Below are 72,089 nucleotides of genomic sequence, written 5' to 3' on the forward strand. Positions count from 1 at the left end.
TAGCCCAAAGATGGCCACCAGAGACAAAAAAAAAACAAATGTAGCCCAAATATCAGCCAGATGTAGCCCAACTATAGCCCAATGACAGAATGTCCCAGAGTGTTCTAAAGAACAACTAGAGCGCTAACAGTCTTACTTATGACAAAAGTATGGCACACCTGAAGTCATCTTGATTGGAATAAAGTGTTAACACTTAAAACATTTAATTTGCAAAGGAACAAAATGAGGGGGTTCATTTTGCCATAGAAATTATGATTAGTGCTGAAGAAAGAAAAATTAGGGCACATTTTGAGTGGCTTCTCAAATCCTCTTATATTTCATTAAAAAAATTATGATATGCAGTCTCCCAAGATGGCCAACAGAGACAAAAGAGCCCAAATGTAGTCCAAATATCAGCCAGATGTAGCCCAACTATAGCCCAATGACAGAATGTCCCAGAGTGTTCTAAAGAACAACTAGAACGCTAACAGTCTTACTTATGACACAAGTATGGCACCCCTGAAGTCATCTTGATTGAAATAAAGTGGTAACACTTAATACATTTAATTTGAAAAGGAACAAAATGAGGGGTTTCATTTTGCCATAGAAATTTTATATATATATATATATATTCACTGAAAAAACCATACGTTACACACCAGTTATAGTTAGGAATTAGCATTTAAAAAAACCTTTGAAATTCACTGAAAAAACCATAGGTTTCACACCAGTTATAGTTAGCTGGAAATTTTATAACCACAAAAGAACACAAGGTGAATTTGCCACTACGATCAGCACATCAATATTGCATGTTTCCCTTGGTATTAGTTTGTACAGTAATACGTAAATCCCCACTTTTAGGAGTGCCCAACTGGTAATGTGCTTATTCACCCGTAAGCAATTTTAGCCACGATGTTCTACCCACTGAAAGTGTAGTAGAATTTCATGAACCATATGTAGAAGAGATTATACCAGTGCACATCCCTACTTGTTACTTTTATCCAATTGACTTTTAAGTCAGATCATTCGATAATTTCAATGTTCTTCAGGTTCACACAAATGTTCAAATAGCACAAAGTCCATTAATTGTTAGTATTCTTATTTATTGATTGCTCTCTTGCCACATCGTCACAGCCGACGCGCGTTTCGCCCTCCGCGGGCTTTTTCAAGGCTGTAATTTAGTATACAAATGATAACAATAAGTAAGAATCGTACATTAAAGGCCACCTTTAACATTTGATAAGCAAACAAGTTTATCCATCATTCTCCTGTGTTCTAATTTGGAGCATTTTACATGTACCATCATTATTGTTTATCAAGTCTAATGCTCTAAATTTAAAGTGGCTATGCAGTTGCTTAGTACTGTACCCAGCACAGTGTACATTCATTTAAAAAAAAATTTGATCACACACATTATTTGGTGGTCACCCTGCTTCGCATAATAATGCTATATTGCCTGAATCGCAATCCGCAAATCAATTGGCATTTTCCCAATTTGATTCCAATTCATAAATGAGAGACATATTCATTCAAGATGACCACCACTTGCCCCCTAGTGTCAGTGCTATTGACAATCTTTTTCTTGTCAGACATATGAACTAATGTGCCCATTGTCACCACAATTCCATCATTTTTTTAAATTTGATTGTTAAATTAGTTACATACTGTAGACTAAAAACATTATATATATCTGCCTGAAATTATACATTCACACTTACCAAAGAAAAATAGTATGGTGAGTGGCGTATATTCATATGAATCAATAAAAAGTCGAGTCTTTTGATCACTAGTCCTGTAAAGCCAAGAACGCCGGTATTAAGAATAATTTTTCCCAACATTGTTGTTATTCGTCATATTAGTCGGTTTCACCGAGATAGTTTCCATAATGGCTGGCTTACCTTAAAGCCTTAGAATTGTAGAGGCGAAGATTACTCCATAAAATTAATGTGCAACACATCCATTCGTCACTCAATAGTGTATATTTTAGTACAAGCCTGTGGGAGCCATGATAAGTTCCATCTGAAATGAAAAGTTTGTCCACATTTCAGTTTTTAATACCTATTACGTCTCTGGTTATGTTCCTATAGTGTTGCACAGAGTAAGATTTTAAAACGTAGCTCTGGAACGTCTAACGCGATATTGTCTCTACATTTAGTATCCCTAGTAAAAAAACAGAAAGAGAATTCTTTATTCTCATTTATCTTCATAATACAAGACTAACCAATATTACTACCTCATTATTGTAAATCACTATCTTTAAAAATACCGATCCGGTTAAACTAAAAGACTGACCAGTGTTACTCCCACATTGTCGCAAAACATTGTATTTCCAAATACCGGTCCATTCTGAGCTGCATCGGTTCTTTAAACCCCAATGCATATCGCATTCACCAAAATATACTGCCGAACGCAAAGCACGGACTCCCTTTAAGACGACCCCACATTTCTCATTGGGGAGAATGTAAGTGTGGCAGTCTATAGTATTCTAGTTAATATAAACGCATGCCATAATATTAGCGTGCGGGCGCTTTGTAGGCTATCTTTTTGAGCATTCTTCGAGCCCGTTTTCAAACTTACCGCCATAGTAAAGAGAGGTCGCGTGTACGCAGGGCGTTTTCTCTTCCGCGTTCGTCTTTCAGGAAGCCACTGCGTCTTCCTGACCACTCATTTATAAAAGTAATAGAAAAAGGACTTTACCGGTGAGGTTCATTACTCACTAGGTGGAAAATGGTGGCCATCTTGGAACATTTGGGAAATTTTTATACTGCACATGTAGGAAAGCAAATATTCATATCCAATTGTTCCAATACAGTTTGAAAAACAATTCTATATACATGACATATAACATCATTCTAGTCTCATGTATTGTTTTTGTATTTAAATTCTGACCGATATTCAGGTGAATTCTCATCATACATAAAAGTTGGTTTCCATAGGCACATTAACACGTCTGAATTTCATTTTGCTGTCACCAATCCTGATGAACCACATATTTATGTACATATTTACAGAAACTCACACATCTCTTTATCCATATTTGCTCCTTTCTCCACCGCTCTTAAAGAAATAATCCATTTACTTTCTATTTTCGTAATTGCTGTTCACGATTTCCTCCCCTATTGCCTGCCATTACAACACCTATTCCATGAAACCTAACCTTATGTAGCTCATTTGGTTGATGTGATATATTGAAATGTGCCGCCAAGGGATATTGGGCATTGTTGTTGCGTATGGCACGGATATGCTCCTGTATTCTTTCTTTTAATGGCCTTATCGTGCTGCCTATATATATCCAATCACAAATACATTTTATGCAGTACACTGTATAAGTCGTATTGCAATTGATGAAATTTTGTATTGTGTGCAATTTTGGGCTATTATACCTAAAATTGATAGTTTTGTTTAGTGCAAAACAGCATATGCAGCAATTTCCACATCTATAGAACCCTTTGGGAGATATAGGCATCCAGTTTTCTCCTCTTAATGGCGGAATGTAACTTGGACAGAGTTCTTGTCTTAGAGTTCTTCCTCTACTAAAGGTAATAGAGGGTTTCAATCCTACTTTGTTGTGCAGGCTGGTATCCTCCAATAGCAGATGCCAATGTCTGTTTAATATCTTATATACATCTGTGCTGACAGTGCTATACGGAGTGATAAACCTTATATTTCTTTATGTCTTATCAGATTTGCGTGATTTTTTCACGAGCAGTAAATTTCTGTTGATTTTATCAATTCTATTTCTGGCTTTAGTGACTATTTCATTACTGTAACCCCTTGATAGAAATCTCCTTTCCACTAGTCTGAGTTCTGTGTCTAGCCTTTCCTGATCACTACAATTTCTTTTAGTTCTTAGCATTTCCCCATAGGGGATTGCATTAATTTGTGAGCTAGGGTGTGCACTCTGGGCATGTAGCAAAGAATTGCAAGCGGTGTCCTTTCTGTAGGGGACCGCATGCAATCTATCGTTCTTCACCACAATAGTAATGTCCAGAAAATTGATCTTGGACACACTTTGCTCTTTAGTGAATTTTAGATTGAAAGGATTGTTATTTAGATATTCAAAAAACATGTCCAATTCCTCCTTGCTGCCGGCCCAAAACATCAGCAGGTCATCTATGTAGCGGCCTAGATATAGAATGTTTTCTGTCAACTCGTTTGGACATTTTCTCCATATATGGATCAATTCAAAGTAGCCCATATATAGGTTTGCTAATGAGGGGGAAAATTTCGCCCCCATAGCTACCCCCCTAATCTGGCGAAACTATTCTCCATTGTGCAAAAACACATAGTTAGCTGGAAATTTTACTCGCATAAAACCATTGAAATTCCCACGTTATAGTTAGTTGGACTCACTATAACTTGCACGTCTGCAATGCACTGCTGATGACGTCACATATTACATCACTCATGCATATATTTAAATATTTAAACATTACTCGCTAATATATGTATTCACTAAGATACACTTAATAAGCCAGTTAACCAATCATTTTTTTTTTTTTAAACTCTGAAAAAACCATAGGTTTCAGGCCTTATATACTTAGGAATTAGCATTTAAAAAACCTTTGAAATTCACTGAAAAAACAATAGGTTTCAGGCCTTATATAGTTAGGAATTAGCATTTAAAAAACCTTTGAAATTCACTGAAAAAACCATGGGTTTCAGGCCTTATATAGTTAGGAATTAGCATTTAAAAAAACCTTTGAAATTCACTGAAAAAACCATAGGTTTCAGGAGTTATATAGTTAGGAATTAGTTTTTAAAAAACCTTTGAAATTCACTCAAAAAACTATAAGTTTTAGTGGTGTTATATTTACCTGGACATTTTACTCATACAAAACCAATGAAATTGCTCCTATATAGTTAGTTGTACTAACTATATTTCGCGCACCCTCAATCCACTGCTGATGATGTCACATATTAGATCATTCATGACATGGTCAGTGACATCACTAATGACATCACTTCAAGTTGCAAAGCGTGTTTATTTTAGGAAGGCTTAGCTCGACGCGTTTCGCAGTTAAAAACCGCTTTCTCACGAGAACAGTGGAAGAAAGTAGAGTGCAAGAAAGTAGAGTAAAAAAATAATTTAGAGTGCTTAGAGGTAGGGTAGCTCTAAACAGAGCTGTTGTGATATGTGGGTGTTTTTTGTACCTACAAGTAGGTACCAATGCAGAGTCTCAATTTCAAGAGGAAGACTCTATTCCCCTCATCTGTAAAATGTACACCATCTCTCCTATAGATGCCTTGCATGTTGTAACGCAAGTTGTTGTGGTATATGGAACCCATACCATAGTCTCTGAGGAAAGCAGAAACAGAATTATTCACATGTGTCCTTGCTTTCTCAATCTGTGGACAACATTGGTTGGACCAGTTCCATTTTGCCATTGGCATATATTAGAAAATACCAAGGCAGTTTTTGGAAAAAGTGACATCAATTGCCCAAAGATTAAAAGCTTTTCCAGACCTACCCCAGTCAAAGTGCCTAGGTCATTTCCACCACAGTGCACAATTATAAGGTCAGGGTGTGGAAGATGCATAAGGGATTTTATCAATGGTATCAATTGGTGACTTCTTAATCCTCTCTGTCCAATCCACACAATGTCCACATTTGGTAAATCAAGGTTGTAAATACCTCTGTTGCTTGTAAATTTTTCACTCCAGAAGACATATCTATGACCCACAAACCAGACATTTGGCATCTTGAGGGTAGACGTGCTTGTATTCAGATGAGTTGTGGAAATGAAATGGCAGTTTCATTATGAAAAAAAGTGGTTGAGATTCAGTGCACTTGAAAAACCAGGTATGATTGGTGCTTTCTTAAAATTCACCATTGAAAATTAGGGTGCATGCTTTTTTTTTAAGAAGTCATTTCAATGGTTGAGAAAAAGTCATTTAAAGAAACATTGCACTTGATTAGCTAGTACATTGAGAGGTCAAACACCCTTGCTGGATTCTTTTGCAACATAGTATGATGAACTTCTGAACTGTGTGCTGGGTTAGGAGGGAGTTACCATGGTAACAGGGTGAATGAGCACTGGGGGGGGGGTGAATGTTATCTGAGATTCAAAGTGTTCAAATGTACAACCAATTAAAATGTGCAGTTTGGTTTTGAATTTGTGTGGGAAGAATTTTGATTGGTTATGTACAAGAATATGGGTCTGAAATGAGAAAGAATCTGTGCCATTATTCAGAGGCTGCAGTGAAAGAAGAATTATTCAGAGAATCTGCTTAAGAAAATCTGTTGTGTGTGACTGACACTGTTCTACATCTTTCAAAGCATTTTTAAAGGTGAGTAATGATTCTTTTAATAAAGATAGAGTGCTGTATGCACTATGGGGAAGATTAAGAAGCATATTGTGCTTCTTTATTCTTGCATTTTGTGTCGTGTTTTGTTGTAATGTTGTTTAAAAATAGAATGGTGCATATTGGAAATGTATTTTAAAAATGAGTTAGGTTTCTGCTTTGTTTCTGTAGTAGTCATTTAAATGAGCTGTGCTTTGTGTCAAAAACGATTTAGTATGCAAAATATTTTCTGGAAAAAAGTCTGCTTTTTAAATTTTGGAGAAGCATTACACTGACTTTCTGTTTGAAATAAGAGAAAACATTTTCACATTTTTCAATAATGTCACCTGTGCCTTGTAACAGTTTGCCTCAATTAGCTTATAGAATATTCTTTGCTTGTGTCTCACTTTACTCTGTGCCTGTGTGTAATCTGATATATGATTCATTTAATGAAGATACACTGCTGTATGCAGTATAGAGAAGATTAAGAAGCATATTGATAATCTACCTAGGATGGAATGATTACATTGGAATAATATGCTTAGTTGATGTCTTTAAAAATATGGAAGTATATGTTTTTTGAAGACATGGTAGACTACATGTAACATTCTGGTCATGTGCCTAAGATCACACTGATGGATGAATCAAGCTTCAGTCACAGTGTGATCTTAGGCACATGACCAGGACGTTACATGTAATGAGAAATTAATGTTATGTCTTGCTTAAATATAGGTGGCCTGTTTTTGGTCTGTAGAGACAGTGAAATTATATGAGCAGAAACACACATACTGCTTGCAGAGACAGACATGGTAGATTATATGTAACATCCTGGTCAAGTGCCTAAGATCACACTGTGAGTCAAGCTTCATTTAAAATGGATGTGGGTGAATAATATGCTTACTTGATGTCTTTAAAAATATGGAAGTGCACGTTTTTTAGAGACATGGTTGATTACATGTATCATCCAGATCATGTGCCTAAGATCACACTGTGAGTGAAGCTTGATTTTAAATGGATGTGGGTGAATGATATGCTTAGTTGATGTCTTTAAAAATATGGAAGTACATGTTTTTTAAAGAAATGGTAGATTACATGTAACATCCTGGTCGTTGTGCCTAAGATCACACTGATGGGTGAATCAAGCTTCACTCACAGTGTGATCTTAGGCACATGACCAATATGTTACATGTAAGGAGAAATTACTTTTTTCTTTTGCTTATATATAGGTGGCCTGTTTTTGGCCTGTAGAGACAGTGAAATAATATGAGCAGAAATACACATAGTGCTTGCAGAAACAGACATGGTAGATTACATGTAACATCCTGGTCATGTGCCTAAGATCACACTGTGAGTCAAGCTTGATTTTTAATGGATCTGGGTGAATAACATGCTCAGTTGATGTCTTTATGAAAGTACATGTTTTTTAAAGACATGGTATATTACATGTAACATCCTGGTCATATGCCTAAGATCACACTGATGGGTGAATCAAGCTTCACTCACAGTGTGATCTTAGGCACATGACCAGGATGTTACATGTAAGGAGAAATTAATGTTATGTCTCGCTTATATATAGGTGGCCTGTTTTTGGTCTGTAGAGACAGTGAAATTATATGAGCAGAAACACACATACTGCTTGCAGAGACAGACATGGTAGATTATATGTAACATCCTGGTCAAGTGCCTAAGATTACACTGTGAGTCAAGATTGATTTTAAATGGATGTGGGTGAATAATATGCTTACTTGATGTCTTTAAAAATATGGAAGTACATGTTTTTTTGAGACATGGTTCATTACATGTAACATCAAGATCATGTGCCTAAGATCACACTGTGAGTGAAGCTTGATTTTAAATGGATGTGGGTGAATAATATGCTTAGCTGATGTATTTAAAAATATGGAAGTACATGTTTTTTGAAGACATGGTAGATTACATGTAACACCCTGGTCGTGGTGCCTAAGATCACACTGATGGGTGAATCAAGCTTCACTCACAGTGTGATCTTAGGCACATGACCAGGATGTTACATGTAATGAGAAATTAATGTTATGTCTTGCTTATATATAGGTGGCCTGTTTTTGGCCTGTAGAGACAGTGAAATAATATGAGCAGAGACACACATATTGCTTGTAGAGACAGACATGGTAGATAATATGTAACATGCTGGTCATGTGCCTAAGATCACACTGTGAGTCACGTTTGATTTTAAATGGATCTGGGTGAATAATGTGATTAGTTGATGTATTTAAAAATATGGAAGTACTTGTTTTTTGAAGACATGGTAGATTACATGTAACATCCTGGTCATGTGCCTAAGATCACACTGATGGGTGAATCAAGCTTCACTCGTAGTGTGATCTTAGGCACATGACCAGGATGTTACATGTAATGAGAAATTAATGTTTTGTCTTGCTTATATATAGGTGGCCTGTTTTTGGCCTGTAGAGACAGTGAAATAATATGAGCAGAAATACACATAGTGCTTGCAGAAACAGACATGGTAGATTACATGTAACATCCTGGTCAATCGTTTTTGACACAAAGCAAAGCACATGTAATGTAAATCAGCTTTTTCGTGTATGCTAGTGTTTATATCGTTTACTTATTGTAATTGCTATGTAATATGTTTGTAGTGGTCTATAATATGTTATTTTTTCTTTACCACAGATTATAATCATCTATACAAAGAAAAAACAAATATGCCATCCAAAAAAGACGTGAAAAGCACTATAAAAAAGAATTGAGGTCTAAGGAAAAAAAATACAAGAGTCAACCAAAACAAAATCTTCAGAGAAAACAATAATGCTCCTGGTAAGCAAACTAAAAATTTTCTCAGGAACTTATTGAAATGTCAAAAAATAAAACGTGTGATTTCAAAGAACAATAAGACACCTGTAATTAAAAAGAAGAAAGTGTGTCCCTCCAAAAATGTTAGACCTGTAGAAGGAGATGATATTGTCTATAGCAATAGAAGTAGAAATCAATTGATTGAAATTTGTAGACGAATGTTTTATAAAAGAATTATATTCAATTTATTAAAAAATTTAAAGAGGTATCAAAAAAGACCGCTTTCTACAAGAAAAAAAAACATATTTAAGATTGTGGATGAAGCATTTAAAGTGAAAAATAAATTGTTTATTTTAGTAATGAAGAGAATTCGTACACTCGATAAGGTAATCAATGTGTTCAAATCAAAATGTAAGTGGAGGAGAGTAATCAATCGGACTAATTGTTGTGATGTTTTTTCTGGAGAATGGAAGCATAGATCAAGTTGTGAGCCATTTTTTAATGAAGAAAGTTACTTTCAGGATAATGATTTGGTGCATGCAGTTGACACCAGTGGTCGAGCATATGAGGTGAAGGACGGTTGTCCGGTTGAAAAAGAAGAGATTATGCCTAGAAATACAGAAGAGGTGTTAGCTGATGAAGTTTTAGGGAGATGTCCTAAGGCTCCAGTGTATACTTGAAATTGTAGTAGTATTTGTAGTGTGTGACAGGATTCAATTGATTTGTTTCGCAGTTTCTTATGGACATATAGTAAGGAAAGGATGAAACAAAAAATGAAAAATTTTCAAGAGTTAGATCCTTGTAGAGTGAGAGAAAAAACAGGTTTGCAAGGGCATTCACTGGCTTGTCTTTCAAGAAAAGTATATCAGAGTGTTTTTCACCATTTTAGGATGTTAGCTGTGCATCATAATAAAGTGAGGAAATTAGTGAGAAGGTTGTATTATGCAAAAAGTCCAGCACTTAAACTAAAACAGTTAAACAGTGCTCTTTTGCATGGAACTGAATTAGATGTGAAAAACATTTGTGAAGAAATTGAGTTTTGTTACTTTGGTGAAAAAGAGGACCGTGCAGAAATTGATACAGTAGAAGGTAATGTAGAAGAGAATGTAGAGATTTCAAGTACAGAAAAATTTGAACATGAAATTACAAAGTTTAAGGTCAATTCAAGTGAAAGGCCTAATTTTACTTGTGTGTGTTGTCGACAAACTCATTATAAGCATCAGACTAGATTAGTTGATTTATATGTAAAAAGCGAAAAGATAAATAATAATGAGTGGAAGGATTTTGCAACTTATTTGTTGGTAGAAAATTGTTTTGATTTGGGTTCTGATCAACGTATTTGTAAATATTGTTATAATAAATTAAATGAAAAAAGAATGCCTGCTAGAGCTGTTCATAATAATCTGGAGTTGGTAGACCTTCCTTCTGAATTGATGGATTTAAATACATATGAGTCTATTCTGATTCAATGTGTGCATCCTTTTCAGGCTATTGTTCGCATGGAGCCTCAGACAGGGAAATTGCCTCCTTCAGATTTACAGAGAGGATTAAAGGGAAGAGTTGTTTATTTGCCTCTAGATTTTAAGAAAAATATTGATACAATTGGTGTCGAAAAAAAGTAGAAGAGGAACCTCTGGTTATTCTAGTTAATGGTGTTCCGACAAAGAGTAAGAAAATCTGGCAAGAATTAGTGGATGTTGGGAAAGTCAAAAAGGCAACGTTGTATCTGGTAAAAAATTATCAGTACTATAAAAATATGTATGTGGGAGAAGAGGAAACAACTGTACAAGACAACACTGATTTCTCAGCTGGGCAAATTGAAAAAGTTGATGTCTCTAGAAGTGAATACATTTATGAACATTATAGTGTTCATCCAATGCATTCCAAAGAAGTAATGGGGAATGCTATTGACTTTAGTGTTTGGGAAGAAAGTTTGGAAGCTCGTTGTTTTCCACAGTTATTTCCAACAGGTGAAGGTGGACGATATGACGACCGACCTGTTCAAATTCCGGCATCTGAATACCGGACTTCAAGATTATATGCAGAAGATCCAAGGTTTCGTCAATGCATTCCATATTTGTTCCATCTACTGTTTGAGAGTGACTTGTCTGGACTTTCTTATGCTGTAAACCATATACTGAAAAGTGGAACACATCTACAAAATGTTTCGGCAAGGGATTTTATGGATAAAGTGAAACTGCAAGACAGTGTTTTGGAATCTCAGCTAATTAACCTCATGGCATGTCAGCGTGGTACTAACGAGTATTGGTACCGTCGTCATGGGGAATTGAAATGTATGCTAAGAAACTTAGGAACTCCTACATGGTTCCTCACTCTTAGCTGTGCTGAGTATGCTTGGGAAGACTTACTTGAATTTCTACGAGAGGCAAATAAAAACATTGAAAATATTAAATACAAGACACCTGGAGAACTGTGCTTTTTGGATCCAGTTAATGTATGCAAATATTTCAATCATAGGTTTGAAGCTATGATGTCTTTTATTACAAACTAAAAAAATCCTCCGCTTGGAGAGGTGTTGGATTTCTTTTTGAGAAAGGAGTACCAAGCAAGAGGAGCTCCTCACATACATATGCTGCTATGGATTAAAGATGCACCAAAATTTGGAACAGATTCAGATGAGAAAGTGATGAGTTTCATTGAGCAGTATTCTACATGTGCTGTTCCGAAAAGTACAGAAGAAAACAATTTAAGACATCAATTTTTACGCTTTCAAACCCATCGTTGTGGGAAATACTGTCATCGAAAATACAAATCCAAGGACAAGTTCTACACGAAATATGTTTTGCATTTCCACGTCCAGTAACATTGAAAGGAAGAGTCAACAATTTTATGTCTTCTCTGCGATATACTTTGACAAGAAAATCACCCAAACATACATACAACCTAAGAAGAAATGAGGAGTCCAAATTCATAAATGACTACAACCCAGTCATTTTGTCCATGTGGAATGCTAACATGGATATTCAATATGTGGCTGAGAACTCTATTGCTGTAGCTCGATATGTGACGCCTTACATCCCAAAATCTGAAAAGACGGAACTGAAGGAAATGTGGGAGGAAATTTCACATGAAAAGAGTCTAAGCAAGAAATTATACAGTTACAGTCTGAAGATGTTGTCGCATCGAGAAATTGGAGCATATGAATGTTCTGATCGGTTATCATCAGCAAGTCTATATGCCAAATCTAGAACCATCATTTGGGTGAGTCTAGGTCTTGCTGCAACACGAAACCGAGTTTTGAAATCTTTACAAGAAATAGAGTATTTGGCGGAGAAAGAACCAGACAGTACAGATATTTTGAAGACAAACATGTTGGATACATACTATCCAAATAGAAGTACTCATCTTGAGAACGTTTGTCTCTATGAAGTTCTGCAAACCTTTACTTTTAAAAAGAACGTCACAGAAGACATCAATAAAGGTGCATATGCTGTAATTGGTTGTGAAGGCTGTCTAGTGAAACAAAGAAAAGGCCATTTGATTAATCATCGAAAATTGAGTTGTGAATCTCCAGACAAAAGGGAATTTTATTACTTAGCTCTTTTGCAACTCTTTAAGCCTTGGCGTACAGAAGGGGAACTACTTGGAGATTTTCTTACTTATGAAGATTCGTTCAATGCAACCAAGGATACCATAGAATGTCCTGTTTTTTCAAATTATCTGCAAATGTTGAACGAGGAAATACAGCAAGAAGCTACAATTGCAGCAGATATTGCTAGAGACAGTTCTCAAGATAGTCAGAGTTCTGCTTCATTGAGTCAGGATCCACTAGGAGGACCAATTATACAAAATAAAGCTTCCACTGCCATGGATGAAGTTGAGAGAGCCATGGAACAAGCTCAGGAGGATGGAGTTAACTTAGAAGATTTGGAAAAAGAACTAAACGTTGAGCAGAGACAAATATATGACAAAGTCACAGAACACATTGAGCATGGTTTATCTCATGAGAAAAAAGAGTGCTCGTGTACATCATTTATACCTGTCCGACTGTACGTGAGTGGAGAAGCAGGAACTGGAAAAAGTTTCCTGATTAAAGCGATTGCAACATATCTGCAGAAAAGAACGGAGTCATCGCTCTCTTGTGTTGTTACTGCTCCAACTGGGTTGGCAGCACACAACATTAAAGGGATTACTTTACATCGCTTATTGATGCTGCCAGTAGAGCATGATAACAAATTACAATACAACAAGCTATCTGGAGAAGCTTGTTGTGAAGTTTCAAGAGTCCTAAAGAAAATGAAATTTCTTATCATTGATGAAGTAAGCATGGTATCAAATGTAATGCTTGCTTTTGTGCATTTAAGAATACAAGAAATTCTTAAAACAGACTATGATGTGTTATTTGGAGGCAAACACATCATTGTTTTTGGAGCTCTACTGCAACTAACTCCAGTAAAAGTACAGCCAGTGTTTAAAATGCTTACGCATGAAGATACCAGGAGGTGCTTAGGAAGCATTGGAAATGTTAACATATGGTTAAATTTCAAATATGCAGAACTGCTTCAAAATATGCGACAGGCAAAGGAAGAAGATTATAAAAATATTCTACAAGATGTAAGAATTGGAAAACTAACTGAGCATGGCAAAGAAGCTTTACATGGACGATTAATTTCAAATTTGTTTCCAAATGTATATATTCTGCCAGAGAATATTTTTATGAAAATTCCTGAAAACAAATCTGTTATATGCTTGAAGCCAACTCTGAAAGAATGTTCAATCTTCAACAACAAAATGTTAAAGTTGGAAAATCAAGAGATTCTGAAAATGGAAGCTATTGATAAAATAGAACATGAAGGAGCAACTATTATTTTGTCTGAAAAGTTGAAATCAAAATTGGATTCTTTAGAGAAGGCAATATCTAAAACTGCTGGTTTGGAAAAGACTCTGTATGCATCTTTAAATTGTCATTTTACGATGTAATTTACATGTGGGAAGAGGTTTAGTAAATGGAGCAATGGGTCATGTTGTGGATTTTGTGAATTACCGAAATAGAGATGGAATTGAATTTATAAAAATTAAATTTAATGGTATTGAAGAAGTACAACAAATCAGTTGTGGTTCTGCACGATTTTTGCTTGTGAAAGATTTATATGTCCGCCGAAAACAGTTTCCTGTTTCTTTTGGCATATGCAGTGACTATTCATAAATATCAAGGTTTAAGTGTAGATAGTGCTTTGGTGAATATTGGAAGTTCTGTGTTCAAGGAGGGTATGGCATATGTTGCTTTATCTCGAGTCAGAACTTTATCAGGATTGTACCTGATTGATTATGATGAGACAAAGATTAATGCAGATCTGTGTAAAAGAATATAATAGGTTAAGAAGAGAGTATGCTCCAAATTTACCTCAATATCCTCTATTTGAAAAGCGTGTGGGAGGCCGAAAGAGAAGAAATGAGAAAAATTGTAGTGAAGTTGTAGCAAAAAGAAAAAAGGTAGATGAACCAGTAATTGTAAGCAGAAACGAAATGGATTCAGTTAAAGATGTTGTTGGATTTCAGTTTGAAAATAGTTCTGGTGTCAACTGCTATGCTAATGTAGTTGTTAATGTTGGGTTTTTTTCTCCAAACTGTACAAGAACAGATTGCTGAAAATCGTGATCAAACATTTTGTTGTTTATTAAATTCTGTGTTAGAGAAATGTAGCAGTGATAGAACAAAAATACAAAGTGTTTCTGAAATTCGAAATGTTTTAGACATATGTTCTGGTCTAAATCAATTTTCACAGAATATTCAGCAAGATTGTCAGGAATTTCTAATGTATATGCTTGTTGTTTTGCAAGATGAAGGTGTAGATGTAGAAAATCTTTTTGGCCTTTCTTACAAATGGCAACATGACTGCGACAATTGCTCCTTTTCAAGTAGTACTACAATAGACACTGAAAGATTTATATATTTGACTTTACCAGACTGCAAATCAGTGTCATTTAATAATCTAGTAAGACAAGCAAATCAAAGCATGGTTTGTACTCAATGTAAATCAGCAATGCTATCAACATTATTTATACAAAGATATGGACAGTATGTAATTTTAATGTTCCAGCAATGTAGATCTGACGGAACTAAATTGACAACATTAATAAAAAAATGTGTGGCTTCTCAATTATCAATTTCAGGAAGAACCTTTACAACTACAGCAATTATTTACCATGATGGTCCTTAAACAACATCAGGACATTACACAGCTTATTTAAAATGTCATAAAGGATGGAAACACTGTAATGATACTCAATTGACTTTCAAACAACGTTTGCCTTCTGACTTTCAAAATTCTTACCTAGTGTTCTTACTACCGAAATTTTAGGGAAGGTAATTGGCCTATGAAGATTGCAGCACTTAATATAGCTTAGTTTGCTGTTCAAAATTACTTTCCGAGTGAGAGCAATGAAGATAATTAAAAACATGTAGTTCTCATAGAGATAGTATATGTATATCACATAGTGTGTGCTGTGAGTATTATAGAAAATATTTATAAAAAGTAAGCTAGAGGTGGAAATAAAACTATTGTTTCATAATGTAAAAGATGTTGGAGCTTTTCTTTCAGAAACTCGGGTAAATGAGAGATTAACACTACTCTAGACTAATTTCCAAAGAAAAGGACTTTCCATATACTATTTGGCCTCGTGGAAAAGTAGATGGATCAAAAGTGAGTTTAGATATGTTTTTTCTAAATTTTACATTATTTAATAAAACATTGTATGGGTTTTTTAAACACAATCATTTTGATTGTGTTTTTTTTGCCCGCTGTTATATGATGAGTAGTATTGAAGTCACTGTTTTAAGTGAAATTCAATATATTCTCAGAACAGAAAAAATAAACCATATAACATGTGTACAAATTAATTTGTATTTTCTATTCTTAAATATATATTATTCGCCCCTTCTCTTATGCTCACTCACCTATTTCCACCGTCTATCACTCCTCTTAACTCACCCTCACTGGCCTTTTTTCACTCACCCTCACCTCCCTCACCTCCCTTCCCTTATTCCACTTTCGTCACTTATCCTCATTCTCCACTCCTTCATGGCCCTTTCCCTCTCTCCCATCTACCACTTTCCTGCTGTCAGTCACTCTACTTCACTCCCCTTCCCCTTGTTTCCTTTCTTTGTTCCCTCAAAAATTCCCCTTCTCTCACTCACCTTATTACACTTCACTCACTCCTCTCACTTCCTCTGTCCTCTTACATTCTCACTCCCCTTCCCTCACTCCCTCTCTCTTAGCCTCACTCTCTCTATCCTCTCACTCTCTCACTCCTCTTCCGTCACGCTTACTCCCTAAAACTCACCCACACTCCCTTACTTACCTTTCTTTGCTCTCTCACTCAGTCCCTTTCTGCCACTCTTTCCTTCACTACCTCTATGTTCTCACTCCTTCCCTTCCCTTCTCTCAAGCTCACTTGCTTTTATCCTCTCTTTATTTTCCCTTTTTCATCAACCTCACTGCCCTTCACTCACCCTCCCTCACCCTTGTTCCCTTACTCCAGTTCCTTCAGTTATCCTCATTCATCATCTTGAACTACCCTTCCTCTTTCTCTCCTCACGCACTCACCTTTTCCTAGTACCTTTTTTTCACTTTTCTTCCCTTTCTTCCCTTCCTTTGCTCCCTCAGTCATTCTCCTTCCTTTACTCACCTTACTGCCCTTTACTCACTCTTTCTCTCACTCCCTCTGTTCTCTCATATTCTCACTTGTCTTCCTTCACTCCCTCTCTCTTACCTTCACTCCCATTGTCTCCTCACTATCTTACAACCCTACATTCACCCTCACTCATCTTCCATGCCTCATTGTCATTACTCCACCATTATTCACTCCTACTTCTCTGTCACTCACTTCCCTTTCTTTACTCCCCTTCCTTCCTTTAGTTTTCCTAATGCACATTCCTTTAGTATCTTACTCACCTTCAGTTCATTTTTCTCTCCTGCTCTTGTTCACTGTCAGTGAATGTATTCTTGTCATTATCCTTTTAGTAATTTGCTCTCTCTCTATTTCTTTTTAACTCTCTCTGACCTTCACTATTCCTTTGTTTTTCTTTCTGAGTCCTTCACTTCTACTTTATCTCATACTAACCTTTTATGACTTTTAATCTCCTACTTTGTCTCTTGTATTGTAAAATATATATTATAAATATTCTAACTTATTTTTTTTCTCTTTCACAGATATTAATTTTAATGAAAATATGTAATTAAGTTTACATTACTTATAAGGTAAGTTTGATGTACAAAATTTACTTTCCCTATACTCTTTTCCTTAACCTCACTACTCTTCTCTGATGCTCCCACACCTGTTCCTTTATTGCGCTTGCCTCACTTATTCTGTATTCCACAGTTTACTCCCCTTTTCCTCACTCCTCTCTCACACTCACCTTCGTTCAGACCTTCTCCTTTACTTTCCTTCCTCTCTCTTCTCTTTCTTCTCTTTCTTCACTCCTTTACTCTTTTCCCTTCCCTTACTCTCCTTACTCCACTTCACTAACTCCTTCTCTTACTCCCTCTGTCCTCTTACTTCTACACTCCCCTTCCCTCATTCTCTCTCTGTTAGCCTCATTCTCTCCGTCCTCTTAGTCTCCCACTCCTCTTCTGTCACGCTCACTCCCTATAACTCATCCATACTCCCACACTCACCTTCTTTCAGACCTTCTCCTTTACTTTCCTTCCTCTCTCTTCCCTTATTGCATCCCTTTACTCTTTTCCCTTCCCTTACTCTCCTTACTCCACTTCACTAACTCCTTCTCTTACTCCCTCTGTCCTCTTACTTCTACATTCCTCTTCCCTCATTCTCTCTCTGTTAGCCTTTTTCTCTCCGTCCCCTTAGTCTCTCACTCCTGTTCTGTCACGCTCACTTCCTATAACTCAGCTATACTCCCACACTCACCTTCTTTCAAACCTTCTCCTTTACTTTACTTCCTGTCTCTTCCCTTCTTTCGCTCCTTCACACTTTTCCCTTCCCTTACTCTCCTTACTCCACTTCACTAACTCATTCTCTTACTCCCTCTATCCTGTTAGTTCTACACTTTCCTTCCCTCATTCTCTCTCTGTTAGCCTCATTCTCTCTGTCCCTTTAGTCTCTCACTCCTCTTCTGTCACACTCACTCCCTTTAACTCAGCCATACTCCCACACTCACCTTCTTTCAGACCTTCTCCTTTACTTTCCTTTCTGTCTCTTCCCTTCTTTCGCTCCTTCACTTTTTCCTTCCCCTACTCTCCTTACTCCACTTCACTAACTCCTTCTCTTACTCCCTCTGTCCTCTTAGTTCCACACTCCCCTTCCCTCATTCTCTCTCTGTTAGCCTTATTCTCTCAGTCCCCTTAGTCTCTCACTCCTCTTTTGTCACGCTCACACTCTATAACTCAGCCATACTCCCACACTCACCTTCTTTCAGACCATCTCCTTTACTTTCCTTCCTCTCTCTTCCCTTACTTCATTCCTTTACTCTTTTCCCTTCCCTTACTCTCCTTACTCCACTTCACTAACTCCTTCTCTTACTCCCTCTGTCCTCTTACTTCTACACTCCCCTTCCCTTATTCTCTCTCTACAAGCCTCATTCTCTCGTCCCCTTAGTCTCTCACTCCTCTTCTGTCACGCTCACACCCTATAACTCAGCCTTACTCCCACACACACCTTTTTCAGACCTTCTCCTTTACTTTCCTTCCTGTGTCTTCCCTTCTTTCGCTCCTTCACTCTTTTCCCTTCCCTTACTCTCCTTACTCCACTTCAGTAACTCCTTCTCTTACTCCCTCTGTTCTCTTACTTCTACACTCCACTTCCCTCATTCTCCCTATGTTAGCTTCATTCTCTCCATCTCCTTAGTCTCTCACTTCCCTTCTGTCACGCTCACACCCTATAACTCAGCCATACTCCCACACTCACCTTCTTTCAGACCTTCTCCTTTACTTTCCTTCCTGTGTCTTCCCTTCTTTCGCTCCTTCACTCTTTTTCCTTCCCTTACTCTCCTTACTCCACTTCACTATCTCCTTCTCTTACTCCCTCTGTCCTCTTACTTCTACACTCCTCTTCCCTCATTCTCTGTTAGCCTCATTCTCTCCATTCCCTTAATCTCTCACTCCTCTTCTATCACACTCACTCCCTATAACTCAGCCATACTCCCACACTCACCTTCTTTCAAACCTTCTCCTTTACTTTCCTTCCTCTCTCTTCCCTTCTTTCGCTCCTTCACTCTTTTCCCTTCCCCTACTCTCCTAACTCCACTTCACTAACTCCTTCTCTTACTCCCTCTGTCCTCTTAGTTCTACACTCTCCTTCCCTCATTCTCTCTCTGTTAGCCTTATTCTCTCCGTCCCCTTTGTCTCTCACTCCTCTTTTGTCACGCTCACACTCTATAACTCAGCCATACTCCCACACTCACCTTCTTTCAGACATTCTCCTTTACTCCTTTACTTTCCTTCTTCTCTCTTCCCTTACTTCATTCCTTTACTCTTTTCCCTTCCCTTACTCTCCTTTCTCCACTTCACTAACTCCTTCTCGTATTCCCTCTGTCCTCTTACTTCTACACTCCCCTTCCCTTATTCTCTCTCTGTTAGCCTCATTCTCTCCTCCCCTTAGTCTCTCACACCTCTTCTGTCATGCTCACTCCGTATAACTCAGCCATGCTCCCACACTCACCTTTTTTCAAACCTTCTCCTTTACTTTCCTTCCTGTCTCATCTCTTCTTTCGCTCCTTCACTCTTTTCCCTTCCCCTACTCGGAATTGAAACTTTATTTTGATTCATAAAAGCAGAATCATAAAAGTATGACATAGCATATAATATAATACAATACATATAATATAATATAATTTAACCATGCAGTAGTCTTTCAAACATTATAAATTTCAATACATGGTTTACAAAAAATTCATATATGTTAAAAGCAACACTCTATCGATACAGATACAATAATTAAATATTAATACCCAACTCCAGACTAATCGCATTTATAGTGGTCAACAGTCCATGAAATTAATTAGTATCAGTGTCTGATGCTAAATGCTACTCTGATAAAACTAAGAACAGCATTGCATATTGCTGGAGTGGATAGTGAGAGTAGATGTTCGTATCCCTCTTTGTAGTATTGGGATCCAACAGATAACAAAATTGGTCTGAAAAATCTACTTCTTAGCTCTTTGTACAAGGAACAAAAGATTATTAAATGGAGGGTGTTTTGAGAAACTCTATCGTTACAAGCACACAAGGGTAAACTCTCACACCAGCCCACCTGTTGTGGGAATGCAAATAAAAAATGCAATGTTTCCAAACGAAACCTAGTTAAATAAAAACGCCATTGTGTCTGCCCTATGTATGCAAGATAAGGTTGATGATACAACCTCCCCCTATGGTAAACCGCACTCTCACTCCTACGCAGCATGCCTAAATCTGAGCGATATGCCTCTTTAGTTAGTTGCTTTGTTTCGACGACAATAGTATCGGTATTTGAAAAGATCTGGCCCAAACCTATCCTATGGAAGGTGTTCTTAACATATGATAACCATGGGATCTTCTCGTAGTGCTCAAGCTTAAGACAGTCTAGTAGTATTTCCTTAGTTTCAATTCATCGGAGCGCCAAACCTTAATCCAAAGCAATAAAGGGGAGACATGGATGATGTCACTCACAAATTCTAAGCCTACCTCAGTGTGACAAAAGATGTTAACAGTACTTGTTAGAACACATAAGAGGCGTTTTATGAACTTGTTTTCAATTACTTTGATATTGTTGCAGGATTGCGTACCCCATACACCCGCACCGTATGTTACAACCAGGATACATTTGGCTTTGTATAGAGATTTCAATTCTGCAACCGGTCTCTGCCCCAGTTTGCTGGAAAAGCGAAAGATTGCCTCAACAATTTGAGTAGCTTTTTGTGCACGCATTGATGTCAATGGATCCCAGCTTAAGGTTTTGTTGAAAAGGTTCCCCAGGTAGTTGAAGCTATCAACTTTCGCAATAATCGAGTCCTTTACTACAAGCCTGCGGGTTTTTATCCCTTTCGGGCCACAGACTATAGCAAAGGACTTGGCAAAATTTAGCCTTAGATCTAACCCCTGCATAAAGATTTCAAAAGTATTCAGGCAGATTTGCATGCTATTTGCAGTAAGGGTCATTAAAACCGTGTCATCCGCATAAGATAACATTGGTATACGTTTGCCATTCACCTGGGGAAAATCTGCACAAGTTTCCAACAAAAAGGCTTCCAACCCGTTGGTATAAACCAGGAACAAAAAAGGAGCCAGGATACACCCCTGGCGGACGCCCTCAGTCGAGGGTATGGGCTTTGTCATCTCCCCAGTGGGACCGAATCTGATCTTTACTGTGGTAGCAGCGTGGAGTCTGCGAAGTAAGGTGACCAAAGGCTCCTCGAACCCCATAGACTCCATCATCTGCCATAGTTTTCCCCTACAAACAGTATCAAAGGCACTGGATAAGTCCATGAAAGCCAGGTGAATACAACCACGCTTGGCTCTCATGTACTTACCCATGATCAGCGCCAAATTTAGGCATTGCTCATTAGTGCCCTTCCCCTCCTAAACCCGTATTGGGACTCAACAATGATACCGTTAGATTCGGCCCAGGATTCTAGACGGGCCAGAATCACTCTACCCATTAATTTGCAAGACGCATCTATTAGGGATATTGGTCTGTAGCAACTAGGATCAGATTTGTTGCCTTTTTTAAATATTGGGACCAACACGGCCTCTTGCCATGAACTCGGGATGCGACCAACCACGACTGCTTTAAACAGGAGTAATAAGAGCGGGGCCCACACATCAGTGTTGTATTTGAAAAAGTCCAATGGCACTGCATCCGCCCCAGGAGCTTTTAAAGCTATGCCCTTTCTAAATGCGGCCTCTACCTCGGAAAGGGTCAGTGAGAGGCTAAGTGTGACTGCTGATTGCCTCCTTATATCGGGGAGCCCTTCAGGACAAGTTACAAGAGGAACCCCTTTTGGGTTAAAAATTCCCCCATAATGAGCCTCCCAAGTAGCCCCTGGAATGTGGGTCTGGAGAGTGTCCTTTTCATCACTTTTTTAAAAAGTACGATTTATGACCTCCCAAAATAAACGACTATCCTTTAAATCTGAAGCTCTACCCAGGTCATCCCATGCCTGTCTTTTCAGCTCACTTTTACGTTTGGTGATGGCATTTTTATAAGTATTCCTAGCTATTCAGATCAAACCCCTATCCCGAGGCACTAGTTTTAAAGCTTTCGTTAAGCTAGATTGTGCTTTGGAGCATTCGGAGTCAAACCATTTATGTGTGTTTCCCTTCCCCCCCCCCCCCCCCCCCCCCCATAGGTTTCAGAAGATGGGAGGCCACATTTGTTAGAAGAGCTTCGAAGCTATCAATTCTTACATCAGGCTCATTTAGGGGCGTTAAGCATGCTTCGATTTTTTCTTTGTTCATCTTGAAGATCTCCTTCTCCAAGAGTTTTGCATCCACCCTGTCCCACCTTAGGGTAGCCCCCTTGTTCTTACTATACTTAATTGGATGTTCTACAATCACTGGTCTCTTGAACGCGGGGGACAAACTCAGGACAAGTGGGTTATGATCACTTGCTGGATTAACCTGGATCTGAAAGTCATTAATAAGATGAAAATAATTTCTAGAAACTAATACAAAATCTATAAAACTCATCCGGCCTCCCACTCCATGGAAGGTAGGAATACTCGAGGGACCTGAGAAATTGGGCATGTCTAAAACACAAAGATCATTGATAATTATAATATTATTTAGGGCCTCCCCTTGCTTTGAGTGCTTAAAATGTCCAAGCGGTTGCCCGTTTAAATCTTCCAGGCCACAGACTCTGGAACCGCTAAACTTACATAAACAACAATTAAAATCACCTACCAACATAATGAAAAGAGGAGATATAGTATTTGTTATTTTGGCAATCCCGTCTTGTAGTTTTTGTATGACCACTGTGGTTTGAGGGTCAAATATGTTGTAATACCAATTGATTAAAAGCAAGGGGATTAAGAATAAGTCCTTTATAATTAATAGTTGGAAACAGGGGCAGGACACCCTTGTATCAGTTTTTAAGCTAGCATGTTTTATAGAGATGGCTGTCATAAGGCCACCCTTAGCTCGTCCGGATTGTGAGGGTTCTGCTGCAACATTAAAAGTTTGGTAGCCATCCAAACCGGGGGACCTCCTACTCCATGTCTCCTGAAAACAAGTTATATCGAAAGATTCCACAAGTTTTAAGCAGGCCGAGTCCTCTAATCTCCATGATAGACCAGCTATATTCCACGAGATCAAACGGAATCGGTGGTCATCTGTCATATTACCCGGATCCTCCCTATTTGTAACAATTTGTGGCTCAATTACCTCGTCTGCTCTTAGTGTTGCTGCCAGTGAGTTACTATCTAAAACCAATGGGATAGATTCTACCTGGCGGGGGCTATTTCTATCGCCCTGTGGTAAGATATCCATACTCTGCATCCAGTCATCTGTCTGACGGCCGCTTGGTGTTGGTGGTCAATCCACCATCTCCAAGCAGCTATATCTGTTCGAGGTGGGGATTCCTCTCCACTGGTCCCTAAAAGAAGGTTCCTGTGTGGGATATCTATTGGGGTTTCCTCCCCAGTCTGCCCTAAAAGTAGGTCTGATGGTATTTCTACCCCAGTCCTCCCACTCTCTATCAGAAGCTCCATGACTTGCTCTTTGCCAATTTTGTCCATGGCCTAAGTCATAATGGGTCCCGGGGGCGTAGAAAAAGGAGAGGCATTTTGTATCTATCCCTTCAATGGTATACCGGGGACCCCATGAGCAAATATGATTCACTGTACCGGGGTCCTTGAAATTGACCAGTATACAATCTCCCTCAATCAATTTTTTCCCATGGCCCACCCAAGGGACTCTACGGACTGTTAAAATCTGACTAGACCAGTAAGATGGTAGTGTAGTGTAGTTCCTATTATCCCAATAGGCTCTGCGCATTGGAATAATACCTTCAATAGTATAGGCCTAGACCATACGTTAACTAGGTCTACTACTGTCGATATTAGACTTAAAGTTTTGGGTTTGCCAGCTAGCTCAGAGTTCACTAGAAACTTTCTCGAATAGGCAAGGAGGAGTTGAACCTCCCTGGATAGACAAGAAGGGATTTAGTTTCTGACAACCATAGAACATGACAACTTTGCTCTCCCCTAATCAAGAGTGTATCTCTAGAGTCGTGTGAAAACAAAAGACGACTTATTTTACTCAGTCAGTACGTGCATTCTTAGTCTCACCAGATTGTAGAGAAAAGGAAGAGACGGGCGTGTTCAATAAAAGATGTTATTTATTGATCAGTCTCTTTTCTCATACAAGAGAAATGGATCGATATTATTGCAATACTTATGGTTAAGTAAAGTGCATACAATAAAAGCAGAAGTATAAAATAATACTGTAAAAACATTGATATGGTTTCTAAGCCATATGATGGTTTAAAATGAATAAAATAGATACATACACATATACATTTGACTAATCGTACTCAACTGGTGTTTCTAACTACGCCTACCCCGTGTACCTGACCTAAGCCTAATACGTGGGCGGGAATAGAAAGTTACAGTTTAAGTTAAGTTTGTTTTTGCCAAGTGACTGACTCAAGAATTCTCTGTGAGGGGTTATTCAGTTCTGTACCTGGAGTCTAGGATGAATGAGGGATGGTATCTCTCGTCTCTGGTCTCGATATTCCAGGCTGCCTGCGAGGACTACCCGGAAGCGCCGGAGCTGGATTTCTCGGCAGGAGAAAGCAGCGTCTCGTTCTCAGCGCGTCAGGAAGGCGGGGCTGCGCCAGCGGGGTCTGCTCTGCTCTGGGCTTCGGCAAGTCTGGCTGCTCCGATCTCGTCACCACCGCGTGTGTTTGCATAGGGCAATATCGGTAATATTTATACCTTTAAGGTGCCGAGATTGACGTAAGGATGGACATAGATACGTCAATAAGGATGTCATACGACTTGGTCGTTAGCACATTCTTTTGCTGAAGTTCTCGGTGAAATCAAAACAATGGCCGCAGGGTTTTTCCCAGGTCTGTCATAGGTTTGATTTGTTTTGAGAACTCCGTATGCCTTATCAGGGGCTGGAGGAATATCGCTTGTCTAATTAGATGGCAAGCGTTATGACCTAATCAGATAACACGTTCCTGTGCCGTAGTGTGGCTTAATCAGATAACGGTTTCTGCATCATGGGGGTTTTCTGCCTCATGGGATGGCTGCTAGTTAACTTGTTAACCAGAATAGGGTCAGGAATAGGGGGATCGATACAGAACCTATAGGAATACATCACACCCACTCCACGCTAACTATGGACATATTTACGAATCTATGCATAGTAAAACATACTGTAGAGTATCGTGTATACCTTACCACCCCAAAATACATAAATGCATTTTGAAATTATCAAATATACGGAAAAACAGTCACATGTAATATATGCACTCAAGCTGTAGAATAATGCTAAAGTAATCACGCATATCTATACATTATCACTAATTTGTATATGAGAATTTACACATGAAATGGCTATTAATACAGAAAAAAGTTTCGAGACCATTCCATCACAGAATAAAATAATTATGAACATACCAGCGGGCAGCTAATGTCTATAAAGTATCTAAAAATAGAAATTTTAGTTCTCTAAGAATAGTTCTTACTTTAAGCAGAAAATAAGTGTCCCGAAAAACTCGTAAAAATATTTTGGGGCTGCTGAAAAAAAAATTGCTGTCCGTGAACTGGAGGGAAAATTGTTCATGGTATTTTGCTATTCTAGTTGAAGGCCAAATTCAGGGAACGCCGTGTGCGAGCTTGCTCAAAAGTCTCTATTTCTGCTCTGGTGAGAACATCATATCATTCAGACTGTCGAAAAAGCTGTCAACAGCTTCCTGGGAGAGTTCCACTAACTCGGAAAAGGATGTAACCATGCATTCGTAAGCATGATTGTCTCCATTGACGTTTTCATTAGAATTGTTGACAGAAGGTCGTACCTGATCAATGCTGCTTTCATCTTGAACTTCACTACCCCTTAATCGTAGTGGTGAAGCTTCCACGAATGCCGTCATCAGGATTGGTCGCCGTTGAGGGCAGCACAAAGCATGAGCCTTTATTGGACTCAACAATGTTTCTGCATCCATTGGCGCATCTGATTGTAGAGTCAGACAGGTGTCTAACACACATTCTTCTCCGCATAGCAAGCACCTTAATACAGGTAAAACACATCGATGCCACATTGGTCGAAATGAAAGAAACCAAGTCATGTTCAGGTCTCTAAGCCGGGATAGTCCCAGGATTTTTGATATCCGGTCCCGGTATCCAATGGCTAGGATTGTTTCTTCCCTTGTCGCAGGTGTTTTGTCTGTGACATGGTTTGCCATAACGAAATATGAGGACTAGGAATAGGATTCCTGCAAATAGTCCCAAAATGAGGGGAAGTCCGCCAAAAATCGAATGGACGAAATCTGGAAAAATACCCAGTATGGCTTTGAATGGTGTTAATGCCATCGAAAATACTGTCTTAAATACTTTTGAGACTCCACTGGTATCAGAAATATTTAAGATTTCATTCAGGATTTCTGCGAAATGTATGGGGGAATTAGTTGATAACAATGAGTGAATCTCTGCAGTCGTCCTTGCGACTAGGAGATCATACGTTTCTTTTGATGACGTGAGCCTGGTCGGCGTCTGAAGAAGCACTGTTTTCATTCTGCTTAAAGTATCTATTCGAATAGAAGTAATTTTCAAGTTAGGCCATGCCCTTGCCTCCCTGTCTGGAAGGGAGCTGGGGAACAATAAGCGTCCACAGCACTTGACCTTCGCAGTCGTAGTTACGAGATAAGGAGTCCCGGGCATAAGACTACAGCATCTGCGATCTACAATTAGAATGTAACTCCCATTATAGAGTCTCTGAAAGAATGGTTCTATCTCTGTTGCAGGTGCGCCTAGCTGGTGACATGAAAGGTTATTTGAGTTCCCTTCACAGGCTCCATGCAAACTAATTCCGTTACACAGAAGTGTACCGCTCAGTGACATCGCACAATTATTGCCATGATGAGCCAAAGTATGAGGATAAATGCACCAAAACCCACCCAAAATTTAATCCATGGAGAAATTAGATATGTTTCTTTCAGTTGTTTCAAAAGTACTTTAACTTTATCTTTAAAGGTTTTTGTTGATGGCTGTGTTTTTGATTCAGTGAAGCCTTCAGAGGAATCATCGAAGTTTATGAAGTAGCCGGATGCAGTTCTGTCAATTGTTCCAATTGCTTCAGGATTACTGTTTCTTGCATAGTCGTTTGTTACTTCATTATAGATTGGTGTGTCTCTGCTAAATGTTTTTATTTGGGTTTTCAGAGGTCTAAGTTCCATTGCATTGTTGCATAGTCCTTGTTGTAGTTCTGTAGGCGTTTCGAATGTGATTAGCCTCTTAGATTGAACCTCTGTGTTTGTAGCAAATCTTGGTGTTCTACTACTTTTCGGGAGTCCACTTGGCCTACTATTTGTTATCGGCCACATGATTGTGGTTTTACCAGGTCGATGGATACAACTCCGTTCTCCTTTTTACCAGCAAGCAGCGGTAGCACAACTGATCTTGTCCCGTTGATAGACAAGACAGGAACTGCTTTTCTGTAAGAAGGCCCAAATTCCTTCTTTACCGCGATCTTTTCTCTGACTAGATCCCCGACTTTTGGAATCCAGACAGGTCTTGCTGGGACAGGTGGTGGTTCTTCAGTGGTTGTTGGCTGCTGTTTCAACTTTATGTTGCTCAGGTCTTTTCTTGTTTCGTTTAAGTCCTGCAAAATAGCCAAACGATCTTTGATATCAAAGCATTTTTCCTTCACCACTGAAGTCTGACTGTCGAGATCTAAGACTAACATCCTAGTTCCAAATAATAATTCGTACGGACTGAATCCCTTCAGAGAATTTCTTGGCAGGTTATTTAGACTACGTTGGACACTTATTAGATGTTTGACCCACCCAGCTCCCGAACCTAATACCTTTGCCGTTATAGATTGCTTTATGTCACGGTTTTTTCTTTCAACAATTCCGTTCCCCTCAGGGTGAAATGGACAAGAGTACCGCAATGTAACGCCCATGCTGACCATGGCCTCCTTATAAGCTCTAGAGCTAAAAGCAGGACCATGGTCCGAATGCAGCATGCCAATTGCGTATGTGCCGATAAAGACTCGCAAATCTTTTATAACAGTTCTGGCGTCAGCCGTTCGCTGGGGCCACATCCATATGAATCTCGTGCATGAGTCCACTGCAACCAAGATATATTTATAGTTACCATCCCTTTGTAAGGGACCACAGTGGTCTAGGTAAACACAGGCTAATGGTTTATCCGAGATTAGAAGGGGCGTCTGCGCTGGACGTCTCACCGTTGATACTTTCATTCTTTGTCATATTTCACATTCTAAAACATAGTTCCTTGTTTGTCTTCTCATTTGTGGCCACCAGTATCTCTGTTTTAATAATGATACTGTGGCTGAGACGCCTGCATGTATAGAAGCAAGCCCTTCGTGTGCCGCTATTATCAGTCCTAACCTATGTTCCATGTTTGGAATTGCCCTATCCCCCACTCCAGGGATTCGAGCAAAAGGAACATTGTTTGCATCAGTTATGTATGAGTATTTTACTGGAAAGCCTTTCGGGAGTGTTTCTATCGAATCCTTTTCTGTAGCGCTGACAGCCTGTAATATTTCGCTGTCTATTTTTGTTTTTGACCGTGTGATGGCAGCTACGGAAGCCGTTTGCACAGCTGCCTTCGCCGCCTCATCAGCCAATGAATTCCCTGCAACGTGAACGCCATCACGTTGATGACTCAGCGTATGTATCACGTGAGTCTTTGGTAGTTCTTTTTGTAATAGAACTACTTGTTCCCAGAGCATCGTATGCTTGATTGTGCCTCCTTTTGCATCCTTAAAGCCATTCTGAAGCCAGATCTGTAAGTATTCATTGTAAGACTGAACGCAGTAATACGAATCGCACACTATGAGTGTGGGGAATTCTCGATCGGTATTTTCAAGCGCCATCTTAAACGCCAGTAGTTCAGCTCGCTGAGCTGTACAATCTCCTAGAGATTGTGTCTTAGTGATAGCTGGTTTGAATTTTCCTTCGTGCCAGCGACCTTTAACAATCGCGCACGCAGCACTGTAAGCTTGTTTACCCTCTACTGCGGGTTGTGCTGATCCGTCTGTATATATTATACAGCCGTAATGTTCTAGAGGCAGAATCTCGGTCGGCGGAGGACATTCAAATTCATATTGGAGAAATTCTTGTGTTTTTAAGTTAGGATCAAATTCGTATGCCATGTCTGTTGCAGCAAGAGAATTAGCCCATTGTATCCATCTCGGATGGAGCGCTTTAGCATTTGGAATGCTTGCTTTTGTTACAGCCTCTAGGGCTGGTATTGGTGTCACGATTATTATTCGTTTACCTTGTGCCAGGGCTCGTTCTTTTGCTATAGCTGTCTGTGTTGCAGTAAGAATTTTTTCCGTTGGGCTAAATTTCATTTCAGCCTTAGTGTACAAGTGTGATTTGAATGCAATTGGTACCTTTTCTCCCTCATTAGAGGTCAGGTATGTGAATCCGCATCTTCCTGGGATGACTCGAATCACAAGATTGCGTGTGTTATCACGTGTTTCTAATTTTGTTTTAATTAACATGTCTGTTTGTAAGGATCTCAAAATTTCTGTGTGTATTTGAGTCCAATTGGTTCTTTTAAAATCTGGTTTTATTAGATCATAAAGGGGTTTGACCCTTTCTGCGTAATTTGCAATGTATGTTCTTCCGAAATTTAGGAATCCTAGAATTGACTGTAGGTTTTTTAGTGTTCTAGGTGCTTGGAGTACGGCACATTTCTCTAGGAAATTGTCAGCCAGGCTTTTGCCTTCACTTGATAATTCGTATCCTAAGAACAGGACTGTTAGATCGGCAATTCTAGATTTTTTAAAGTTCAATTTGTAACCCTCTGCTGCGAACCCAAGTATTATGGTGTTCACTCTCTTCAAGTGAGTATCCAAGTCATCATCTGTTAGGTATATGTCATCGACATAAGATAATGCTTCGTCATCATATGTTTGTAGTAACTCTGTTACTCTCGCTGAGAATACCCCTGGGCTATTCTTGTACCCCTGGGCTAACCGACAGAATTGTTTTTGAGTGCCATTTATTGAGAACGCAGACAAATATCTGCTCTCTGGTGCTATGTTTTGACAAAAGAATCCATTAGAGATGTCTAATGTTGTTTTGTATTTTTTGCGCACTATGTTATTCATTAGTGCAGCACTATGCGAGTTTTGCACTGCAAAAGTTTTGCAACATGAGTTAAGGTGTCGGTAATCCAAAACTAGACGATATGAATTGTCTGGTTTGGAGACCGGAAACAAAGGGTTGTTCATTTGTGAGGTGCAAGTTTCAATCACCCCCTGGTATTCTAATTGATCTAGGATTTCTTTTACCTGTTTTTTAGCTTCTTGCTTAATTGGGTACTGTCTTTGTGCAGTAGGTTGTGATTTTAACTGGATTTTGTGAGGAGGAGAGTCCTCATCCCATCCTACATGATTTTTGTATAAAGCAGGAGCTTGAGCTACTGCCCACTTTCTGGCAAGTGTGTATTTTTTATGAATTGGGATATGATTTGAGAAGGCAGGCATAATTATTTCTTCGCCATGAGGGCACTCCCTGACAAACTCTGGTGGCCAGTCTTTTTCAGCTAGAAGGATGTCATAGCCCTTGGAGAGATTATCCCAAAATAGTCCCCTTATTTTTCTAGTCTTATCCCCTTCTATACGTAAAGTTATTTCATATATTTTGTGAGGTTTGCTAACTCTGGTGTCTGCAGTTTCCACTTGAAGATATTCATTCGTGTCCACTGTCTCCAGAAGATTCATAAGGACTTTGCGAGCTATGCTCACTTCTGCTGCGCTGTCTAGCATTGTCTGAGCCCATTCTCCGTTTTTCAGTTGTGTCCTCAGTATTCTCGGTATTGTTTACTACCTTGATACTGGCTACCTTCTTTTTTGGAAATTGTAGTTTCTTTTTTAGATGAGCAGATTCCTTGTCTTTGGACTTGGCGTGCTCTTCTCTTTGTTCTGATCGTCCTCTTCTTTCCGATTTCTGCGAGGAAGTCTGAAAAGATTGAGAGGGACGTGTATCAATGTCTTGATATCTATCAGGCTTCTTTATATTATCCCTATTCCTAAGGTTATATCTTTTCCCAGAGGGGTCACTTTGGGGTGACCTGTGTCCTTGGTTCGGAGATATTTCTCTCCGCCGAGGAGACCTTCCTCTGGACTGGAATTTCTTTTCTTTAGGATTGGATTGTTTGTTTCCATCCCAGCTCTTTTTTTGTGATGTTGAATTATTATTAAAAAATATTTTTTCAGGACTTTCAATCAGTTGTGGTTTTACTGGTATTCCACCTAAACTATCTCTACCTAGTTCCTCATAGGATTTTTCTATAATTCTGGCAATTTCAGCTGGTTGGTCTGCTATATCTGTCTCCTTTAACCTCTGGCGGATCGCCACGTTTGCTGCTTCTCCCTTTATGTTGGCTAATAATATAGTCGAGACCTGCTTGAAGTCTTTCAGTAATTTCATACCAAGAGTTAAAGAGGGTTCTGGACCGTATTCGTCTTGAATTTGTTTTAGCACATCTGGTATTACCGAAATGGATGGAACACCGTGCGTTTTTGTGTAGATGGAAGCAAAGACTGTACCCCAAGTGTCACAGTCCTCCACGTGTGGTGCGATTCCCATTGGAAGACAGATAGTCAGAATCCTGTGTTTTTCTAACGGGGTGGTGTCTGGAAACACCGCCTCTATTTGGGTGATTTTTTGTGCTAACCAGAATGGTATTTGTTCCCGTTTAGCTGGTACTTTACCTAGGCAGGACTGTATGTTCTGTGGTGTAATTTTATTTGTGTTCCCCTGATGAGGGGTCAGCTGTGGAATTTTAATTGCTGGTTGGATTGTTGAAGTCCGCATTACATATTGGACTAATTGTCTATGTATTTTTATTAATTGTTTTAGTTGTATTAAAAGGTTTGCTGCAGACATCCCATCGATGTCTGGATGTGGTGTGTATCCCGGCTAGAACCGGCCACGTTGCTCCTGGTCTACCTAATGGACCGAGCCTGGTGATGTGATTATTATGTTTTAGGGCGCCATTAAATAAGAGCAGATGCTCTTGAAATTCAAGTGGTACTTCCACCTCCTCGAAAGGAGTGTACTCATTAGGAGGGTCCTCTGTTTTGTAATAGTGGAAGACCTTTGTTACAGCATTTGCTGCTGGAAAATGTATCCATGAATAGAATACCTCTGTCTGCCGATATTCGTGTGCCTCAATTACGAATATGACCGTGCCACCTCTAGGTGTCAGTCCGTTTTCTATAAGTTTTAAAGTTATAGATTTTCTTGTGTTGACCGCGATGAGTATTATCTCCGGGTCAGCGTCTTACAGTGCATTATCAGCTGCTGCGAGTTCAGTTGCTATTCTAACTGCCTCTCTTTCTCCTTCATTGTCTGACATTGTACTGTCCAGAAGGTTATTTTGTTTGTTTGCAGATCAGGTTTCTTATGGAAACAAAGATTAGATGCACAATATTTTGGAACAGTGTATCCTTCAACGTTGACTAAACCAAGGACCATACATAGGAGTTTCCTCCTGCGAGGTTTGGCGGATATTACCTTTCACCCACTCCAGACGTCTTTGGAGTATTATGGGAAAAAGGGGTCTGAGTGAAAAAGCACGACTGAGTTACTCTAAATGTCTTACGTTAGTTTTATCGCCCTTCCAAACGCGTTGGGCGCCATGTAGTGTAGTTCCTATTATCCCAATATGCTCTGCGCATTGGAATAATACCTTCAATAGTATAGGCCTAGACCAGACGTTAACTAGGTCTACTACTGTCGATATTAGACTTAAAGTTTTGGGTTTGCCAGCTAGCTCAGAGTTCACTAGAAACTTTCTCGAATAGGCAAGGAGGAGTTGAACCTCCCTGGATAGACAAGAAGGGATTTAGTTTCTGACAACCATAGAACATGACAACTTTGCTCTCCCCTAATCAAGAGTGTATCTCTAGAGTCGTGTGAAAACAAAAGACGACTTATTTTACTCAGTCAGTACGTGCATTCTTAGTCTCACCAGATTGTAGAGAAAAGGAAGAGACGGGCGTGTTCAATAAAAGATGTTATTTATTGATCAGTCTCTTTTCTCATACAAGAGAAATGGATCGATATTATTGCAATACTTATGGTTAAGTAAAGTGCATACAATAAAAGCAGAAGTATAAAATAATACTGTAAAAACATTGATATGGTTTCTAAGACATATGATGGTTTAAAATGAATAAAATAGATACATACACATATACATTTGACTAATCGTACTCAACTGGTGTTTCTAACTACGCCTACCCTGTGTACCTGACCTAAGCCTAATACGTGGGCGGGAATAGAAAGTTACAGTTTAAGTTAAGTTTGTTTTTGCCAAGTGACTGACTCAAGAATTCTCCGTGAGGGGTTATTCAGTTCTGTACCTGGAGTCTAGGATGAATGAGGGATGGTATCTCTCGTCTCTGGTCTCGATATTCCAGGCTGCCTGCGAGGGCTACCCGGAAGCGCCGGAGCTGGATTTCTCGGCAGGAGAAAGCAGCGTCTCGTTCTCAGCGCGTCAGGAAGGCGGGGCTGCGCCAGCGGGGTCTGCTCTGCTCTGGGCTTCGGCAAGTCTGGCTGCTCCGATCTCGTCACCACCGCGTGTGTTTGCATAGGGCAATATCGGTAATATTTATACCTTTAAGGTGCCGAGATTGACGTAAGGATGGACATAGATACGTCAATAAGGATGTCATACGACTTGGTCGTTAGCACATTCTTTTGCTGAAGTTCTCATGTGAAATCAAAACAATGGCCGCAGGGTTTTTCCCAGGTCTGTCATAGGTTTGATTTGTTTTGAGAACTCCGTATGCCTTATCAGGGGCTGGAGGAATATCGCTTGTCTAATTAGATGGCAAGCGTTATGACCTAATCAGATAACACGTTCCTGTGCCGTAGTGTGGCTTAATCAGATAACGGTTTCTGCATCATGGGGGTTTTCTGCCTCATGGGATGGCTGCTAGTTAACTTGTTAACCAGAATAGGGTCAGGAATAGGGGGATCGATACAGAACCTATAGGAATACATCACAGTAGAGGACACTTCTTATTTAGCCAGTGTTGAATTTTGTTCATTAATGCCCAAGGAGGTTCATCTGTGGTATCCGACAATACGGGGACACCAGTCAGCACTACCACAAAGGGACGTGCCTCAAGGGGGAGGTTAGCAGGAAATCTATTATGAGGCGTATTGCTATAATAGTCCCTATTATCATTCTTCATGGGAGCTAAGGGGGTATTGATGGTCACTTTATCCTGAACAACCAGATCTTTGGGTTTTCCAGTGGTCGTCTTCTCTGCTACTACAACTGCAGCTGGAGATGTTGAAGTTGGTTGCCCTGCAGCCACTACTTTTATTACCTGTGAAACAGCAGGTTTGTTTGTTGACAAGTTAGCCCCCCCTGGTTTAAGTTTTGGTAATCCCGATGGTAGTGGATCTTTCCTTTTGGAGACACTAAGTAATTCAACTAGTTGTTTTTCGATACGTAGCAAACTGGTTTCTAGTGGTGAGAGATAGAATTTTATTAACTCACACACTCTTATTAGAAGCTGGTTATCTATCCCTCTTTCAGTATCATTTTCATTTTCCTTTTCACCCCCTACTTGAGTGGTCAATATATCAGTGGACATAGTTCCCGGTAGCTCATCTATGGGGGAATTTAATACATTTTGATTTCTATTATCCCTCTTCTTCTGTGCAGGATTATGTAGATTATTTCCCTGATGCTCTTAGGGCTTTTTTGCCCTTTTGGTTTTCTGTTGATTCCTTCTTTTCTTGACGGCCCCCTCCCTCTTGCCTCTCAACTGTCTAGTTGCATCTGGTGTGGTGTGCAGTGATAAGTTTGGGTATTTTTTCAGCTCCAAGCTAATCTGAGAGTCTGACAGGCATGCTGACGCCGATAAGTCCACCACATTTGGTAGACTATGTACATCAGCACGCACCTCTATCAGAGAGGATTTTCTCGGCCGATCAGGGGTTTTGGCAGTAGCTAGGTTACCCAAGGAGGATCGTTTTTGATAGGCAACAGCTAGATCTTGAGAGACTCTGCGTTCAAGATCAGCGATGCCTCGGTCAATAAAGGAATTTGCCTTTATTAGAAAATTATCTATGGGGCCAACTATTTGACACCCTTCAGCCGCATTTTTGCACCTAGTTCCTCGTGTGGACATTATTACTCAAAAGAGAGAAAAGAGAAGGAATATACTGAACCTGCCAGCTAACTATATCAAGGCAGTGTGCAAACAATTTTTTAAGCTACGATTGGGAAGCATACACACAAGATCCTATAACATAGAATCAAAGGACTTAGGGGGGGAGCCCGGTCCGGTCTTACCCGGTCTCTAACGGGCTAAAATGGGCCCGCCCTTGGCCCGGGCTTAGGCCCGTGCTCAGTCCCGCGCGCGTCCCTCGTGCGCGTTGTGGGTGCTCCTATTACAGGAGGAGACCCAGCAGGGGGCGGGAAGAGACCAGCTGCGGCCGATCAGCGCCGCTGAGCAGGCTGGTCCTCGCAGTCCCGCCTCTGTCCAGGGATGGTGCAGGCAGTACCAACAGAGTCTTCAGGGTCCCAGGCAGGCTTAAAACAGCAGCAGCAACGTTCCTTGGCCGGCGAGTGGCTCCCGCGAAGCGGGGGCCGCGAGGAGTGGTGAAGTGGCGAGAAAAGGAATGCGAGGGAAGAGGGTCCGTCTCAGCAGCAGCCCACCATCAAATACAAAAGACTCCCACCGGATTCACCTGCAACTAGATCTTTTATGCAGCAGAGGGCGGGAAGAGGACCAGCTGCCGATCAGCGCCGCTGAGCAGGCTGGTCCTCGCAGTCCCGCCTCTGTCCGGGGATGGTGCAGGCAGTACCAACAGAGTCTTCAAGGTCCCAGGCAGGCTTAAAACAGCAGCAGCAAAGTTCCTTGGCCGGCGAGCGGCCCCCGCGAAGCGGGGGCCGCGAGGAGTGGCGAAGTGGCCAGAAAAGGAATGCGAGGGAAGAGGGTCCGTCTCAGCAGCAGCCCACCATCAAATACAAAAGGCTCCCCTACTCTCCTTACTCCACTTCACTAACTCCTTCTCTTACTCCCTCTGTCCTCTTACTTCTACACTCCTCTCTCCTCATTCTCTCTCTGTTAGCCTCATTCTCTCCATTCCCTTAGTCTCTCACTCCTCTTCTATCTCGCTCACTCCCTATAACTCAGCCATACTCCCACACTCACCTTCTTTCAAACTTCTCCATTACTTTCCTTCCCGTGTCTTCCCTTCTTTCGCTCCTTCACTCTTTTCCCTTCCCTTACTCTCCTTACTCCACTTCACCAACTCCTTCTCTTACTCCCTCTGTCCTCTTACTTCTACACTCCCCTTCCCTCATTCTCTCTCTGTTAGCCTCATTCTCTCCGTCTCCTTAGTCTCTCACACCTCTTCTGTCATGCTCACTCCCTATAACTCAGCCATACTCCCACACTCAGCTTCTTTCAAACCTTCTCCTATACTTTCCTTCCTGTATCTTCCCTTCTTTCGCTCCTTCACTCTTTTCCCTTCCCCTACTCTCCTTACTCCACTTCACTAACTCCTTCTCTTACTCCCTCTGTCCTCTTAGTTCTACACTCCCCTTCCCTCATTCTCGCTCTGTTAGCCTTATTCTCTCCGTCCCCTTAGTCTCTCACTCCTCTTTTGTCACACTCACACTCTATAACTCAGCCATACTCCCACACTCACCTTCTTTCAGACCTTCTCCTTTACTTTCCTTCTTCTCTCTTCCCCATCTTCATTACTTTACTCTTTTCCCTTCCCTTACTCTCCTTACTCCACTTCACTAACTCCTTCTCTTACTCCCTCTGTCCTCTTACTTCTACACTCCTCTTCCCTCATTCTCTCTCTGTTAGCCTCATTCTCTCCATTCCCTTAGTCTCTCACTCCTCTTCTATCACGCTCACACCCTATAACTCAGCCATACTCCCACACTCACCTTCTTTCAAACCTCCTCCATTACTTTCCTTCCTGTGTCTTCCCTTCTTTTGCTCCTTCACTCTTTTCCCTTCCCTTATTCTCCTTACTCCACTTCACTAACTCCTTCTCATACTCCCTCTGTCCTCTTACTTCTACTCTCCTCTTCCCTCATTCTCTCTCTGTTAGCCTCATTCTCTCAATCCCCTTAGTCTCTCACACCTCTTTTGTCACGCTCACTCCCTATAACTCAGCCATACTCCCACACTCAGCTTCTTTCAAACCTTCTCCTATACTTTCCTTCCTGTATCTTCCCTTCTTTCGCTCCTTCACTCTTTTCCCTTGCCTTACTCTCCTTACTCCACTTCACTAACTCCTTTTCATACTCCCTCTGTCCTCTTACTTCTACTCTCCTCTTCCCTCATTCTCTCTCTGTTAGCCTCATTCTCTCCATCCCCTTAGTCTCTCCCTCCTCTTCTGTCACGCTCACTCCCTATAACTCAACCATACTCCCACACTCACCTTCTTTCAAATTTTTCCTTTACTTTCCTTCCTGTCTCTTCCTTCTTTCGCTCCTTCACTCTTTTCCCTTCCCTTACTCTCCTTACTCCACATCACTAACTCCTTCTCTTACTCCCTATGTCCTCTTACTTCTACACTCCCCTTCCCTTATTCTCTCTCTGTTAGACTCATTCTCTCCGCCCCCTTAGTCTCTCACACCTCTTCTGTCACGCTCACTCCCTATAACTCAGCCATACTCCCACACTCACCTTCTTTCAGACCTTCTCCACTACTTTCCTTCCTCTCTCTTCCCATCCTTTGCTCCTTCACTCTTTTCCCTTCCTTTACTCTTCTTACTCCACTTCAGTAACTCCTTCTCTCAATCCCTCTGTCTTCTAACATACTCACTCCCCTTCCCTTACTCTCTCTCTGTTACCCCTATTCTCTCCGTCCTCTTAGTCTCTCACTCCTCTTCTGTTACACTCACTCCCTATAACTCAACCATACTCCCTCACTTATCTTCCTTTCCTCCCTCAGTCAGTCCTCTACTCTCATTTTTTCCTTCACTTTCTCTGTCTCCTCACTCGCATACTCCCCTTGTCTTACGCTCACTTGCCTTTATCCAGTCTCTATCACCACTCTTTCCTCAACATCACTCCTCTTTTCTTACCCTTCCACACCCCGTTTCTTTACTCCATTTTCTTCACTTATCCTCATTCCCCTTGTTCACTCCCCTTCTCCTCACTCACCTCCCACACTCACCTTCTTTCAGTCCCCCTACTTCATTTCCCTTCCCCTTTCGTCCCTTTCTTTGCTTCTTCACTCATTTTCCTTTCCTTTCTCACTGCACTCCACTTCACTCACTCCTTTTGAATTTGTTAAGAATACAGCTCTTTTTTGAGAATTGGAGGTAGTTCTAAAAAGAACTGGTTTTTTTCTTCTTTTTTGGGTTTTTTTCTGAACAAAAACAAAAACAGGGAATGCAAAACTGCTCAACAGGAGCAAAAAAAGGGGGATATCTAGGGCTGGGGAGAGCAGCGGTGTTCTTCCCTTCTGCGTGCAATGAGCTTGATGCTCTGCTCACCGTAGCAAAGCAGTTCATCGCATTGCTTACACTTGATAGTGATGTCACTGAAAACAGGCTGAATGTTCGGTATCATCTCCAATTCCACTGCTCTACCTCTCCCCAATGTTGTTGCTCCTCCAGTGGATGTTGAGGCACCATCCCTTGGGGGATTACGTGCCAGGTCTCTGACACTCTCCTGGGCATAGTTCTGGGGGTGCCTCCGTTGAACATGGTGAATCGTTGTAGAGTTGCCAAAACTGTACTTCCTTCTAGGGTCACCCCGTGAAAGCACAGTTTTGCAGATTTTGCACTCTACCTTTGGAGCATTAACTTTTTTCAATCCTGTTGGTATGGAAAAAAAATTCCAGATAAAGTGCTCCTTCACCTTGGGCTGAGGAGGCTCTTCCTGGATGAAGTCATCTGAATCCTCACTGCTGCTGGGTTGTCTGGCAGCCATTCTTTTCACTAAATGGAAGAACAGAAAAGAACAGGTCTTGCTGTCTCCAAAGTGAAAGAAGAAGTGAAGGAAATGGGTGGGGTTTTCAATAGTTGTAAAAAAAACTGTTAACAACCAATGAACAGAGTTATTTTAAGGTCACATGACTTGACGTGCTTACGCTGCACGCACCGGAGCGCTTCCGGGGGCGCTTACGCAGCACGAACGTAGGCGCTTCTGGGGGCGCTTATGCGGCGCGCCTAAATGACGTTTTCCTAGCTTTTCGGAAATGCATTTAAAGTTAAAATACGGTTATTTAAAATCAAAAATACTACTTTTATAAGTATTGTACTGAATGTCTCGCATTATTATTTAGTTTAAATACATATTTTTTTTTACGCACGCGGAAATAGCGCTCTCGCTGTGCTCTCGGGTGAGCTTACCGGTGCACGCACCCTGAGCGCTCCAAGTCAAAATGATAAAAAAAAACATGAAAAATACATTGAAAAAATAATTTTTGAAAAAAAATGAATAATTATTAATAGTTATAAAAAACAGCTAATAAAAAAAACAGTTTAAAAATCATAGGTTACAAACTCGATATACAAAAGGAATTAGCTTTTAAAAAACCTTTGATATTCATTGAAAAAACCATAGGTTTCACAATCGTTATAGTTAGGAATTAGCATTTAAAAAACCTTTGAAATTCACCGAAAAAAACCTTAGGTTTCACAATCGTTATAGTTAGGAATTAGCATTTAAAAAACCTTTGAAATTCACTGAAAAAACATAGGTTTCACATTTGTTATAGTTAGGAATTAGCATTTAAAAAACCTTTGAAATTCACTGAAAAAACCATAGGTTTCACACCAGTTATAGTTAGCTAAACATTTTGCTCATACAAAACCATTGAAATTCCCACGTTATAGTTAGTTGGACTCACTATAACTCGCGCGCCCGCAATCCACTGCTGATGATGTCACATATTACATCATTCATGACATGGTCAGTGACATCACTGATGACATCTCAAATGACATCACTGATGACATCACTGATGACATCTCAAATGACATCACTGATGACATCACTGATGACATCGTCCATGTGATAATACAATACACCTCCTCACACTCTAATCTAACCTTTGATACACCCCGTGTTAAATACAAACTACCATTCCTGAAACCATTGACACAGCAATACCAGTTACCACATACGCACTCACTGATTTCTAGGTCTACACACACATCCACTCATTCACCCATACAATCACTCATACATACAGTCGCTCATCAATACAACAGTATCATATGCACTCATACACCTATACAGAGACTCACACACTGCCACTCATCCATGGAGTTACTCACACACCTAGTCAGTCATGTTAAGAATCACTCACACACCTAGTCAGTCATGTTAAGAATCAATCACACTCCCATTTCCTCCTCTATACAGTTATACAAACAAAACCTTACTTATTTAAACATAGACTAACACATACTTATTCTCTTTTACAATTACTGATACAAGGACACATTGATAGATACATTCACTTATGCAATCACAGGCTGTCATATATAGTCATTTATATATGCCAACTCTCACATGCACTGTGTTTTACATATGTACTTATTTGAACATGTAGCACTGAGATATCCATTCACTCACCAACACCCCCATGCACACAGTAAACCACCTATACAGCTGTTTCCACATACACTCTTGAACCCATACACCAAGTGAATCAACTGCTCACACATCTATGCACAGAGTCACACACCTCCCAGCCACCTCCACACACACTCAACCTCACATACAAATACTTGGGTTACCAATTAATAACCAGTCATATAGCTACTAATCAATACATGCAGCAGCTTACACAACAACAGACATAATGATGCACACATTCTAACAGTTTAGTCCCTAACCCATGCATTCAGTAAGACACATTTAATCTCCCACTCATACAGTCAGTCACGCACCTACTAAATCCATTATCCAGACACTCATACATACACTCATTCTTCAATATGTTAAACACATTTTAACTTTACAGGAACACACATTCACTGGATGATGTCATCAGTGATGTCATTTGAGATGTCATCAGTGATGTCATCAGTGATGTCATCAGTGATATCATTTGAGATGTCATCAGTGATGTCAGTGACCATGTCATGAATGATGTAATATGTGACATCATCAGCAGTGGATTGCGGGCGCGCGAGTTATAGTGAGTCCAACTAACTATAACGTGGGAATTTCAATGATTATGTATGAGTAAAATGTCAGTGATGTCATTTGAGATGTCATCAGTGATGTCATCAGTGATGTCACTGACCATGTCATGAATGATGTAATATGTGACATCATCAGCAGTGGATTGCGGGTGCGCGATATATAGTTAGTGCAACTAACTATATATGGAATTTCAATGGTTTTGTGTGAGTAAAATAAGGTTTTTTAAATGCTAATTCCTAACTATATATGGTCTATAACCTATGGTTTTTTCAGTGAATTTTCAAGGTTTTGTAAATGCTAATTCCTAACTATATATAATCTATAACCTATGGTTTTTTCAGTGAATTTCAATGGTTTTTTAATAGCAAATATCTGTAGCTGTAAAATGTATTCTTCTTTAAATCCCAAAATATATTTTATATGTTTATTAATAACTTTAAAAAAAAAAAAAAAAATTTCTTCGTTCCCACTTCGCGAATCGGGAAGCTTCCCGTTAGCTGACCTTGATGCCGCGAAATAGACCGCGAGCCGGTAAACGTTTCTTTACCGCAACTGCCGCGTTAGAAAACAACATCGTGACGCCTCCCGTCCGCATGACGTTTCGCGTTGTCGCGTGATACGTCATATGACGTACTACGTTAGCGAACTGGTACGCTTACCGAGTCGCAAAGCACAGGTTTCTGGAAGCAAACCGGGAGGCCCTGCAAAGCGTGTAACGTAAACACAGCAGGTCATGTGACTTGGTAATAACACTTTTCATTGGTTCATTTCACTTTTGGTTTCCTAATGATGTAAGACTAGGTCATATAATCTAAAATGAACACTTTTCATTGGTTGAGAACTATTGTTTTTCCCAAATGATGAAAATCCCTCTTTCTTTCCTCACTCTGACTTTCATCATTGTGAGAGAAAGACCCTTTGTTACCAGTGAGCAATGGCTTCTTTAGTAGCTTCAGCTGGTGCTTCCCCACCACCTCCACCACATCCAAGGAAGAGTGGACCGATGTGTGAATGTGTTCACTGTATGCAACAACTTTGACACTTACAGAAGCCTCACCTTCTCCATGCCTCCTACACAGTTCTACATGTACATCATAAATGCAAACAGAACAGAATTAATTATACATGTTAAATGGTTTATTTTTGCTGTTCTCAGAATGTATCAAATTTCACTAAAAACAGTGACTTGAAGGTATTCATCATATAACAGCGGGGAAAAAAAAACACAATCAAAATGATTGTGTTTAAAAAACCCATACAACATAACAAATCAGAATTCAGAACTCCTTAAAGTTAACTTACTTTCCATGACGGCCAAGGATGTCCTATGAACAGCTTACACTCTGTTGTGCTGTTATTACTTTCAACCCGCCACTTTCTGAAAGAAAACCTCCATCGTTTTCAAAAACATGTTACATACAATAAATGACTTCTTGCTCTCTACCACAAGTTTCCACAAGGCCAAATCTTGTCAGACCCATTTATAACTCTTGGATTTCTTGTAAGCCAATCCCGTCTTTTCGCATTTCCGCAACTTTCAGAATTAAAATGTTGAAGATCATTTACACAATCCTGGACTAGTAATATCTTCCCCTTCTTGCTCAATCATGTTCTACATTTCCTATCACACTGATACTGCTTACTATGAAGCAGACTTACACTACCTTTATGACTAGTACAATTATTTAATTCTCTACATCACTTTTAATCACAAAGCAATGTAAAACAGTAGACAGCATTGCAGACTTACATTCCCTCTACTCCATGTTTTGATTGGCTGCTTCAATTAGCTTATAAAAAGAAATAGTTTTTCTGAACTCATTCAAAGTGCACGTATTTCTCCATGACGTCCAGTGTTATGGTAAGAAGTTATGTCTCTGTACTACACTTATCCTCAAGGCCAAATAGTGTAGGAGCCATGAGAACTTCTTGAAATTCCTCAGAGCACATCCCGAGATTCTTTCCCTAAAATTTTGGTTTTAAAAACACCAGGTAAGAGTTTTTAAGGTCATATGGCAATTTTTTTTGGAAAATTAAAACAGAATCATTGCAGAATGACCAGCCATTTCTACACTTTAAATAAGCTGTATAATGTCCTGATGTTATTGAAGGACCATCATGATATATAATTGCTACAGTTACAAAAGTCCTTCCTGATATTGACAACTGTGAAGCCACAACATTTTTAATTAAAGTTCTCAATTTTGTTCCATCAGGCCTACATCGTTGGAACATTAAAATGACATACTGGCCATATGTTCGTATAAATAATGTGGACATCATTTCAGATTTACATTGGCTACACTCCATGTTGTGATCAGCTGCTTTTACTAGCTTATTAAAAGAGACTGATTTACTGTCTGGCAAAGTTAAATATATAAATCTTTCTGAGTCTACACTAGTAGTACTTGATACCCTACAGTTCTCGCAGTCATGCTGCCATTGATAAGAAAGCCCAAACAGGTGATCTACATCTACACCTTCATCATGCAATACATCAAGCATATACATTAAAAACTCCTGACAATCTTGCTAACTATTTTGAGAGAATTGTGTTTGGCCTGAACATCTGTCTAACAGATTTCGAATTTCAGACACACTTTCTATGTTTGTTCTATCAGTGCTACATTTCTCTAACACAGAATTTAACAAACTGCAAAATCTTTGATCAGAATTGACCACAATCTCTTCTTTTACATTTTCTAGAGAAAACAAAACATTAACCACTACATTAGCATAGCAGTTGACACCTGAACTGTTTTCAAATTGAAAACCAACAACATCTTCAACAGAATCCTTTTTGTTTCTGCTTATAATTTCAGGTTCATCGACTTTTCGTCTTTTTGCTACAACCTCCCCAGTATTGGTCACATTTCTTCGTTTCCGGCCTACCACACGTTTCTCAAACAAAGGATACTGAGGCAAATGTGGCGCATACTCTCTTCTCAACCTATTGTATTCCTTAACACAATCTAGATCCGCACAAATGTTTGTGACATCACACTCAATCAAGTACAATCCCGATATACTCCTAACTCGTGACAATGCCACATATGCCATACCCTCCTTGAACACAGAACTGCCAATATTCACCAATGCACAGTCTACACTTAAACCTTGCGATTTATGGATTGTCACCGCATATGCCAAGCAAACAGGAAACTGCTTACGACGAACATATAAGTCTTTTACAAGCAAAAATCTAGCAGAACAACGAGCAATTAGCTGTACTTCCTCAATGCCATCAAATTTAATTTTTAAAAATTCAATTCCATCTCTGTTTCTGTATTTCACAAAATCAACAACATTACCCATTGATCCATTTACCAGACCTCTTTCAACATGTAAATTCCTTCTTAAAATTATACGGCAGTTCAAGCACACATTCAGAGTCTTTTCAAAACCCGCAGTTTTAGATATACTCTTCTCTAATGAATCCAATTTTGTTTTCAGATTCCCAGACAAAATAATTGTTGATCCCATATGCTCTACTCTGTCAATAGCTTCCAGTTTCACAATCTCTTGCTTTTCTAAATGCAACATTTTGTTGTTGAATTTGGCACATTCTGCAAGAGTTGGCATCAAACATATTCCAGATTTTTTCTCAGTAACTTTCTGAAAAATATTCTCAGGCACAACATCTTCGTCTGGATATAAATTTGTCAGTAATCGTGCATGTAAAGCTTCTTTCCCATGCTCGGTCACTTTTCCAATTCTAACATCTTGTAGAATTGTCTTGTAAACTTCATCCTTTGCCTGACGCATATTTTCATGCAGTTCAGCATAATTGAAGTTTAACCATATATTGACGTTGCCAATGCTCCCTAAGCACTTCCTGGTATCTTCATGCGTGAGCATTTTGAACACAGGTTGCCCTTTCACTGGTGTCAGCTGCAGAAGATCTCCGAAAACAATGATGTGTATGCCACCAAATAACACATCATACTCTGTTTTGAGAACTTCTTGCATTCTCAAATGCACAAAGGCAAGCATGACATTGGAAACCATGCTTACTTCGTCAATGATAAGAAGTTTCATTTTCCTCAAGACTCTTGAAACTTCAAAACAAGCATCTCCAGATAGCTTGTGATATTCTAATTTGTTGTCATGCTCCACTGGCAGCATCAGTAAACGATGTAAAGTAATCCCTTGAATGTTATGTGCTGCCAGTCCAGTTGGAGCGGTGACAACACAAGACAGCGATGACTCTGTCCTTTCCTGCAAATAACATGAAATTGCTTTAATAAGGAAACTTTTTCCAGTTCCCGCTTCTCCACTCACGTACAGTCGGACAGGCTTCAACGACGTACATGAGCACTCTTTCTTGTCATGACTTAATCCATGATCAATTTGCATGGTAAGTTCGTCATATATTTTCCTCTGCTCAACGTTGAGTTGTCTTTCCAACTCTTCTAAGTTAACTGCATCCTCCTGAGCATGTGCCATGGCTCTTTCCACTTCATTCATAGCAGTGGCAGCTTCATTTTCGATAAAAGGTCCTCCTAGTGGATCCTGACTCAATGAAGCAGAACTCTGACTGTCCTGAGAACTGTCTCTGGCAATCTCGGCTGCAATCGTTGCTTCCTGCTCAATTTCCACATTCAACATTTCTACAAATTGGAAAAAGCAGGACATTCTATGGTCTCCTTGGCAGCATTTAATGAGTCTTCGTAACAAAGGAAATCTCCAAGCAGTTCCTCTTCTGCACGCCAAGGCTTAAAAAGTTGCAAAAGTGCTAAATAGAAAAACTCCTTTTTTTCAGGAGATTCGCCACTCAATTTTCGATGGTTTATCAAGTGGCATTTTCTTTGCTTGACCAGACATCCCTCACTTCCTATTACAGCATACACTCCTTTCTCAGTATCTTCTTTGATGTTCCTCTTGAATATGTAATTTTGCAGAACCTCATACAGACAAACATTCTCGAGGTGACTGCTTCGATTTGGATAATATGTATCCAACATGTTGCTCTTCAAAATGTCGGTACTGTTTGGCTCCTTTTCCGCCAAATACTCAATTTCCCGCACAGGTTTCAGAACTCGATTACGCGTTGCAGCAAGACCAACACTCGCCCAAACGATACTCCTGGACTTGGCATAGAGACTTGCTGAAGACAACCGGTCAGAACATTCGTAAGCTCCGATTTCTCGATGCGACAACATCTTCAGACTGAAACTGTACAACTTCTTGCTGAGGCTCTTTTCATGGGAAATGTCCTCCCACATATCCTTTAATTCTGTCTTCTCTTTTTTGGTGATGTAAGATGTCACATACCGAGCCACAGCCTTACAGTTATCAGCCACAAACTGTATATCCATGTTAGCATTCCACATGGACAAAATCACCGGGTTGTAGTCGTTGATGTACTTAGACTCTTCGTTCCTCTTCAAATTGTATGTGTTTTTAGGTGATTTCTTCATCACATTATGTCGCAGCGAAGACATCAAACTGTTCACTCTTCCTTTAGAAATCACCGGTCGTGGAAAGCCGAAACGACATTTGGTGTAGAACTTGTCTTTGTTCCGGAATTTACGACGACAGTACTTTCCACATCGATGGCTTTGGAAACGTAGAACTTTTTCTCTTAGGCTTTTTTTCTCCTTTGCGTTTGGAACAGCACACGTAGAATACTGTTCTATGAAACTCATCACTGAGTCTTCTGCATCCGTTCCAAATTTAGGTGCATCCTTGATCCACAGCAACATATGTATATGAGGAGCACCTCTTGCTTGGTACTCCTTCCTCCAGAAGAAATCCAACACCTCTCCAAGAGGTGGATTCTTCTTATTCATGATGAAAGACATCATACCTTCAAATCTATGATTGAAGTACCTACATACATTGACTGGATCCAAAGAGCACAGTTCTCCGGGTGTCTTGAATTCGATGTTTTCTACGTTAGCATTTGCCTCTCGTAGAAATTCAAGTAAGTCTTCCCAGCCATACTCAGCACAGCTCAAAGTGAGGAACCATGTGGGAGTTCCTAAGTTCCTCAGCATACATTTTAAATCACCATGACGACGGTACCAGTACTCATTAGTACCACGCTGACACGCCATGAGATTAATCAGGTGAGAATCCAAAATACTGTCTTGGACATTGACTTTATCCATAAAGTCACTTGCCGAGATGTTTTGCATGTGTATACCACTTTTCAAGATGTGGTTCACTGCATATGACAGTCCAGACAGATCGCTTTCAAACAGGAGATGAAACAAATAAGGAATGCATTGTCGAAACCTAGGATCTCCTGCATACAATCGCAAAGTCCGGTATTCAGAAGCAGGAATTTGATGAGGTCGCTCATCATATCTTCCTCCCTGACCTGTTGGAAAAAGCTGTGGGAAACACCGAGCTTCCAAACTTTCCTCCCAAACGCTAATGGGACTCCCTTTCGCTTGTTTCATTTGAAACAACTCAATAGCATTCCCCATGACTTCCTTGGAATGCAAAGGATGAACACTATAATGTTCATATATTTCTTCACTAGTACAGGGTTCTACTTTCTCAATTTGACCAGCACACAAATCGCTATCCTCTTCCTCACTTACTTCCTCTTCTGCAACATATACATTTTTATAGTATTTATTATATTTTTTCAAATACAATGTTGCCCTTTTGACTTTCCTAACATCTACTAAATCTTGCCATATTTTCTTATTCTTTGTCGGAACCCCATTAACTAAGATAACAAGAGGTTCCTCTTCCACTTTTTCTACTCCAATTGTGTTAATGTTTTTCTTCAAATCTAGAGGCAAATAAACAACTCTTCCCTTTAATCCTCTCTGTAAATCTGATGGAGGCAATTTCCCTGTCTTTGGCTCCATTCTTACAATAGCCTGAAAGGGATGGATACTTTGAATCAAAATAGATTCATAAGTATTTAAATCCTTCAATTCAGAAGGAATCTCAACCAATTCCAGATTATTATGAACTGCTCTAGCAGGCATCTGGTTTTGATTTAATTTGTTACAACAATAAGTACACACACGTTGATCCAATCCCAAATCAAAACAATTTTCTACCATCAAGTATGTTGTAAAATCCTTCCATTCACTATTATTTTCCCGTTCACTTTTTCCATATAAATCCACTAACTTAGTCTGATTCTTATAATAAGTGCGTCGACAACACACACAAGTGAAATTTGGCCTCTCACTTGATTTCACCTCAAACGTCGCAATTTCCCTCTGGAAATTATCTGTACTGGAAACCTGTACACTATCTTCCACATTACTCTCTTCTTCTTGGTCAATTTCAACATTCTCCTCTTTACTTCCAAAGTAACAAAACTCAATTTCTTCACATATATTCTTCACATCTATTTCAGAACCATGCAAAAGAGCAGCGCATAATTGTTTAAGCATAATTGCTGGACTCTTAGCATAATACAACATTCTAACTAATTTCCTCACTTTATTATGATGCACTGCTAGCATCCTGAAATGATGAAAAACACTCTGGCATACTCTCCTGGAAAGACAAGCCAGTGAATGACCATGCAAACCTATCACTTCTCTCACTCTGCAAGGATCTAATTCTTGCAACAACTTCATTTTCTGCTTCAAACTTTTCTTATTAAATGACCGTATAAAATCACAAAGCAAATTGATGGAATCCTGTCGTACACTGCAAATACTACTACACTTCCAGGTGTACACAGGACCCTTAGGACGTCTCCCTAAAACCTCATTACCTAACACCTCTTCTATCTCTGTTCTCACAACTTTTTCTTTTTCAACTGGACAACCATCTTTCACTTCATAAGCTCGACCACTGGTGTCAACTGCATGCACCAAATCATTATCCTGGAAATAACTCTCCTCATTAAAAAATGCCTCAGAGCTTGAACTATGCATCCATTCTCCAGAAAAAACTTCACAAAAATTACTACGATTAACTAGTCTCTTCCATCTACTATTTCTTTTGAAATCATAAATTGCCTTGTTTAGCTTCCTAATTCTATTGATTGTCAAAATAAATAACTTACGTTTAATTTCAAATGCCTGATCAATAACTTTCTCAACTATTTTTTTTCTCTTATAAAAAACCACTTTCTGTTGACCTTTCTTAATATTTTTTAACAAATTCCCAATTATCCTGTTGCGGAACATTCGTTTACGAATGTCCCTAAACTGTTGTTTCCTTCTACTTTCATGCATAGAGTTATGTCTTACTCTAGCAGTAACATTTCTCATTGGCCTTTCCTTACCATTTGAATTGTTTCTCCTTTTCTGGACTGAAACATTTTCTGTAGTAATATTTTTTTTACTAGACATATTTCTTATGACTGTTTTTGGACTCTTACCCGGTGCTTTCTTGGTGACTTGACAAATCTTTTTGTTAGAGGACTGCTGCATTATTCCATGGTCCTGCTCTCTTTGACGTTTTGCAGCCTTTCTCACTCTTTCTTTGCTTGGCATCCTAAAATCTTGAAATAATCTGCAGTTGAATCTGTGGTAAAATATAATAAAAAATTTTATTAACCACTATTACCCAACAGTAAATTAATAACAGTCATCAAAAACTTAACACACTACTTAAGTATATAATATACTGAAGCCTATCTCCAATTTTTCACTGAACAGGACTCATCTCTTCTTAACCTTGGATAAACCTCACCTACTCTGTGTCGCCTGCACATAATTAAATGTAAAGGGGCAGATTTATATTAACTAGCACATCCCCAGGGATGCACCAGTTAACGTGCACCGCTGCTCTGCCACCCACGGTGTGCCGCATTTACAATCAGATAGGACAAAGCTACATCAAAACCCTGCGCCTGCTTGAAGCAGGCATAGATCTTGACGCAGGTAGGCTGAAAGCTAAAGCAACAACTAAGTGTCGTGTGCAGAAGTTACAAAAAAGGCGTTTAAACCAGTAATGAGCCCATGCTAACTTAACACAGAGTAAAAATATCCAGGATCTACATCAGTTTGGGGTTCACAAACCTGGCAGGTACAAAGCACTGAGGCTTTCCACCGTGCATGTCTCATCCCAAATCATATGTTGTTTGTGAATGAAACAATTTCCCAGACCAAATGCTTTGGATTGGCTACTTCTAAAAAAATTAAACACCCCTACTATCCTGGAGTTAGAGGAATATGATGGTTGGAGTAATTTTACTCGTTGTCCATTAAAGATTTACAGGCCCTACTCCGTAATTCTTCCTTTAACATTTCCAGTATAAATCCAAAAGGTTGACTGCTTTGGCAACGTGCCTTATCCACGGTTTAATAACGCTGCCTTTTGCTTTATATAAGTTTTCAAATTGTATGAAATATATATCAATAGGTCGTTATTAACCTTTAGGTAGTGGTTTTCTTCATGAGGTCTGGTCGCTTCCATACACATACAGATTTTCAAAGATGATCAAGAAGTTTATCTGAATGGAGAGGAATGCACTGAGACGCCAGATCATTCACTAATGTGTAGGCACATACAGTTACACGGTTCATGCAACAAACACCGACCAAATATGGCTTGCGTGTTGCAAGGCACACCAGTTCCTGCTATCATCCCCACGTTCAAGTTCTTGGAAAATGGTAGTTATTTGATGCTCAATAATGAAGATTGTTCTGGGTTAATTAAAAGTATTCATTTTATCGTAACAGTAAATGAACGGGTTATTTGCTGCAGAAATGTTCTATTTCCTCCAACACATGAACATAGGGAGTTTTCAATCTGGCCACAAATACCAACCTTGTGAGCACATTTCAACGGCATGACAAGAATAAGAGCTCTTTTGTCTCAGAGAGAGGTGGCCTTGACTTCGACCCGTGAAACTTTCGTGCTTCACATAGCGAACACCCGTACAGAGGTGCAGACCCTTTTAAATACAGATTCGCCTTTCCATTTCAGCAAGATGGTTCGGACTATCTCTAACGTGTCCTCCACAAAGGGCCTGGCGCACTTTTTTAAAGTTGTTACCAGTGGTCTCGTGACTTCATTTGAGAAAATCTTTGGAGTCATCCCTGCTTTCTTTCATTCTATTTTTTCCACTCTGCTTCGTGGATTCCCATTTTTACTTGCATTACCAGCGGACGCTCTTGTGCTTTTTTACATTTTTAAATATGGATGTCCCTCCTGTGCAAGCTCCCGCCCTGCAGCTGCTGACACTGTTCCGCAATCGCATGCTAGAATATTATGGCACAATGCCGTTGGCGATATTAAGCACGGCATATGGATTATCTTTTCGATTCTCCTACTTCACCTGTGTCCAGCCTGTATTTCACTGCCTGACCTGTGATTTCGATTGGGCCATTGATTTGTGTCTCTGCGGACCGGTTTCTCCTGACGTCGACTTTAATCAGCTGATGACTCCTATCATTACTCACGAGTTGGTTTGTCCTGGCGAAAGGATTATGGCTGTGGCATTGATGCATGGACTAATTGGTCCCTGGAATTTACTGGCGGCAACACAGTCTTTCTTGGAACAGAGCTTTCTTGAAAACCCACCGAGCTGTCCTCTGATGTTGATAGAGGATCCGGTGCTGGGAGAGCAAGTATGTTCTTTTCCGCTTTTAAATTGGATGGCTGAACTCTTTTCGGATGAAGACGGTGACTTCCTATTGGAGGCTGTTGCAGCTTATTTTGCATACACAGTTATGTCATAGACCTTTTTCATGTTTGATATGCTGAGTACTAGCATTTCATTGACAATTCATTGACTTATTTGTCAAGTTTTTATTATTTAGCTTGCCTATTGGCTTAAGACTCGATAAAGTACTTGGCTGTTTTATTTTTCTTTAGCATTAAATTTTCCTAGTTTTTAATGTTTTACCTTGCGGACCGTCCACATATAAATTTGCAATCTGCTCTCATGAGATGGCACTTCTATTATCTTATTCAGTTCGTTTCCGGATCATGGGGAGGTGTCATCTAGGTCCTGGATATCTTTACACTGTGTTAAGTTAGCATGGACTCATTACCGGTTTAAACGCCATTTTTTCCTTTTTTGCAACTTCTGCACACGACACTTAGTTGTTGCTTTAGCTTTCAACCTAATAGTTCATTGTGATTTACTTGACAATAATATGTTATTGCTCTACTATCTGCTTTACTTGTTAAACTATATCTGTACAACGAGTGCTGAAGTTTCAAGAACAACACGATACAGAATTGTTATGAGGTCTGATCTCCACGACTTCATACTCATAACATAAGTGCAGCTTCTGCCAATTCTGGGCATGAGGCGGGTTTTATATTGCTTTGCCGAACACACATACACAACACTTGATGCGGTTCACATGAAGAGAGAGCTGGTGTATGCTGATGTGATTCCTTCAAATCTAAGACACTAAAGTATCGGCACGCCCTAAACCAACACAAAGAGACCTTCTTAGCAAATAATATATTATGTGTATTAGGGAGGGTGAGATATAAGCAGCCGCGGGCCGTGGAGGGAGTTACGGTGGGGCAGGGAGGCGGGGAGGGGGAGGGGCAGGGTGGAGCCCTCTCCACCCTGCCCCTCCCCCTCCCCGCCTCCCTGCCCCACCGTAACTCCCTCCACGGCCCGCGGCTGCTTATAAGTGTTGCTAACTCTTATTCATTTACAGCATGTTAACATACTGTCACCATTCGCTTTTTATGTACTACTAACTATGCTGGTAATTTTGCTACTGATAATATGTGTACTTGTATAATCTAAGATACTACGCCTGAGAAGACGGCATTAGTAAATAAACATTTCAAATACACATGTGTTCTTCTTAACTCCATGTTCTGGTTTCTAAGAAATATATAACGACCGACTGTTCCTGAGTTCCACGTATCCTGAGGTACTATAAGTTCATATTCTGGATTGTCTAAACATTGAGAGTTTGTTATATCCAATGTGACACTGTACCTAGCTTGCTAAGGGGTTTTGATTACTAAGGTGAGTTTTGGGACACCCTAATTCGCCGAGGTTCCAATCCTCTGTCCACAGTTCTGTGTGAGAACAGAAACCCTGCGACAGGGGCACCCCTGAGCCTTGCTGGAGCTTCATCACACTTGCGATACAACTCCAGCAATGCGCCACCTTTACGGCACAGATACGTCACGCATCTGTGCTGTTTTTGCCCCATGATGCGCCGCATTGTAAATGCAGCACACCATAGGTGACGGAACAGCGGCACAGAATGACTAACACATCCCTGGTGATGCGCCAGTCATCATAAATCTATCCCTATGCTTCTTATCTTGTTAGAGATGAACCGCCATATGTATCATCAAAGTTTTTTGCATTTCCTAAATAGCGAACTTTAAGGAATAAATAGCGATTCTTTACCATTCCTAGTTTGCGATGACCTATTTGCTAATTACAAATTACCCATTCATTTCCATGCAGCAGGAGGCCCATAGGAATGAAGGTGCAATTTGCGATTAGCAATTACCTCATCGCAAATTACGAATTTTTCCGAGGGTGCAGGGGTGTCTCAAGAACACCCTGCTGCACCCCTGAAAAAGAAATTTGGGGGCATATGGCGCACATAAATTTTGAAAACATTCCTTTACCTCAAAAACGATTTTCAACTCATAATTTGAAAACACTGCACATGGGGAAATGACATAAAATGTCCTTAAGACACATAAAAGCGTTTTTTGATTGCCTTTGCAGCATGTTTCAGTCACCTTTAACATGCCTATGTAACGCAAACATTCAAAATCTAAATTTGCCATGCACAGGTGGGAGCATATTTACAAGCAATTTGCTCCACAGACAAACTTCTTACATTGAAATGGGAAAAATAACATCAGAGACTCTCAATTACCTTATAAAGAAGCAGACACCATTATGTCCTTCTCATCAATATTAAAACCATTGCTTTTTCTCAAAAACGATTTACAAGTCATAATTTGAAAACACTCCACAGCTCCTATGCACATAAAAGCCCTGTCAGTACTAATACTTCACATTTTCTCCAATTACAATTTCTCAAAGAAACAAAATCTATTTGTAAAACACTTGAGACAAAGCAACATTTGAAAAACACAACTTTCTTCATAATTTTCTCCTTAAAGCACACTATTTTCTATCTAAATTAAAGAAATCTTTTCTCACCTTAGCAAATACTTTGAGTTTCAAAACAGTCTCAGAAACACACCAATTTGTCTTCAGCAGAGCAAAAGGTATGCACTCCAGAGTCTGCAGCTATCAAAAGCACAGAAATGCTGTAATTCCTCACACATATCTCTCATGTCACCCAATCAAAACTCTTCCCATACTTTTTTTCAAAGCAAAACCCTTCCCCCCTCTGCCCCCTCTCTGCTTTTTCTGCATAGCAACCACCTCTTGCAAGACCTCTGGTGCTTCCAAGTTCACATAACAATGTTGCAATTGAACTCTGAACTCTCAGTGCACCTGCATATCCAGAGCATTCTTTCATTTAATGATTTTTTCTTCGCCACTCAAAATACATCTTTCAACGAACTCATCCATGCACACTAACTTTCTGTTTTCAGCAATCAAAATCCACCAATCACTCTTACTGCTTCATTAACACAGAAACTCCTCAGTTTTTTTCATTTTACACTCTCATTTTTTCAACTGCCATTTCATTGCCACACTTCATCTGACTGCAGGAGAACCTTCTCTCGCCATGTTTTCTGTCTGGATTGTTGGACATAGTTATATCTATTGGGCTCAAAGGTACGCTGAAAACAGGAATTTACCTAACCTCAATTTACAAGATGTGGAAATTAAGTGGTTTGGCCACAGAGGATTAAAATGTCACCAATTGATACCATTGGTGAAAACCTTTATGCATTTGCCAAAACCTGACCTGTTAATTGTGCACTGTGGAGGTAATGATTTGGGCACTTTGACTGGGGTAGGTCTGGAAATGCTTTTAAAGGACACCTTTGAGCAATTGATGGCACTTTTTCCTCAGACTGCCTTGGTATATTCAAATATATGCCAAAGACAAAAATGGAGGTGGTCGAACCAATTTTGTCCACAAATTGAGAAATCGAGGAAGCATGTAAACAAATCTGTTTCAGCTTACATGAGAGACCATGGAATGGGCTCCCTGTACAACAATAACTTGCGTTACTACATGCAAGATATCTACAGAGGAGATGGAGTTCACTTCTCAGATGAGGGCAACAGAATTTTCACTCTGAATTTAAGACTGTGCATTGGTACCTACTTATAAGTACCTAAATGTACCATAAACCCAAAAGCTCTTCTCAGAGCTACCCTACATCTGATCACTCACAATTATTATTTTACTCTAACTTTTTTCACTAATTTTCAAGAAAGTACGCTCCCCAGAACGCTTCCCGGTTCGCGAACTGGGCGCACTCCACGCAAAAAAACTAAAAAAACTGTATATTTTTTTTTTGCCCTGCGAGACCCTTTCAAAGCCTCCACATCAAACCTAGGGGGTCAGGGACGATCTACTATGCCCCCTTATGGTCATTTGCCCCTTCACTTTGGCCTCCTCTTGTCTCTCGATCCTACCGAGAGACAAGATGGCGGCCGCTACGGACTGTTTGGAATGTTTACAGACGCCAAAGAACCAATCAGCTTCGCAAACCTCCGTAACGCGAAAAGTACGCGAAGCGGAGCGCTGTTACAGATATATATCTTTTTTTGAACGTTAATTTCTCAAAATCCACTGGAGCACATATATTGAGACCTAGCAAAGGCACATCGGGCTACCAGTCCCTACAATTTTGCCAAGTTTCGTGCAAATCCATTCAGCCGTTCGATTATTATTATTTTATTTTTTTTTGCCCCGCGGGGCCCTTTTAAAACCTCCACATCAAACCTAGGGGGTCAGCGACAATCTACTATGCCCCCTTATGGTCATTTGCCCCTTCGCTTTGGCCTCCTCTTGTCTCTCAATCCTACCGAGAGACAAGATGGCGGCCGCTACGGACTGTTTGGAATGTTTACAGACGCCGGAGAACCAATCAGCTTCGCTTCACAAAGCTCCGTTGCGCGAAAAGTACGCGAACTGGAGCGCTGCCCGGTCCGCTGTTACAGATATATATCTTTTTTTAAACGTTAATTTCTCAAAATCCACTGGAGCACATATATTGAGACCTACAAAAGGCACATCGGGCTACCAGTCCCTACAATTTTGCCAAGTTTCGTGCAAATCCATTCAGCCGTTCGGGCTAAAAGTGAGGCCAACCGCCCTATGGAAATTAACATGGGAAAAACGCGTTTTGGGACCCCCCTTTTTTCTCGGCCCCCCCTTGACGAACCCCCCCAAAATTTTCAGGGGTTGCTCAGAAACAGAATGTGCCATTTTCCTGAAAATTTCAGCCAATTCCGTCCACAAACGCCAAAGTTATTAGACATAGAATTTTCAAAAATCCCATAGAGAAAAAATCCTAACTATATATACCTACTGGCGACCGCCAGTAGGTAATATATCTATATATATATATATATTCACTGAAAAAAACATAGGTTTCACACCAGTTATAGTTAGGAATTAGCATTTAAAAAACTGATGAAATTTAATGAAAAAACCATAGGTTTCACACCAGTTATAGTTAGGAATTAGCATTTTAAAAACCTATTAAATTCACTGAAAAAACCATAGGTTTCACACCAGTTATAGTTACCTGGAAATTTTACTGACATAAAACCATTAAAATTCCCACGTTATAGTTAGTTGGACTCACTATAACTTGCGTGTGTAATGCACTGCTGATGACATCATATATTACATCACTCATGACATGGTCAGTGACATCACTCATGACATCACTGATGACACCATCCAGTGAATGTGTGTCTTTCTGAAAAATAAATATGTTTTATATATGTATATGTAAAGGTCAAAGGAAGAATACATGTTTAAATAAGTGTCTTAATGGATGTTTTAAAAAAAAAAAATTGATTGGTTAACTGGCTTATTAAGTGTATCTTAGTGAATACATATATTAGCGAATATTGTTTAAATATTTAAATGTTTGTATCAGTGTTTCATTTTGTGTATAATTGGCTGCATGGGTTGGTGACTGATTCACTGTTTGTATGAGTTTTTAAGACAGCATATGTGCAGGACTGTATGGGTGGATGAGTGTGTATATGTGTGTGTTAGTGAGTGAATGACTGTCACACTAGTATCTTTATCATTAACTACATTTGTTCTAATCTAGTATATGTGAGTATTGATGTATTTAAGTGAGTAGATGTGAGAGTGAGAGATTGAAAGAGTCCTTGTTTAAATAAGTATGTGTTTCTATAAGTGATTGTTTAAGAGAGTAAGTATGTGTAAGTTTCCTTAGAAGTAAGGTGGTAGTGTGTCTATAGCTGTATATGCAAATAAATGGATGTTCAATAGTTTATTTGCATGTGTGAGTATGTGTGTGAGTAACTTTTTGATGACTGTCGGTGTGTAACAGGATGTATACGTTTATCACTACATATTATGAGTGAGTATATGTATGAGTGACTATATAGAACTATTGATGAATGAGTGGATGTGTATATAGATTGTGATAATACTGAATTGGTTGTAACTGGTATGGATATCTCTTTTTTTTGGAAAATTTTAGTTTCTTTTTTTGAATATGTGTTTCAAGGGTTACATTACACTGAAAGGAGGTCTGTAACTCTGTCACAAGGATGGTGTCATCAGTGATGTCATGAGTGATGTCACTGACCATGTCATGAGTGATGTAATATGTGATGTCATCAGCAGTGCATTACACGCGCAAGTTATAGTGAGTCCAACTAACTAAAAACCGGGGAATTTCAATGGTTATATGTCAGTAAAATTTCCAGGTAACTATAACTGGTGTGAAACCTATGGTTTTTTCAGTGAATTTAATAGGTTTTTAAAATGCTAATTCCTAACTATAACTGGTGTGAAACCTATGGTTTTTTCATTAAATTTCATCAGTTTTTTAAATGCTAATTCCTAACTATAACTGGTGTGAAACCTATGGTTTTTTCAGTGAATTTCTTATGTTTTTTAAATGCTAATTCCTAACTATATGTATGGGAGATTGAGTGTGTGTGGGGGTGGCTGGGAGGTGTGTGACTCTGTGCATAGATTTGTGAGCAGTTGATTCACTAGGTGTATGAGTTCAAGAGTGCATGTGGAAACAGCTACATGGGCGGTTGACTGTGTGCATGAGTGTATTGAAGAGTGAATGGATATCTGAATGCTACATGTCATAGTAAGTACATAGGTAAAACACAGTACATGTGAGAGTTGGCATATATAAATAACTGTGCATGAGAGCCAGTGAATGTGTGAGTGGCTGTATGGATCATTGTGAACTTGTATCAGAGATTGTATAAGAGAGTAAATATGTGTTAGTATATGTTTGAATAAGTAAGGAGTGTATAACTGTATAGTTGAGGAAATGGAGGTGAGATTGATTCTTTGCATGACTGACTAGGTGTGTGAGTAACTCCATGGATGAGTGACAGTGAGTGAGTGTCTGTATACACTGAGTGTATCTAAGGTTATATTAGAGTCTGAAGAGGTTCATCGTATTAGCACAAGAATGATGTCTTCAGTGATGTGATCAATGATGTCAAATGAGATGTCATCAGTGATGTCATCAGTGATGTCATTTGAGATGTCATCAGTGATGTCATCAGTAATGTCTCTGACCATGTCATGAATGATGTAATATGTGACATCATCAGCAGTGGATTGCGGGTGCACGAAATATATAGTTTGTGCAACTAACTATATATGGAAATTTCATTGGTTTTGTATGATTAAAATATTCACCTAACTATATATGGTCTCAAACCTATGGTTTTTTCTGTGAATTTCAATGGTTTTTTAATAGCAAATATCAATAGCTGTAAAATAGATACTTCATTAAAATGAATAATGTATTTTATATTTTTTTAATACAATTTTTTTTGTTTAATTATTATTATTATTTTTAAATTTTTGCCCTGGTGCGCTCCCGTTACGCGCACCGGGCAGTGCACCGGTAAGCGCAACTCTATTCAGCGCCCCGGTGCGCGTAACGGTGAGCGCCCCGTCAGCGCAATTGCCGCGAACGAAAACAACATCGTGACGCGCCGCGTAAGCGTGACGTATCGCGTAACCGCGTGATGCGTTCTTTCGGTGCGCTGCGTAAACGCACCCGGAAGCGCTCCGTGGCGCGACCCGGAGCGAGAAACGTAAGCGCGCCGGGGCGCGTAGCGTAAGCGCGTCGGGACATGTGACCTGAAAATAACACTTTTCATTGGTTCTCAACTTTTTTTTCTCCAAATGATGAAAGCCCCCTCCTTTTTTCCTCATTCTTACTTTCTTCTTTGAGAAAGCAAGAGCTATTTGTGAGCAGAGAAATGGCTTCAGTAGTAGCTGCAGCTGGTGCACCCCCCCACCACCACCACCACCCAGAAAGGAAGGTCCACCACCCCAGATCCTTCCAGGAGTTGAAGAAGAGGAGGAAGAAGATGATGAGGAGGAACAGCCTTGGAGATTCTTGCGGGTAGAACCTAGGGAAAGGCATGTCAAAGTGCATTTTATATGGAAGTACTTCTCCATCCCTGCTGGGCAAAAAAAAGTGAATGCCCCACATGTCACCTGTTTGATTTGCGACAAAGTCCTCTCCAGGGGCAACCCAAATAAAAAGTATTCCTTTGGGAATTATACAATGATCCGCCACATGGAGAGGTGGCATCCTAACAATTTGGCACAGGCTGCGGTACGGGACATGCTTCAGAAGAACAGAGATCCTCAGGCCAGCACCTTCACAGGTGAATTTTCGGTTGCAGCACCAGAAGGGCGCCAAATGATGACAAACATACAAAAAAAAATTGGTGAATTAAAGATGGTCTGCATTTTTTGTGGAAAGACCCTCCGCTACGGGCAACTAAGTATTTCCCTCATTAATGATGCTGTAGACAACCACCACTGCAGCAAGAAAAGAAAGCAGTAGCTTTTTTTTTTTTTTTTTGCTCCTGTCGAGCCACTGTTAATTCCCAGTTTTTTGTTTCTTCCCTAAAAAAATATAAAATAGTTCATAAAAACCAAAAAAAACAAAAAATGTTCAGAAAAAAAATATATAAAACAACAAAAAGAATAAAAAAAAGTTCTTATCAGAACTACCTCACATTTAAAAAATTAAACCTATATTTTTAAAGGATCTCTGTCAATTTTTTCTCCTTAGGGTACGCGTACCAGGGCGCGCCCCCCCCAAAAAAAACAAAAAAAATTAATGAAACAGTTAGCATGAGGAAAGGACACAAACAGAGTTATGTTAAGAGAAAAAGAGCTACAAGATGACCACAGAGGGATTGTTTATTACATAGTAAAAAATTAGAGAAGGTGTAATTGGATGAAAGTGAAAAAAGTAAAATGACTAAAGGAGCGAAAGAAAGGAAGAGAGAGGAAGAACACTAAAGTAGAGATAGTGTGAGACTGTGATTGGCTGTTAAAAGAAAAAGAAAGGACAGTAAAAAATGGAGAATGAAGGGTAGTGGCTGAATCACGATAAATAAAGAACAATGAGGAAAAGTGAGAAAAGACCAGGTAATATAAGTAAAGAGGGGTGAAAGAGGGAGAAAAATTGAATTACGAAAACACATGTGGAGTGACAAAGAGAAAGGACAATAAGAGTAAAGGAAACAGTACCTGAATGGGCTTGAGTAAAACAGCAAAAAAAGATAAGTAATGCAGTGTGTGTGACTTATAGGGAGTCAGTGGGTGTAGGTAGCAGTGTGGGTGTGTAAGGTGTGTCTGTGGGTGTGGCTGTGTGGAGTGTTTCGGTGTGGGTGGAGGTGAGGGTGTGTGAAATATGTGTGAGGAGTATATGAGTGTGGGGTGTATATGTGTTCGATGTATGTGTGTGTATGGAATGTGTGTGTGTGTTTCAGGAGTGTGTGTGGGGGGATTTTTTGTGTGTATGAGGTCTGTGTGTGGTGTGTGTGGGGTGTATGTTACAGGTGTGTGTATGTGTTGGAATGGGGATGAGGTGTATGTGTAGGAGTAAGGTAAATAACTAAGAAAAAGAGAATGAGTGAAGAAGCAAAGGAAGGGATTAGAGGGTAAGTAAAGTAAAGAAAAGGGATTGAAAGAAGTTGAATATGAGATGGGAAATCGGAAAAGGGGAGTAAATATGTAGAATAAGAATAAGTGAGTGAAGCAGAGTAAAGACACAGGAGTGTGGCAGATTAAGAAAATGTTAGTGAGCTTAAAGCAAAGGGAGATCACAAACTACATTTTTTAGTCATACTTACCATATAATAAATACATTTTTTAACTACACTTTGTATCTGTGAAAGAGAGAAGAAAAAATAAGTTATAATTAGTAAAATATGTATTTTAAATTAAAAGATCCAAATGAAGAGGTTAAAAATCATAACGCTCTATTTAGAAATAAAGTTAGAGTGAAGAACACAGAAAGGGAAATAAACTAAGGTAGAAGGACAAAAAGAGGGAAAAAGAAATAGAAGGAGAGCAAATTACAAAGAGTAAGGCATATAGATTCACTGAGAAAAAGAGAGAGAAGAACAGAGAAATGAAATGAAGGTAAGAAAGATACTAAAACAATGTGAGTTACCAAAACTAAATCAGGAAACAGTAGTAAGTAAAAAGATAATGACTGAGACAGAAAACAGTCTAATTAAGGATGCATTTAGAAGAATGAGGAATACAAGATAACTGAGAGTAAGTGAAGAACAGTCATAGAGTGAAAGGATGAAGGGAGACAGGATAATATACAACGATTGTGGAAAATGGACTGAGAAAGTTATAAGGTAGACACACTAAGAGAAAAACTGAGTGAGGTGGAGTACAATGAGTGAGAAAAGGAAATGAGTAAGTGAGCAAAAAGAAGGAAAGAGAGGAGAAGACGACTAAAACAGTGGTACTGAGAAAAAATAATTTGGTGATGAAAGTAAAGAGAAGGACATTGAAAGAAAGGAAAGGAGAGATAGTAATGGAACCAGAGTAAAAGAAATGGATGAAGAACGATGAGAAAGGAGCAGTGAAGTTGTTGTAAAAGAAGTGATAGAAGGTAGATAAACACAAGTGAACATAACACAAGTAGAGTGAGGCACTGAGGACATAGAAGTAGTGAACGAAAAACAGAGAGAAGAGGTTAAACGTAAGGAGCAAACAAAGATAAGCTAAGGAGAGTGGGTGATTTATAGTGATAGAGTGCAATAATACTGCTGAGTGAGTAAACAGGAATTACTAAAAGAGCAAAGAAGGAAAATACGGAAAAGAGAAGTAAAGCAGAAAGACTGAAAGCTGAAAAGTTATGCAAGGGAGAGATGGGATACACACAGTTGACATGAAAATGAGGGGTTGTCAAAGAAGTGGAGTAAGGGAACGGGGGTTACAGAGAGTGAGAGAAAGACATTATAAGTGAGTAAAAACAGCTGAAAGAGGATGGAAAAAGGAAAGTAAATGTCAGAGAATGGGAATACAATTTAATTTACACAATCCAAAGTATAAAATAAGTTGTACAACATGTTACAAAGTTTATTTTTGCTGTTCTCAGAATATATTGAATTTCACTTAAAAGAGTGAGTTCAAATTACTCATCATATGACAGCGGGAAAAAAAAAACTTAGATACTGACAAATGACAAATGTACGCTAAAGTTAGATTGACTTACTTTTCCTTGAGGCCAAATACTGTATCATGGTGGTCCTTTTCTCGTTGGAAAGTACTTTGCTGTTCACTTAAAAATCCATTTCATCGACTTTCTAGAAGAAAAGCTCCAAGAACATCTGAAATATTTTCAATATTTTCATATACTCATTTTTTCAGTCATGACTCTTTACTCATTCCTGCACCTTTCCATTTGGCCAAATAGTGTCAGATGTATAAGTATATGTTCAAATTAATTCTAAGGCACTCTGAAATGATCTTTTTCCCGACGTTCTGAAGGAAAGGCTCTACAACATTTTCACAATATTTAATTATTTGTATAACCATCTCTGACTCACTCATGTTCATCATTTTGTATAATACTAACTTCACTTATTATGAGATCCAATTACAGTACCTATATGACAAGTCAATTTTTTATGTTGCCTGGAACACTTTTACTCAGAATATATTTTTAAACAGCAAAATAACCTTTATGAACTACTCCCGTCTTCATATGCCAATTACTTTTACCTAAATTTTGGCTGTAAAAACACTAGGTATGAATTTATAAAGCCAAAAGGCAAACGTTGTTTGAAAGTCAAATGAGTGTCGTGGAGAAGTGTGGCTCAGGGGTTAGAGGCAGCAGACCCGGAAGCTGAGATCGGTCCTGGACCAGGGTTCAATTCCCCGCCTCGGCGGGGTCTTGGGCTAAAAATTCCATGGACTCGATAATTCTCGCCCCGGTGCCTCCTCGACTCACGGGTTCACACTCTGCGACTCTGGGCAATAGCTTGCTTAATCTCCACAACGGCCCCTCGCGGCGGAATGCCTGACTTTCACCTTGTGGATACCCTGCTATCTCACAGGGGAATACCAGGAAGGGTTCCCTAAGCAAGCGCCGGGACACCCACTGCGGGTAGCTGTGCGCTATATAAGCTCAACTACATTTACATTTACATTGGGTCCAACCTTTAGAAGTTTTTAAATAGCATGTGTAATGCCCTGATGTTGTAGAAGGACCATCATGAAAAATAATAGCTACAGTTGCAAAGGTTCTTCCTGATATTGATAACTGTGAAGCCACGAAATTTTTAATAGAAGTTGTCAATTTAGTTCCATCAGGTCTACATCGTTGGAACATTAAAATGACATAGAGACCATAATTTTGTAGAAATAATGTGGACAGCATTGTAGACTTACATTGGGTACACACCATATTGTGATCAGCTGCTTTAACTAGATTATTAAAAGGCACTAATTTGCAGTCTGGTAAAGTCAAATATATAAATCTTTCAGTGTCTATTCTAGTAGTACTTGATGAAGCACAGTTATCACAGTCATGTTGCCATTGATAAGAAAGATTAAAAAGATTTTGTATATCTACTCCTTCATCTTCCAATACATCAAACATATACATTAAAAATTCCTGACAATCCTGCTGAATTATCTTTGAAAATTGATTTTGACCTGAACATATGTCTACAAGATTCCTAATTTCTGAAACACTTTCTATTTTTCCTCTATCACTACTACATTTCTCTAACACAGAATTCAATAAACAGCACAATGTTTGTTCTCTATTTTCGACAATCTGTTTTTGTAAATGTTGAAGAAAAAAAACAACATTAACTACTACATTAGCATAGCAATTGACACCAGAACTGTTTTCATACTGAAATCCAACAACATCTTCAACAGAATCATTTTTCTTTCTGCTTACAATTACAGTTTCATCTATTTTTTGTCTTTTTGCTACTACCTTACTGCAATTACTCTCATTTCTTCTTTTTCAGCCTACCACACGTTTTTCAATCGGAGGATATTGAGGCAAATGTGGAGCATACTCTCTTCTTAACCTATTGTATTCTTTAACACAATCTAGATCAGCACACATCTTTGTTTCATCACACTCAATCAAGTACAATCCTGATAAAGTTCTCACTCGTGATAATGCCACATATGCCATACCCTCTTTAAACACAGAACTTCCAATGTTCATCAAAGCACTATGTACACTTAAACCTTGAGATTTATGAATTGTCACTGCATATGCCAAACAAACAGGAAACTGTTTTCGGCGCACATATAAGTCTTTCACAAGCAAAAATCTAGCTGAACAACGACAAATTTGTTCTATTTCGTCAATGCCATCAAATTTAATTTTTAAAATTTCAATTCCATCTCTATTTTTGTAATTCACAAAACCAACAACATGAACCATTGCTCCATTTACCAGACCTCTTTCAACATTTAAATTCCTTCTCAAAATAATACGACAATTTAAACACACATTCAGAGTCTTTTCAAAACCAGCAGTTTTAGATATAGTCTTCTCCAATGAATCCAATTTTGATTTCAAAATTTCTGACAAAATAATTGTTGCTCCCATATGCTCTATTTTATCTATAGCTTCCAGTTTCACTATCTCTTCATTTTCTAACTTCAGCATTTTGTTGTTGAACATGGAACATTCTTTCAGAGTAGGCATCAAACATATGGCAGATTTCTTCTCGTTAATTTTCTTAAAAATATTCTCTGGAAGAATGTTTTCATTTGGGTACAAATTAGAAATTAACCGTCAATGTAAAGCTTCTTTCCCTTGCTGACTTATTTTTCCTACTCTTACATCTTGTAAAATAGCAGTTCTGCATATTTGAAGTTTAACCATATATTAACGTTTCCAATGCTTCCTAGCCACTTCCTGGTATCTTCATGTGTGAGCATTTTGAACACAGGTTGTCCTTTCACTTGAGTCAATTGCAGAAGATCTCCAAAAACAATAATATGTTTTCCTCCAAATAAAACATCATAGTCTGTTCTAAGAATTTCTTGCATTCTCAAATGCACAAAAGCAAGCATTATATTTGACACCATGCTTACTTTATCAATGATAAGAAGTTTCATTTTCTTCAGGACTCTCGAAATTTCGGAACACGCATCTCCAGATAGCTTGTGATATTGTAATTTGTTATCATGCTCCACTGGCAGCATCAGTAAACGATGTAAAGTAATCCCTTTAATATTATGTGCTGCCAGCCCAGTTGGAGCGGTAACAACACAAGACAGCGGTGATTCAGTCCTTTTCTGCAGATAAGATGCAATTGCTTTAATCAGAAAACTTTTTCCAGTTCCCGCTTTTCCACTCACATACAGTCGGACAGGCTTAAATGATGTACATGAGCACTCTTTCTTCTCATGACTCAATTCATGTTCAACCTGTTCTGTGACTTCGTCATATATCAGTTTCTGCTCAAGGTTTAATTGTTTCACCAAATCTTCTAAATTAATTACATCCTCTTGAGCTTGCTCCATAGCTCTTTCCACTTCATCCATGGCAGTGGCAGCTTCATTTTGGATAATTGGTCCTCCTAGTGGATCCTGACTCAATGAAGCAGAACTCTGACTGCCTTGAGAACGATCTCTCGCAATCTCTGCAGCAATTGTTGATTCTTGCTCTATTTCTTCATTCAGCATTTTCAGATAATTTGGAAAAACAGGACATTCTATGGTATCCTTTGTAGCATTAAAAGAGTCTTCATAACAGAGAAAATCTCCAAGTAGTTCCTCTTCTTCTCGCCATAGTTTAAAGAGTTGCAAAAGAGCCAAATAGTAAAATTCTCTTTTGTCTGGATTTTCACAACTCAATTTTCGATGATTAATCAACTAACCTTTTTTCTGTTTCACTAGACATCCTTCACATCCAATGATTCCATATATTCCATTATTGATATCTTCTCTAATGTTCCTCTTATAAATATATCTTTGCAGAACTTCATAGAGACAAACGTTCTCAAGGTGAGGACTTCTATTTGGATAGTATGTATCCAACATGTTTGTCTTCAAAATATCTGTACTTTCTGGTTCTTTCTCCGCCAAATACTCTATCTCTTGTACAGATTTCAAAACTCGATTTCGTGTTTCAGCAAGACCTAGACTCACCCAAATGATGGTTCTAGATTTGGCATAGAGACTTGCTGACGACAATCGATCAGAACATTCATATGCTCCAATTTCTCGATGCGACAACATCTTCAGACTGTAACTGTATAATTTCTTGCTTAGGCTCTTTTCATGTGAAATGTCCTCCCACATTTCCTTCAGTTCTGTCTTTTCTTGTTTGTGATGTAAGACGTCACATATCGAGCCACAGCAATAGAGTTGTCAGCAACGAATTGAATATCCATGTTAGCATTCCACATGGACAAAATCACTGGGTTGTAGTCGTTGATGTACTTGGACTCTTCGTTTCTTTTTAAATTGTATGTATTTTTTGGTGATTTTCTCGTCACAGTATGTCACAGAGAAGACATCAAATTATTTACTCTTCCTTTAGAAATCACTGGTCGTGGAAAGCCGAAATGACATTTTGTGTAGAACTTGTCCTTGTTTCTGAATTTTTGACGACAGTACTTTCCACAACGATGGGATTGAAAGCGTAAAACTTGTTGCCTTAAATTGTTTTCTTCGGTAGTTTTCGGAACAGCACATATTGAATACTTTTCAATGAAGCTCATCACTGTCTCATCTGAATCTGTTCCAAATTTGGGTGCATCTTTAATCCATAACAACATATGTATGTGAGGAGCACCTCTCGCTTGATACTCCTTTCTCCAAAAGAAATCCAAAACCTCTCCAAGGGGAGGATTTTTTTTGTTGGTAATAAAAGACATCATAGCTTCAAATCTATGATTGAAATATCTGCATATATTCACTGGATCCAAAGAACACAGTTCTCCAGGTGTTTTGAATTCTATATTTTCTATATTAGCATTGGCCTCTCGTAGAAATTGAAGTACGTCCTCCCACGCATACTCGGCACAGCTAAGAGTGAGGAACCATGTAGGAGTTCCTAAGTTTCTTAGCATACATTTCAATTCCCCATGGCGACGGTACCAATACTCGTTTGTACCACGCTGACATGCCATGAGATTGATTAGCTGAGATTCTAAAATATTATCTTGCAGATTCACTTTCTCCATAAAGTCCCTCGCCGAAACATTTTGTAGATGTGCTCCACTTTTCAGAATATGGTTTACTGCATAAGAAAGCCCAGACAAGTCACTTTCATACAGTAAATTAAACAAATAGGGAATGCATTGACGAAACCTTGCATCTTCAGCATATAATCTTACAGTTCGATATTCAGATGCAGGAATTTGAAGTGGTCGATCGTCATATCGTCCACCTCGACCTGTTGGAAATAGCTGTGGAAAACAACGAGCTTCCAAACTTTCTTCCCATACACTAATGGGACTTCCTTTTGCTGCTTTCATTTGAAACAATTCAATAGCACTCCCCATTACTTCTTTGAAATGCAAAGGATGAACAGTATAATGTTCATATATTTCTTCACTTCTAGACACATCAACATTTTCAATTTGGCCGCCTGAACAATCACTGTCTTCATCTGCAGCTGTTTCCTCTGCTGCAACACAAACATCTTTGTAGTACTCATTGTTTTTGACTAAATACAACGTTGCCTTTTTGACTTTTCTAACATCCACTAAATCTTCCCAGATTTTTTTACTCTTTGTTGGAACCCCATTAACTAGAATAACTAAAGGTTCCTCTTCTACTTTTTCTATACCAATTGTATCAATATTTTTTTTGAAATCTAGGGGCAAATAAACCACTCTTCCCTTTAATCCTCTCTGCAAATCTGTAGAAGGCAATTTCCCTATCGTAGGCTCCATGCGAACAATTGCCTGAAAAGGATGGACACATTGAATCAAAATAGACTCATATGTATTTAAATCCATCAATTCACGGGAAATGTCTACCAACTCCAGATTATTATGAACAGCTCTAGCAGGCATTCTGTTTTGATTTGATTTATCATAACAATATTTACAAATACGCTGATCAGAACTCAAATCAAAACAATTCTCAACTCACAAATAAGTTGCTAAGGGCCAGATGTAGGTAGGCATTTACCGGTCGGTAACGGCCGAATTCGGCCGTTACCGACCGGTAAATGCAATTTGAGATGTAGGGCCCTGTATTTTACAGACTCGGTAAATTTACCGATAGGTAAATTTACCGATTATGTAAAATACCGAGTCGGTATTTTTACGGAATAGGGAAAATTGATATGTAGGTGGGACTCTTCTGAGTCCCACAAGCATTAAAAAATCGGTATTTTACCATCAAATACTATTTGATGGTAAAATACCGATTCCGGTGTGCATGCACACCTATGCCATATGACAGGCAGACCTGCCCTTAGTGCAGGTATGCCTGCCACATGGCACCAAGCCTCTTTTGGGGGTGCCAGAGGGTGTCAAAGTGACACCCCCTGCACCCTTGTGTCAATCGGTATTTACCGATGCGGTAAATACCGACCGGTAAATGCCCAATCATTCCTATGGGCTTCAAAGCCCATAGGAATGCATGGGCATTTACCGGTCGGTATTTACCGCATCGGTAAATACCGATTGTTTCCGAATCGGTAAATGCACATCTGCATTTACCTACATCTCGGTACTTTTATTTTACCACTTCTTAAATACCGAGTCGGTATGATGCGGTATTTAAGAGGTGGTAAAATAAAATTTACCAACATCTGGCCCTTAATCTTTCCACTCATAATTATCCATCTTTTCACTTTTTGCATATAAATCAACTAACCTAGTCTGAATCTTATAATGAATCCGTCGACAACACACACAAGTAAAATTCGGCCTTACACTTGATTTCACCTTAAACCTGGTAATTTCCTGCTCAAACTTTTCTGTATTTAAAATCTGTACATTGTCTTCCACATTACCTTGAATTGCTGTCTCAATTTCTACACTGTCCTCTTTTTCACCAAAATAACAAATCTCAATTTCTTCACAAATCTTCTTCACATCTAATTCAGTTCCATGCAAAAGAGCACTGTTTAATTGTTTAAGCTTAAGTGCGGGACTTTTTGCATAATACAACATTCTCACTAATTTCCTCATTTTGGTATGATGCACTGCTAACATCCTAAAATGATGAAAAACACTCTGACAGACTTTTCTAGAAAGACAAGCCAGTGAATGGCCTTGCAAACCTGTGATTTCTCTCACTCTGCAAGGATCTAAGTCTTGCAACAACTTCACTTTCTGCTTTATACTTTTCTTACTATATGTACGTAAGAAATTACAAAACAAATCTATTGATTCCTGTCGCACACTACAAATACTACTACACTTCCAAGTATACACTGGACCCTTAGTACGTCTCCCTAAAACTTCATCAGTTAACACTTCTTCTAGTTCTCTAGGCACAAGTTTCTCTTTTTCAATCGGACAACCGTCTTTCACTTCATACGCTCGACCACTGGTGTCAACTGCATGCACAGAATCATTATCCTGGAAGTAACTCTCCTCATTAAAAAATGGCTCACAACTTGAACTGTGCATCCATTCTCCTGAAAAAACTTTACAAAAATTAGTCCGATTAATTACTCTTTTCCATCTACTGTTTGATTTGAAAACATCAATTGTCTTGTTAAGTGTCCTAATTCTATTGATTACTAAAATAAAAAAAAATTCTTAACTACAAAAGCCTGATCAACAATCTTCTCTACACTTTTCTTTTTCTTATAAAAAGCAGCTCTCTGTTTACCTTTCCTAATGTTTTTAACAAATTTAAAACCACCCTATTGCGAAACATTCGTTTACGAATGTCTCTAAACTGATTCTGCCTTCTATTCCTATACATATTATTCTCTCCTGCTCCAGTTGTATGATTCTTTGAGGTTCTCTCCTTCCTTTTCAAATTTACTCTGTCATTCTCTTTTTCTACATGCTATCCATTTTTTTTTGTTAAGTACATATGTTACGTAAGAAAGACTTAGTTGTCTTACCAGGAGCTTGGATCCTGTTTTTTGAAGTATTTGTTGTGGAAGAGTGCTGTAATTCCATTGCTGTTTTTGATTTTTGGCGGTTACATCCTTTTCTTTTCCTTTCCCTAGTGGGCATGTTTGCTTACTCTTCAAATGTGGATTTCATTCTGTGTTAAATAAAAAAATAGCACATTATAGACCACTATTATCAAACAACAAAACAATGACAAAAAGCAAACAATCTATACAGGGTTACAGATCAGGTGAGGATTCTCCAGGGGTGCACAAAAGGTGAGGCCTGTATTGAAGAGTATAGTGGAAGACAGCTCTGTCCACAAGTACAAAGAAGATGAGACCTATGTCTAAGTCCACTGCACTCTTATACACAGACTTCACCACCTATGCTTCCCGAGAAAGGCCTCTCTCCCACTACAGTCTTGATCATAAACCTCTCCTCTTCTGTCCCTCTGGACATGTCTCACCTCATCTACACAATCTATTTCCTAATCTCAGGTAACACAGATGACACAATTGATCCTCATTTATAAAGCCATGCGTCAGTTTTGCACTACTGATGCGTCACTTTTTGTGACGCATTGGCGTCATAAAACATGTGCCTTGTTGCACCATATTTAAAAATTGACGCATGTAGGTAGATGCGTCATTTTTTAAACCTTTTGCACCACATTATACCTCTGTCAAGTGTAATGTACAGAGAGGGGTCATTTCTCCACAAAAGCCTCATAATAATGACACAGTGAAAACTATGATATTTCACTGCATCATTTTTAGGACTCTATTATGTCAAAATCTTGCACCTGCCTCACAACAGGGATAAGACTGAGGCAAACGCTTTCGCATGAAGCTTCACAATTTTACAAAATACAATTCCTCTATGCAAACAAACTCAATATGCTTCCTACACTAACTTAACACAGGTAACATCATTGTAAAGAGTCAAATTGACACCTGTGTCTAAGAATGCAGCAGAGATAGGCTTCATGAAGCCTAGTCCAGTGCACTCTTAGACACAAGCCTCACCACCTACGCTCCCCATGAAAGCCCAAACATGTACCTTTTTGCCCCATATTTAATAATTAACGCATGTAGGTAGATGCGTCACTTTTTAAACCTCTGCGCCACATTATACTCAAAAATGTAAAAACTATTCGTTTTCCCCAAAATCGTTTTTGACATCGCATTTAGGAAACACAGCACAGATCCTATGTACAATCATCTGCCTCTCAGCAGGGATAAGACTGAGACAAAATCTTGCACCTGCCCCACAACAGGAATAAGACTGAGGCAAACGCTTTCACATGGAGCTTCACAATTTTACAAAATACAATTCCTCTATGCAAACAAACTCAAT

Source organism: Lissotriton helveticus, chromosome 10 (genome assembly GCF_964261635.1).
Source record: "Lissotriton helveticus chromosome 10, aLisHel1.1, whole genome shotgun sequence".
NCBI classification, from domain to species: Eukaryota; Metazoa; Chordata; class Amphibia; order Caudata; family Salamandridae; genus Lissotriton; species Lissotriton helveticus.